Consider the following 67,052-nt stretch of genomic DNA (forward strand, 5'->3'; position numbering starts at 1 on the left):
TGGGGAGGGGGAGGGGAGGGGGCCTTGTACCAACGCCAGAACATTTGGGGTCCTAGCAGCACCCGGGGATGGAAAGAATTCAGGGGAGTTGAAGTGCAGACCCCTTAAAAGCTGCCAAGGTTGAGCAACGTCAGGGCAGTTGTGGCCCAGGACCCGAGTTGCAAATTCGCAGCATGTTTTTGTTGTTGTTGTTATCGTGATCTGAGACTGGAAAAGCAAGTTGTAAAACCGGAGCGCTCTCCTCCAGGGCAGCAGCTGGGAGAGGGGAAAACCACTGGGGGAGCTCCTGGATGGAGGCCAGGACGGCCGCAACATTTCGGAAATGGAAGAGAAGGGGGGGAGGACAGGAGGGAGGGAGGAAGGAAGGAAGGAAGAAGGGGAGGAGAGGAGGGAGAGGAGGGAGAGGAAGGAAGGAAGAAGGGGAAGAGGAGGGAGAGAGGAAGGAAAGAAGGAAGGGATGGAGGAGGGAGAGAGGAAGGAAGGAAGGAAAGAAGGAAGGAAGGAAGGAAGAAGGGGAAGAGAGGAGGGAGGAGGGAGAGAGGAAGGAAAGAAGGAAGGGATGGAGGAGGGAGAGAGGAAGAGGAGGAGGGAGAGGAAGGAAGGGATGGAGGAGGGAGGGAGAGAGGAAGGAAGGAAGAAGGGGAGGGGAGGAGGGAGGGAGGGAAGGAAAGGGAAAGGGACTGTTGACATTCCTGTTTTAGCTCCTGACAAGCAGGCAGGCCAATCCGTACCACATCCACATCCATAAGGTCAAACTGCATCGTACAGGGTGGGCCACAGATGCCCCCTGGTTTGGGGAATGCCAGCAGGCCAGAGCCAGCATTCATGGCCAACAGCTGCAGTGGCAGGAAATGCTCCCTGCTTTGAGAAGAGCTTCCTCAGGCCCAGCGAAAACTGCCCGCCATGCTTCATGCATGCTCTTGGGAGGAGGGGAGGGGGGGCACCCAGAAAGTGACCCATCAAGAACGAAAGTGCCCTCGCAGCCTAAATACTAGCCTCATTCCCCCTCCAGCTCTCTCTCTCGTATTTAATGAACCCCCTCCTGATTTTTTTTTTTTTAAAAACCCTTTCTATTTTATGAACTAGTCCAGATAGGCAACCCCAATCAGACCAGTGAAGGCAGGAGCAGCTTTTGTTCTCCGTGGCAAAGCTTTTTTTGTAAAATTGAGAAGTGGGGGAGGGAAGGCGTAGTCCCCACCCCAACAAAGGAAGGCCCAAAAAGCCGCTTTGGGAGAAACAATGGAGCTGCTTCTATCCATGCATTTATGCACAGCGCCTAGAGAAGCAGCCTCTTCCAAGAGACAAGTTTTCTGGAGCTATTTTCCAATAGGAGTTTTAGGAGCTGGCTTTAAATACCTGAAAATAAAAAAGGTTGGCCGCAAGTTTGCTGAAGCGACTGACTGGGCACAGCTAAGGGGCCCTGAAAATGGAGCTGAGGAAGGCTGCAAATGCCAGCCTCAGAAGTGGGGGGGGGGAGCTTGAATTACCACCACTGGCCATGAGCCCTATAGCAGCATCAGTCTGTTCCACCTCCTCCTGGCCCCGGCCAGTCCCACACAATGGCCCCGCTGGGGGTCCCTGGTACAAAAAAAAGCCACCTGGGAATGTACAAGGGAGAAGTGAGAGCGAGGTGGCTGCCCCCTCTTTCTGGGATGGAAGAGGGGGAACCCTCCGGACCCATAGCGGGAATTCTGAGGCTTCTGCTGGAAGGGAGCATTGCTGGTGTCATTGTGGGCTCTGGAGGGGTGCGTGCCACACTTTCCTGCCTGACCAGTTTGTGGAGCCAGCGGTATGAAAAGAACCGAACCTGAAACCTTGAGAAAAGCAGAGTTCCAGTCTTTGGCCAAACTGCAGGAACTGGCTCACCCCTCCCACATCTGCCAGCCCCAAGAAGGAAGCTATAAACACTACCGGTGTCCCTTCCGCCTGTTATTAGCCGGCTTCCCAAACAGCGTCTGCAACACTCGGCATTTGGAAAGACACATTAAAGAAGTCAGTGACTTCTAGGGCAGAAGATCTGTGGCCCTTCCAATGATTTGGACTTTGGCCCCACCCGGTCAATGAAGCTATTTGAGAGTTGACTGAAGGACCCTTGACCCTCCCCGACACAGACCAGCCCTCAGGGGGTCCTCCTTTATCTGAGACAGACCACCAGTTTCTCCTGCATTCTGGTAAATAAAAACACCAAACCTCACCTTTTCCAATTTTAGCCCTCTTCTCCGTTCCTCTCGGCTGCATCTCCAGCCCTACTTCTGGCCTTTTTCCAGGGGCTCCTGGCTGGCTGATCCTCCCTTGCTCCCCCCCCCTCAGCCTTCGCTTGTGATTGGACTGAATTTATGGCCGACCAGAAGATTTCTATTCTGCTTAGAACAAGAGATATTTATCTGCCAGGCAAGTTAACAGATAGGAGCTGTTATCTGTTATCCTGCAGAGGAGCCTTAATATTATAATCAAGCAGAGGGCAGGGTTTTTTTGTTTTTTTTTTTTGCCTTAGCAGCCAGGGAGGGAAGGGGGGGGGGGGAACAAACAGGAAGACAGATCTATGGGTGACATTGGGGATAATCCAGGACAGCTGGTGGGGAAGAATCCATGATAACCAAACAGCATTACCAGTGAGACACCATGTCCCAACTAAGAAACGAGGGGAACGGAATGGAAAGGAAAATCGTTAAACAAGCGCTTTTTATCATCACAATGATTATGGGCTACATCTCCCAAAATAGACGGAGGGGGGGGGGGGGGGAAGACAGCAGTTTCTGCCAGTTAAGATGTCACAGTTGCCAGCTGTAGCATCACCAAGGACCTAGCTCAGTGTTTCTCAACCTTGGCAGCTTGAAAAGGGCTGGACTTCAATTCCCAGAATCCCCCGGCCAGCTCGAAGCCCATCCCCTTTAAAGCCGCCAAGCTTGAAAAACGCTAAGTGAGAGCCATGGGCAGTGTTTCTGAACTTCGTTAGCTTTAAGATGGGTGGGTTTCAGCTCTCAGAAACCTGGGAGTTGAAGCCCACCCGTCTTATAAGTCGCTGAGGTTCAGAAACCCTGGTCTAGAGTAGCTTCAGGGGAATCCAGGCGTAGCAGTGTTCAAGGATCTGGTGCCTCCAGAGGGGGCAAATTCAGACAGGAGGGAATGCATGTCGCTACGGGGATTTTGCACATCCCTGGGGGTCCACGGAGGAGCCCCAAGCTTGGAATCCCAACATTATTGCCCAGATGAAAAAAATTATCTGTCACATTGCTGTAGCCCCTCTACCTGTGCTTGTATCCAGGGCAATAAAGGTGGGTGTGTTTCAAGAACAGGTAAGGTCAGAACATAAAACAGACTGGCCTTTCTGACTCTGCCATCACCCCCAAGAACGACTTAACAAAGGCCTCTCTCTTCTTCCAAGCTACAAACGCTGCAAACAAGCTTTGAGAAGCAGCTCTTTTGAAGGGAAAAACTTGGAGATGGTAAGGATTGGAGCATTATGCTCTCCCAGAGGCTCACTGGTTAATTTTGGAAGAGGGGGAAGAGTTTATCCCTTATGTTGTTCAACAGATCTCAGTTGGAAGGGACTTTGTAGGTCATCTAGTCCAACCCCCCACTCAAGCAGGAGACCCTATACCATTTCTGACAAAGGGCAGTCCAATCTCCCCTTGAAAGCTTCCAGGGATGAAGCTCCCACAACTTCTGAAGGCAACTTCTGTTCCATCGGTTGATTGCTCTCACCGTCAGGAAATTCCTCCTTATTTCCAGTCAGAAGGGAAAGGCAGAGCCACAACAGAATTAAAACGACAAACTAAAAAAAGATGAATAAAAACTAAGGGGCCTCCTTAATATTTTTGAACAAAATATTAAGGAGATCTTAGTTTTTATTCATCTTTTTGGAAGTAGGAATTGGCATAACTCCAAGCAAAACTTAACAGCTTCTTCTTAATATTAAGGATGTTAATATGAATATTCTTAGCCTTCTCCTTAATGCTAATAACAACGCCATGTAAAATAATGCCAAGCAAAGACAATTCTATTTATGGTTACCTTTTAAGAAAAGCTTCCTGGGGCAGCCGGGTTTAATATTTTCTGAATCTCAAGATCATGAGCAGCTCCATTCTAAACCAAAGAGCCTTTTAAAGTCAGAAGAGCACATTCTGCAAAGAAGCCCAAGGCTACAGAGTCTTCTTGCTTGCTTGGGGGGGTGGGGAGCGGGGTGGGGGGAGACCTGGAATGGCCAAGAGGTGTTAGTGGCTGGTTTCCTATTCTCACAGGCCTGCCTTGAGACTATTTCCGTGGTCTGCGAGAGGCTAGGGGTGTGTGTGTGTGTGTTTGCACCAACTCAGGCCTTGAGGTGAAGGTGGGGAGGAAATGAAAACACAAAGCATGCAAGCTGCCCTCCCAATATAATAAAGCTATATTACAAACTATACATCACATATTGGGAAAGGAACGTTAGCGCAACAAGGAAGAGGAGGAGGATACAATTTGATAAAAAGGCCGGATGGGGAAGGACACGCAGCCCCTCATGCTGAGGTCGGGCGCCCAGACCCCCACCATGGGAGAAGGGGATCCTTCCTTCCTCGGGCTCCTGGAGGGCCACCATCATGAGGTCAGTAACTGAATGTTCTTCAGCATCTCGTCGAAAGCTTCCCGCGACGGCGCCTCGGCGTTCCGGAAGGAGACTTTGATCCGACTGTAGAGGCTGAACGACTGCAGCTCTAACCAGATGAAGCCGAAACGGTCATCGTCAAACAAGACAAAAACGCCGGGGGTTCGTTCGGGGCTGGTGAAGCCGTGGCCTGCGATGAGGCCAGTCCCGTAGAAGCTGCCAGCAGCGGAAGGAAAATAAGACGCCGTGAGCATTTCCCAAGAAAGTCCGGTTCCCACGTTCCATTCAGATAGAAGAAGCCGAGACGTTTCCAAGAAAAACCCAAGCTGCTTTTTCCAAAAGGCAATTGGGTTTTCTTGCGGTTTTTTTTTTTTTTTCCTTTGAGAACATTTCGCTTCTCATCCAAGAAGCTTCTGAACTGAACTGAAGAAGCTCTTTGGACAAGAAGCAAAACGTTTTCAAGGAGAAAAAACGAAGTCCAATTTGGACAAAAACACCTTTGGGACAGAAGACCTGGATGACTGAGAATCTCCATAGACATTTCCAAGAAAAATTAATTCAGGCCTCAGTTTAATGCAGATTAGCTTTCTGGAGCATCAGCGATAATTGCTCAGTCCACTGACAAGGCTACAGAGCCTCACTTACCACAATTAAAGGTCTTTCTCAACCTTGGCTGGGGAATTCTGGGAGTTGAAGTCCACAAGTCTGAAAGTTGCCAAGGTTGAGAAACACACTGCACCGCAGCCTTTAGCAGAGACAGGCAACTGATTTATGTTTTGACCCACCATTTCCAAAGCCGTTTAAATCACCCCTTCCGATCAGTGGTGGGATCCTTCCGGGGTAACAACAGCTTTGGTGATTGCGCACTTCGCTGCATGTGTGCGCAGTTCAACGAAAAATTACCTACCACGTTAGTGCTAGGGAATTAAAACAGCTGAGGTGCGGCAATCTGCTCTCCCGCGCTAATCAGCTGCGAAGATAAAGGTAAGTAAAGCGCAGAGGTGGGCCCAGCTGATTGTCAGAGCAAACCGGTTTGCCCGAACCGGTAGAATCCCATCCCTGCTCCCAATTTTGATGTGCATTACTAAATCAAAACAACAATGCGGTCCTACTTAGTTCCGCAAAGTGGGAATTCAAAGATTTTGAAGCTTTCCCTTCAGCTTTTGACCGAGAAAGCCAAAATGTCACTAGTAGGATTGCCATGACTAACATATATTAGAAAAATCTGCCCCAGGCCCAGATAATGTAAATTTGACCAACTCCCAAAAGGAAAACAGCCTCCTGTGCTCACAGAGTTTTTGGCAAAGGCGGGAATTTAAGGGACTCTCACGGAATATCAACATTATCATGGGAATCCCCTCCCCCTCAACCTTTAACATTACCATGCTCTGCAGGTGCGGGGGTAATCCTCCTTTCGGGAGGCGATCCCACTGGGCAGGACGAAGGGGCAGGGGGCAGGGGGGGAGCCAGAGGCAGCTGCTCCTTCTCCAGCTGCCTCCGATCCAGCCCCGTCCTCCTCCTGCTTCTGCTGTTGCTGCTGGCCTTCGGCTTCCGGCCCCGTCTCGTCCGCCAAGCCTTCTTCCTGCTGCTGCTGCTCCCGCCGCACCTGTTCTCGCACCTCCAGCACGATCCGGGAGAGCTCGCTGAAGTTGCTCAGGTTTTCAATGTCAGGCAGCTGGATGGGATGGGCCAGGTCAATTTCGACCGTCTGCTGGCCGGCTGGGATGTTGGGATCGCCCTGGAGGTGAGACAGGAGCAGGTTAAAGCTTTGCATTTGCAGAAGTGGCCGGGCAGGACTTTGTCCACCTCTAACCTTGCAATTCTTCTAGAAGCTCCCGCTCAGGTAGCTTCCTCCTAGCCATCTTCTGCTTCTCCCCATCCCTCTTATCTCCACTTACGACTGGTCACTTAGGGACCGTTTGAAGTTACAGCCAACCTGAAAAAGGAGACTTAACAACCCGGATTCAAAGATTCTCTTCAAGCTCTCGGCAACATGGCCATTTGCAGTGCCCCACCGTCATGCGACGGTATTTTATGACGGTTTTGCTGGAAACCAGCACTTATTTCTGGTTTTCATTAAAACCCTGCCCCTAGCAAACCACTGGTCCACTTAACAACTGCTGTGTTTGCTTTGTGGCAGGGGTGTCGAACTCCATTTCATTGAGGGCTGCATCAGGGCTGCGTTTGACCTCGGGGGGATGGGGGTCATGGCCAAGGTGGGTGTGGCCGGCTCAATGTCACTCGTGTCAGGGGTGCTTGTGGCGGCCCAAGCGCTGTGCCAGCGAAAATGGCCCCATGAGCTCTGTTTTCGGCTGCGACAGCCTCCTGCAACCCTCTGCCAGTGAAAACAGAGCTTGGTTTTTGCTGGTAGAGGCACTCCAGGCTGGTCCTTTGCTGTTTCCAGGACAGCCCCGCAGGCCAGATCTAACCCCCCCTCAGGCCTTGAGTTTGACACCCCTGGTTTATGGCTATCGTGTTTGCTTTATGACCGTTGCAAAAAAATCACTAAAACCTTATAATAAAAGTAGTATTAGCCTGCATGATTTTGGTTCCCCCATCTGGTCTGCCTTGAAGGCTGGAAATCTGTGGATCTTAGGCAGATTGTCAGCTCCCTTCCTTCTGCCCCGCCAGGAGGATTCCAGCAGCCGTCTCTCTTTGCACCTGCTGGCTTTCAGCTCGAGAGCAGCAGTTGGGAAGAAAGGAAGCGGGTTACAGAGGCACGTGAACAGATCCAGATGCCCGGCCCTTCTGGCCAGAGGCTTTGAGAGAGAGAACTATAAGAAGGTGCCTGTCGTCGTGACTCAACTTCAACAGCTCCAGGCGGCAGATGGGATTATTGTCGTCGTCGTTTGAAATTTACAGCTGGTTTTTTAGTGTTTGTGTTGACACTGCTAGGTCAGGCGAGAGGTTTATAGTCTTGGCAGTGTTTCCGGAAAGCAGGATGGAAGCACTGCTCAAAATAATAACAACACACGGAGCAAGCAACCGCCTAGGACTCCGTGAGGCAAGGCCCTCCGTGCTCACCGTGATTTTGGTTCCTTTGGCCTTTTTCCCATGGAAGCTGAGCATGACGATCTCAAGGCCGTGGCTCCCGTAGGTCCCTTTGAAAAGGCCCGGCTGGATCAGATACTCCGGACTGCGCGGAGGGAGGTAAATGCGTCGGTAGGTTAAGCAGTTGCTGGAACAGAAAAAGAAGCCCAGGATGACCAACTCCAGAGAGGACTGGTCAGAAATAATTCACCTTCCCTTATCAATTCGTGTATTTATTTTGGTTCATCAAATTTAGGCGCTGCCCATCTCATTCAGTGATTCTGAATCAGATACTGTGGTGTGAACTTTTATCGTGTAAAACAAGGGTGTCCCAAATTAAAGTTTCTAGTCCTTTAGTCAAACTAAGACCAAGTCTAAGGGAACCCCTGGACAACTGAAATGGGATAAGTACAAATTCCTTCGTCCCTCCTGGGAAATTTTACTTTAGTCCTACGTGTTTTGCCCTCTCTCCCTTTTCCTTGATGTCAGAACTTCTCCTTTTCCCCCGTTTCAATCCTGGCTACTTGGAAAGCAACATTAGATTTCAAAGCCAGCTTATTCGTAGGGTGGTGGGTGGTTCCAATGGTGGTTTGTCTCCTTTAGGCAGTTAGCTGTTTAATATTCAAAAGGAAATTGATGATTAAAATAGGATGGGAAAATTGTCTTCTGCATGGCTTAAATTCCTTGAGAACAAGAAAGGCTGCATCCTTCAACTTAAGGATAATTCTGGTTAGAAGAAATGCTTGAACAACGTAATGGATTTAAAACCTGAGCTGTTCCTTTTGGGTATCCTTCCAGAGAAAATTAGCAAAGAAAAGGTATATTTGATTATACATGAAATAACTGCAGTGAGGATAGCATTTGCGCAAAGATGGAAAGTAGAAAAAATCCCTTCAGAAGACAAAGTAATTAAAAAAATATTAGATTGTGTAGAACTGAATAGACTGACTGATAATTAAAGAAAGAGAGGGTTCGGAATATTACAAGCTATGGAGACAATTTTACAATTGGTTAGAGAAGAGATATAGATAACTGTATTAATAGTAAACAAGAAGATGTTATAATAAATGAAGTATGGGGGGAATGTCGTAATAAAGAAATGGGAAAAATCAAGAAATGATGATCAGAGGAGTAAGAAGAAAACACAAAAGAAACATCTAGATGATACACTGAATGATTATGTATAGTTTGTTTGTATAGTACCGGTTCTGTGGGCGTGGCTTGGGGGTGGGGGGGTAATGTGACTGGGTGTGTGTGGCCAACTTTTTTTTTTTTTACTTTTAAAAGCATTTTTTCTACAACCTTAAGAGGTTGCAGAAAAAAATGCTTTTAGAAGCTTCTGACGATCAGGCAAGTCAGCTGGGATTGCCAGAGGCTTTTAAAGGCATTTTTTTACAGCCTTTCCTAAACGGTTGACAGAGTCAGCCTCTTGCCCCCAACAATCTGGGTCCACATTTTACCCACCTTAGAAGGGTGGAAGGCTGAGCCAACCTTGAGCCGCTCAGAATCGAACTCCAGGCTGTGAGCAGTGAGTTAGCCCTGCAGTACCGCATTCTAACCAGGGCTCTTCGAGGAAAGAAACCAGATTGCCCCCTTTCCACCTACTCGTATTGACTCGTGTAGATGAACTTCATCAAAATGAGCTCCTGCATGTGTTCGTGGAAAATGTCCTCCAGCGTCCGACCCCATTCTTCTCGTAGCCACGTCCGGAACTCCTGCAGAAACAGCCGGGGAGAAGGTGAGACCCCCAGGTTGGATATAAGCCCCTCTGATCCTGTTCGCACCTCCCACTAAGACCACCACGTAGGGAGTCGTTCAGGAAGCCAGCGGGAGGTTGGGTCAATAAAAGCCACCATTATTTGGAGGATGCCAAATTAGGAGGCTTTATTCGGGAGGCAGAGAGGGGGGCCGAGGCCCAGCTCACCTCTTGTCTCCCTCCTGACATACGGTGGTGATCTGTCTGGTTGCACTTGGTCGAAAACTCATCCTTCTTCACAATCTGTCCGTTTTGGAAAAGGGAGGTTAGAAGCCAGAAGCCCAGTCTGGAAATGAAGCCCCTGCCTGACTGAGCATCTGGGGCCTCTGAACAGAGGTCGTGGGAGGGGGAGAAGAGGGAGGAGGAGGGTCTCACCTGGATATGCCCACTGTGGGGTCCCTTGTGTCCGTACATGCACTCGACTGTGGCGCTCTGCCTCTCCATGAGGTGAACCCTGAAGAGGGGCTTGAACCGCATGGGGCCATCCACGTGAGGGTCGTGGGGGGTCAAGTACATCCAGCCAATGATGTATAGGCCGTCAACCTGCCAAGGGCAAAAGAGGTGGTGTGGTGTGTGAGAAAGACCTTGAGACGTGGGATGAAGGGATGCTGCCCGTCAGAGAAATTACAGCCTACAGCTGCATAACAAGCAGAGGAAGGGGCTCAGACAGAAGGGACCCTCCTTAATTTCTCAAGACTAGAAAGAAAACGGTGGGAGATTTGTATTTTCAAACTCTCAAGATTCTGTTAATGCAGCCTTACGATAAAGTAGAAGGGCCTCACCTGGTCTGATCCCTCCCAGGTCTACCTGGGAAGGCTGACAATAAGGGAAGGTCCTGCCACTGCTTGCCTTCAGTCTCCTCCCCCTCCCCCCTCCCTATCGGGGTGGTAGCTTTGCCCCAAGGCCTAGATCCAGGCCTAGCTACCACTTCGGCTGCACCCCTGCCTTCCTGCTCAGCTCCCTGCAGTCCAGTTTCCCAGTTTTTAATGGCTTTCGTCTATTCGGTTCTCCCTGCAAAATGAGACTCCTTCCCAGCTCATCCCCCCAAAAAACCCTCCCAAGCGTTTAAGCTCCAGAGAGCATTTGTGCTGCCAAAAAAAAAAATGCATCCAGAGAGCCTCGAGCTAATGGAAGTGGAAATCTCCCAAAGTTGGAAGCAGAAATGAAGACGGGGAACAAGGATCCGTTCTTACGAGAGCCATACAGGGAAACTGCCTTTCACCACTTCAGCCGAGAGTCAAGCCAGCCGCTTTTAAGAGAAGAGTGGACAACCACCTGTCCAAAATGCCACAGGGTCTCCTGCTTGAGCAGGGGGTTGGACTAGAACCCCACCCCCACCCCCAAGGTCCCTTCCAAGCTCTATTCTGATTGATTGGAGGATGTCCTACTTCAGACACATCATGCGTAGGCCTTGGCCAAACCATAAATTCCTTCCAGGACAAGAGAAAGAAAAATAATCTTATACCCAGAGAAAAGCAGAGCAGAAAAGCACAGTTCACACAGCACAGTGGCTCCATATTGCGGAGACTTCTGGACTTACCACCACATTTAGGAGACCCCCATAGGGTCCAATGTCTGGTTGCCAGAGGCCTAAGATATGCCGGTACCGGTGAAGCACTAGGGAAAGAGAGAACAAGCAATCAGATATGAAGGAAAAGGAATTCCTCAGTAGCAAAACTAAGCACAAAGCTCGGGAGGGACAGTAACATAGCATTCTGCTTACTCTGTCGCAAATAGAATAGAATAGAATAATAGAATAGAATAGAATAGAATAGAATAGAATAGAATAGAATAGAATAGAACAGAATAGAATATAGAATAGAATAGAAAATAGAATAGAATAGAATAGGAATAGAATAGAATAGAATAGAATAGAATAGAATAGAATAGAATAGAATAGAATAGAATAGAATAGAACAGAACAGAACAGAACAGAATATAGAATAGAATAGAATAGAAAATAGAATAGAGAATAGAATAGAATAGAATAGAATAGAATAGAATAGAATAGAATAGAATAGAATAGAATAGAATAGAATAGAATAGAATAACAGAGTTGGAAGGGGCCTTGGAGGTCTTCTAGTCCAACCCCCTGCAGACCCTCCTTTGCTGAGGTTTCAAGATAGCTGGCTGGGGAATTCTAGGCGTTAAAGTCCACACGTCTTAGAGGTGCCAAGGTTGGGAAGACCTGTTCTAGAGCAATGGTTTTAGAGCTGCGTCTCCACCCCCGTAGAATCCACCGCAGGGCTTCCGATGTTCTCCGTCCCTGAATAAAGGCTGGGGTTTTTTAATGATCAACTTTTGCCAATGACATGGTTAGGCAAGCACACGCCATGCGTTCACGGCACAGAAGCCATTGGTCAGTGGAAGGTACATACGGCAGGCGTAAACATCCCTGTATTCCATGTGCTCGTAGTCAGGAAGAATTTTCATAAAACGTCCCGACTTCACTCGCGGGTTTATACCTGAGCAGACACAGCAGGGGACCGTGAAAATGCCGCTCAGCCCCTTATTTATTTATTTATTTATTTATTGAATTTCTATACCGCCCTACTCCCGAAGGACTCAGGGCGGTGCACAGCCATGAAATAAAACACATAGATATACAAAATTTAAAATCGAATAAAATGAATTAAATAAATAAATTTATAAATTAAATTTGGCTGAATTAATACCCATAATTTCACGGCCATCTATCACAATGGTTACTTCAAAGTTAGGATCCTGCTGGGGAATTTCTGAAACAATTTTGGAACGCTCGGCCTCCTTCGGGTGAGTTTGGCTACCTCAGTGGCGATGGGCAAAGCGCTTAATGGCCTTAAGAAACGGCAAAGCTGAAGTAGGGCTGCGTTTGATCTGAATGGTGAGTTACGGTCTAGCTTTAAGAGTCAATCAGACCAGCCGTAGTTTATTCAACAAGCCATCATTAAAGGAATACTGATTTAGGGTCGTGCATGTATACAAATAGTCCTTGATTCGAAACAGTTCATTTAGTGACCAAAGTTACAACAGCGTTGAAAAAGGTGAGTTATGACCACTTCTTACACTTACGACCATTGCAACATTCCCACGGTCACATGGTCAAAATTCAGACACTTGGCAACCGATTCATATTTATGACGGTTGCAGTGATCACGTTTTGCGACCTCCTGACAACAAAGTCAACGGGGGAAGCCAGATTCACTTAACAACCGTGTTACTAACTTAACCACTGCAGTGCTTCACTTAACAACTAACCGTGGCAAGAAAGTTGCTAAAACGGAGCACCAATTCACTTCGCAACTGTCTCGCTTAGCAACAGAAATTTTGGGCTCAATTGTGGTCAATTAAGTCAAGGGCTACCTGCATTGCCCTGAGAGTCCTTTGTCTAATAAAAACTGTACAAGTTCCAAATAAAAGTCGGCTGAGAAACATCAAATCCAGGTTTCTCCAAGGCTGGAGTGAGTTGCGATGATGGGAAAGGAAGTTGGGGAAAAACAGCAGATCAGCCACTAAGCCTGTTCAGCAGAATCGCTCTTTGTGGCCGAAGGAGCTGGGCCGAAGGCTGATTGCTTTCCATTCAGGGATGAAGAGGTGACTCAGAGCTATTTAAAACCCTGATCTCCCGGGGAAGAAGTCCCCAAGGCAGGGTCATCTGTCTTCCCCGATAAGCCAAGTGGGTGACTGTGTACAGGAAGACTTCAATCATCCCCGTTTAAGATGTAGTGCAAATTTATTTTCTGAGGCATACATGGCGCCTGTGTCTGGTTTGCCAATTGCACAGTGGCAGATAGGACAGCGCTCCAGAGGGTTAACGCCATTGCCCAGAGGATCACTGGTTGTCCTCTGCCCTCCTTGGAAGAGCTTTATAGCTCCCGCTGCCTTAAGAAAGTTCAAAACGTTCCTAAAGATCCATCTCATCCTGGGCACCCTTTTTTTGAACGATTACCATCTGGCAGGCGGTACAGGATAATAAAAACAAGGACAAATAGGCTGAAAAACAACTTCTATCCCAGGGCAGTAACCATATTGAATTCTACAGTATAGCACAATGTTAATGTAATATCAGGGGTTTTCAATTCAAATGTATAGAATGTGAAGGATGTGTGTTTTTGTTTTATTTTTTATGTATAATGTACACCGAAGATGGCATTTAATTTAGTTGTATGAGGTGCAATGACAATAAAGTAAACTAAAAAAAAACAAAAAACAACCCCAGAAGCTTAGGACTTACGCTTGGCATACACATCTTGACAAGATACGCCTGTAATTTCCAACTTCCGCAGGTTCTCACAGACGCCATATTCTGAAATTCAAGGGAGGGGCATGTGTCACCAAGGATTAAGATGTGCTCAAATGCAACTCCAGAGCAAGCCCATGTTCTAGTAGAGTCTTGTGACCTCCACTTAAAGCCCGTGTAAGTTTTAACCTTGGACCAGCCTCCAACACAACTGTTGTTCTAAGTGGTCCCACTCTGTACCCCGTTTGCCATTCTAGTTGATTTTTCAAGTTGAGGCCACTTTAATCTCCACTTCCATATTCCCAAGCCAATCTCACATTTATGTATTTGCCGAGGCCAAAGGTGCTAGAAGCCAACAGAGAAGGCACATCCCTTGGAAGCACCTGGCAGTGAAGAAAATCTCCTACAATGTAAAGGTTGACACAGCCTGCCAGTTTCAAAAGCTTGTCCTGGGAATCCATGATAACAATCAGGAAACACTCTGAAAGCTGTTATGATGTTACAAGAAAAAAACACCCTCTGGTACATCTGATATAATGCAAGGAAGAGGACGACGAAAGTGGAGGAGGAGATTATAAAAATCTCTCTCTGCTGCAAATTTATCACAGGAATTGATTATTTAAGGTGTTCTAAAATTGAATGCAGATGGAAATGTATAACTTTGGGCCTTTTCCTCACATTCTGCAATCTAGATATGTTGAACCTCAGTCTCCAGCAACAAAGGATAAATATTCATAAGGAGAAATATCCCAAGATTTATTGACTATAGCTCTGGAAATTCTCTACTAATATTTACTGGCATGAACTGGAGTAGCTTATCTTGCTGTCACTTTTGCAGGAAGTGGAACAGGCAGCAAACAATGCAGCTGGGAGGAGGAGGAGGAGAGGAGGAGGAGGAGGAGGAGGAGTAGATAGCTATTAAGAGTAAAAATTGAGTAAAAATTGACAGCCTAAATGAAGCTTGAGTTTGGGGAAATAAAACAGCTGTAGCCTTGCCAAATCCTGACCCAGTACTCTGCACATGGTCTGAAATCATATCCCCATGATATGTCCCAGGCAGCATTGAGAGGGGGCCAAGCCTCCTCTCAACGTCCTTGCACAAAGGAGAAAACAGATTGCTGGGTTGCAGCCTGACACAATACTGGCTGTTTTCCTCACAACGCCCCCAAACTTTCTAAAGGCAACATGATTTTGCACATCAGTTGTTTGTCTGTTGCTGGTTCCCTGGGATGATCTTAAGCCAACATTCAGATTGGTAGAAAGACCTTTTGCTTCCCAGCGGTTACTAAAGGCAAAGATCAGGCTGACTAACATTTAAAAAGAAAACAAACAAGAGCTGAGGGATGATAAGAGAGTTAATCAGAATAAAAGCAGGAGGGTAATTTGCTAATTCAGTCCATGGAGCAGTCGTGGACATCTATTTATAGCCCATACAACACTGAATTGCAACCTCTGTGCCCACAAAGTCATATGAGAGAGAGAGAGAGAGAAAAGCTATTTATTCCAGAGCTTCCTAAGACTAAAGGCAAAATCTATTGGGGTTGACTACGGCACAGAGATCGTAGCAAACAAACCAAGAGATCTGGAGCCAGATGCCAAAATGGAGCCACCATAACTGGTAGCCAAGGTCTGTTGGATGAATCCCATCCTGCTGAAGCAGAAAGCTCTGTGATAAAGACTTTCTTTCTTGTCATCCAGAGGTACCTGTTTTCTTGCAATGTTTCTGCAGAGTTAAAAATGCTCAGGGTCCTTTCGACATTCCAAGGAGTGCTGCTGATGCCCTTAAATACACAGCTGCACTGCACCCCCCAAATGGAGAGCCAGCAGTTAAGGTGGTGGAGTAGAAGAGAGATCCAAATTCCAGTCCTCCCTGAAGCACAGAAGCTGGCTGGCTGACTTTCTGCCAGTCGCTCCCTCTGAGCCCTAGTGATCTGTCTCATACCTTCCCTGTCTCTGCATAACCATCCTATCTTACTTTCTCTTCCCCACACTTCATCCCAATTTAAATCTGCCACCAGATTAGCGATTTCATGTGTCTGATGAAGGAAGCTGTAGCTCAGGAAAACTTTTTGCCTTTTAATGAAATGTTAGTCGGAAAAGATGCTACCAGACCCCTTCTGATTTTTGTGGCTATGCTAGAAAGTCTGCCTTCCCGCCTCAAACCTACTCCAGAAAAGGAAAAAAGAGAACCACTATCGGTCTCAGGATAGGACAGGCTTCCTTATCAAGCGGTAGCACCTTGCGAGCCACGAAGCTGAAACCTGCTATATCAAATAAGATAGGAGCCGAAAACAGAAGGCCAGAAAGAAAATTACATAACTAGTATTTGGCTTGTTACAATATTTTGCCTGCTATTTTCTCCAGCAGACACTGATCTCTGCTTTAGAGAAGCAGGAACTGTACCATAGCTAGGGTCTATAATAAAATGGATTGGTCTCCCAAAGAGATATATTACTGTACAGGAAAAAAAAAAGGAGCCTCATTTTAAAAAGACAAGATTTAAAAGAGGTGTGCTTTAAAAAGAGAGAGAGTGTGGTGTCCAAAAGTTAAAAAACTGGATTAGAACAGGTCTGGTAAAAGTTTAAAACACCATTCAACCATGACATGTACGGGTTGATTTTTCACCAATGGCTATTTCTCATTTTAAATAATAATCTTATAGCTTTATGCGTGAGAGAGAGAGGAGGGAGGGAAGAATCATGTTGTCTCTTTGTCTTCTGGAGGAAAGGTAAATAGTGTTTTCGCAAGAAATGGAGAAAGAATAAACAACAAGGACCAGAGCAAAGTGCAGTACACTTGATCACAGAAGTGGATACTAAAATGTTAAGGTTTAGATTTTACATATATTAGAGAGGGAGCAAGAGAAGAAAAACTGACTCACCAGAACTTCAGACAACAATCTACCAAAAAAGGATTAGACTGGGGGGGGGGGGGGTGTCCAACCTTGGCAGCTTCAAGACTAGTGGATTTTAACTTGCTGGCTGGAGAATTCTGGGAGGTGAAGTCCACAAGTCTTAAAAGTTGCCAAAGTTGGACACTCCTGGATTAGACAATCGAATTCCTAGCCATTCAGGAAGCTACATCTCAAAAACAATGTTTTACTGTTTGCATCCAGACAATTAGATCTAGCTGTAGAAAGAAGGAACTCAGAGCTGCTCAAGAAGTCTTCTAAAGCCCTCAGTAGACCAAGACCATATATAGTATCTTGTCTTGTTTTCCTGGTAATAACCATCATGGACTAAGATAGTGCTTGGCCCAAATCATCTCAGGCAGGAAAGGTTAATGCAATCTGAGGCTCAATGAAATCCCTTTGGAGAGAATTCTGGGCCTCCTCCAGCGCAGGAGGATGAGTCAGTCCTATCATCTTCCATACCCTGATACAGAGTTCTCCTCCCCAAGGAGGAAAGAGCCGGCGCGGGCATCCTGAGCGCATTGCCAGGCTCTGCCTTGGGCAGACACAGCTGTGCTCAGACGTCTGCCCCCCAACCTCCTCTCTGGCAAGTCCAAAGGCATGACTTCATTGCAGGCAGCAGATGCAGCTACCGGGAGAGCAGGGGAAGGGACGGGCTGCGTTAAGGGGCCGAAGGGCAACGATCCCACCGCAGTACTGAAAAGCAAGAATAAAAAACGGGCAGGAGACAGCATGGTCTGGCTGGGAAGCGATTAAGAGAGCAGGGGCTGCGAAAGGAAAAGGCTTTCCCCCAAATCTGACTTGGGATCTACGCTTTGACAGTGGGACAATCACTCCTATGGTCAATATTCACTTATCCTTCACGTCTCCTCTTAAACCTAAGCAGGACTATGAGGCACGGCACAAATCTACAAGCTATCTGGATGAACTGTTTTAACACATGCACACTTCGCGGTAGATTTGTTGTGTAGTTTGTGTAGATTTACACCACTACAGCTCTTGGAAGACGCAATTAATCTTCAGATTGGGCTAAACTGGGCTACCAAAATGAGGAACAATAATAAAAGGGATTGTGGTTTTTTTTTAACCACTTGATTAACCACTTAGAGACCTAGCAAGATTAATTGTAGCGTGTGTGTGTGTGTGTGTGTATGTTTGTGTGTGTCAAAGCACACTGCAAGAAGAATATGACTGTTTCCAGTTCAGTTAGGTGAATCCATAAAAAAGGGACTCAATCAATAATTAGGTTCAAGATACTATGTAAACTGGTTACCACGAATGGAGTTATTGGAGTTTAGGTCAGAGGTCTGATTATTTTTGGCAACTGGCTTATAATCACACAGCTATTTCTACCAGTTACTAACTGGCTGAAGGCTTACTCCTCGGTTTACTTCCTTGAATTGATCCAAAGCAACTTTATGATGGTTGTGAAAGGGACTTTTACCTAACTATTCTAGGTCTGCCTCTCACTGAAACTCATCTGCTCCATTTCTGTTCTTTTGCGACTTCCCTCCTGGGGTTGGGAGGCTGCCCATCCTGCTCCTTTGCAAACACCACTAAGCCTTCTATGGAACAGGATCTTCTATGCCACCTTGGTGGCCTGGAAAGAATTTCAGAAGCAATGGATGGATGGATGGAGAGAGAAAGAGAGAGAGAGAGAGAGAGAGAGGAAGGATAGATAGATAGAAAGAGATGATAGATAGATAGATAGATAGATAGATAGATAGATAGATATAGATAGAGAGGATAGATAGATAGGGAGAGAGAGATACAGAGATAGATAGAAAGAGATGATAGAGAGAGAGAGAGGATAGATAGAGAGGATAGATAGATAGATAGATAGATAGATAGATAGATAGATAGAGATACAGAGATAGATAGAAAGAGATGATAGATAGATATAGAGGATAGAGAGAGAGAGGATAGATAGAGAGGATAGATAGATAGATAGATAGATAGATAGATAGATAGATAGATAGATAGATAGAGATAGATAGAGATACAGAGATAGATAGAAAGAGAGGATAGATAGATAGATAGATAATAGATAGATAGAGATGATAGATAGATAGCTAGATAGCTAGATAGATAGATAGATAGATAGATAGATAGATAGAAAGATAGACAGACAGACAGACAGACAGACAGACAGACATATACAGAGAGAGGGGGGAGGGTAGATAGATAGATAGATAGAAAAAGAGAGATGAGAGAGATGGTAGATAGAGAATGAGATAAAATAAAATAAAATAAAATAGAAATAAAACCCAGGGACCTTCTGCGGTTCTGCAAGCGACGCCCCCATGCCAGTCCCTCTCTGGGCCGCCCCTTCGGGAGGTGGGTGGGGGAGGGGAGGGGAGGCCCTTCCCCCGACCCTCCCCCTCCCCCTCCCTCCCTCCCTCGTGGGGGGGGGCGGCTGACCTTCCTTGCAGCGGCGGCGCCAGATGGTCTCTGTGCGGAGGAGGCGTCGGAAGGCGCTGCAGACGAGCGACAGGTTGGGCAGGTCGGTGCCGGGCAGGGAGCCGAAGATCTGGACCAGCAGCTCCGGCGGCAGCTCCAGCAGCGACAGCGGCGCTCGGCCCGCAGACCCTCCCGCTCCAGGGCCGCCGCCGCCCCCGCCCGCCGCCTCGCCTCCGCCTTCGCCGCCCTCCTCCGGGTCGGTGTCCGGCTCGCTGCTGTCGCCCGCCGCCCCTTTGCGCTGCGAGCCCCGCCGGCGGCAGCCCCGAGCGGCGCCCACCCCGCACAGCCGCGCGCACACCGCCATCGCCGCCGCCTCACGCCCGCCCTCGGCCCAGGCCGCCGGCGCCCGCAGCGGGGAGGCGGCAGCGCGCCAATCCGCGCCCGCCGCCCCGCTACGGCCCGCCTCCCGCGCGGGCGCCCGCCAATCGCAGCCCGCCTCTCCCTCCTCCTCCTCCTCCTCCTCCTCCTCCTCCTTCTCCTCAGGAGGGCCATGAGCTGGGGGGGGGAGGAGGAGAGGAGGGAGGGTTCTTGCAGACGTTTCGCGGCCCGACTAGGGAATCTCATCAGGGATAGAGGAGGAGGAGCTCGGTGGTTTTCTTGCAGGTGTTTCGTGACCCAGCTAGGGAGATTGCAGAGAAGAAGAGGAGGAGGAGGAGCAAACTGCAAACTTGATAGCACTGATAATGTTCCCTAGTTGGGTCATGAAATGTCTGCATGGAAACCAGCAAACTCAAGAGAGCATCAAAGACCCCCACAATCCTCCTCCTCCTCCTCTCTACAAACTGATCACACTGATAATGTTCCCTAGTTGGGTCATGAAACGTCCGCAAGAAAACCAGCAAGCTCAGAGAGCACCAAGGGCCCAACAGTCCTCCTCCTCTTCCTCTTCCTCTTCCCCCAACCCTGCTCCCTTGTAACGCTGATGATGTTCCCTAGTTGGGTCATAAAACGTCTGCAAGAAAACCAGCAAGCTCAGAGAGCACCAAGGGCCCAACAGTCCTTCTCCTCCTCCTCCCCTGCCCTCTAGCAAACTCCACTCCCTTCTAGCACTGATTATTTATTTATTTATTTATTTATTTATTTATTTATTTATTCAATTTGTATACCGCCCCTCTCCGAAGACTCAGGGCGGCTCACAATGCAATGTGATGCACACTAATGTTATGTAGTTGGGTCATAAAACGTCTGCAAGAAAACCAGCCAGCTCAGAGAGCATCAATAGACCGCACAATCCTCCTCCTCCTCCTCTCTGCAAACTGAGCACACTGATAATGTTCCCTAGTTGGGTCATGAAATGTCCGCAAGAAAACCAGCAAGCTCAGAGAGCACCAAGGGCCCGACAGTCCTCCTCCTCTTCCTCTTCCTCCTCCCCCAACCCTGCTCCCTTGTAACGCGGATGATGTTATCTAGTTGGGTCGTAAAACGTCCGCAAGAAAACCAGCAAGTGTTATCAGTTTGCAGTTTGCTCCTCCTCCTCCTCCTCCTCTCTGCAATGTGATGTTCCCTAGTTGGGTCGAGAAAACCCCCGAGCTCAGAGAGCACCAAGGACCCCACAGTCCTCCTCCTCCCACTTCTCCTTCAGCCCTGATGAGATTCCCTAGTTGGGTCAGGAAACGTCTGCAGGAAAAGCACCAAGGAAAGAGCCGCCCTGCCAACCCTGAGCTACAAACATTCTCCTTTATTCCTGTTCTTCTTCGGCCCACTTAGCCGGGTGGCCCCGCCCCACTGCAAGCCCCGCCCCGCCCACCGGGAGCCCCGCCTCCTGGGAAGGGAGCCCCTTTAGGACAGGGGAGGGGCTCATTGCCGCTTTCTCCCCCTCGGGCCGTCCTGCCCACGATGGGGCATCCCGGTGCTGTTTCCCTTGCGGGGCAGAAGGCGGGTCTGTGCCCGACGCAGCCATTCTCCCGCAAAAATTCGTGGGAAGGGTCTTCCCACCCACCCCCATTGCCCACTGGCTTTGCGAGGGGAAGGGAAAAAAATCATTCAGGCGTGCCCCGTGTGAGGCTCGAACTCACGACCTTCAGATTATGAGACTGACGCGCTGCCTACTGCGCCAACGAGGCTCCTGTCGAAAGTCTCGCTCCGGAGTCTCCTTGAGGCCAAGCCTGTCCTTTCCTTTTTTTTTTTTTTTTTGGTGGGGGAGATGGGCTGCGACGGTCCCGGCTCACCCGCATCCCCCGAGCGCTGCTCCATGCGACCCCTTTTCTCCGGGATTCCGAGAAAAAGAGTGCGAGTCAGGTCTGGTCGCTGGAAAGCGACTCGTGGCCGCATGAAATCCTTTGGGAGGGGGAAAAAAAAACCGTTTTCATTCATTTCACCAATGGAACAGGAGTTGCCTTCGGAAGTTGGGGGAGCTTCATCACTGGAAGCTTTCAAGAAGAGACTGGACTGCCCTCTGTCAGAAAGGGTGGAGGGCCTTCTGCTTGGGTGGGGGGGTTGGACTAGATGACCTACAAGGTCCCAACTGTTATTCTATATTTGCCTCCATGCGGCGTATCGGTGCCCAAAGACGTCCCAAGGGCTTGTTTTTAACGTCCCAGAGATTTTGGTTTTATTTTTACCAATATTTTGTATTCTGCATAATCCATATAGTCAATGTGCATTTAAAAATAACTTCCCTGGGACTTGTGTCTTGCACATTTAAAGATAGGCTTATGGTTAATAACCTTCTAGTGTGGCACAGAACTATTGCTAGGTTCAGTAATGGGCTGTGGGTTCAAAACAGGTTGATACTACATGGCTGTATTGTAATGGATTACAAGGAGTTTCAGATGACAGACAGTCCTTGACTTAGAACAGCAATTGAGCCCAACATTTCTGTTGCCAAGTGAAACCTTTGTTTAAGCGAGTTTTGCCCCATTTTACAACCTTTCTTGCCACGGTTGTTAAATGAATCACTGCAGAAGTTAAGTTAGTAACACGGTTGTTAAGTGAATCTGGCTTCCCTCATTGACTTTGTTGCCAGGAAGTCGCAAAAGGTGAGCACCGCAACCGTCATAAATATGAGTCAGTTGCCCAGCATCTGAATTTTGATCACGTGACCATTGGGAAATGATGCTGCAATGGTCATAAGTAGGGAAAACAGGCATAAATCCCTTTTTTCAGTGCTGTTGTAACTTTGAACAGTCACTAAACAAACCGTTGTAAATCAAGGACTCCCTGTACAATACAACTTTTCAGCCGAGAAAGCAATTACAGCAGTCAAATACCTGAACATAAATATAGAATCTGATGCATGTTTAATTAGGAGTAAGTTCTTCTGTCTTTGCCCATATTCAGTGCAGTTCACTTTCTGATTTTCTCTGAAAATGCAACTCCGAGCACTTTTGCTTTGGGATTAAATTCCATTAATTCAGTGGGATTTATTTCTGAGGAAGTCATGTGCATAACGGATGGTTTGTTGATAGGTTGAATCTTGCTTATTTTCCTGCAGATGTTTCATGACCCAAACTAGGTAACATCATCAGCGCTAGCGATGTTAGCACTGACTAGCACTGATGGTGTTAAGCAAGTTCAGAGAGCACCAAAGACCCCTCATGTCAAGCCTGAGTTACAAATGTTCTCTTTTATTAATATACAGGTTGAGTCTCATGACATCACCGCCAAGGCAGGCGGCCAAGGAGCCTTGAGGGAATGACTCATCATTGCTCTGACTCAATGCATTTTAAAAAATCGATCGTCATTAAAGATTCACCAGAGTCTGTCACATTGCTGCCACAAAGAAAGAGCCATTGCTGTCAGATTATAGCATCTGCAATACAGGAGTCTGAATGTTTCAGGTTTAGCCACAATTAAACCCGAGAGATCACAATTAAAACCTTGCTTGCTGTCACCTACACGCTTTGGACTTCAGGGATGGTCCAAAATTTTTGTGGAGGTCAAATGCTTCCTCCTCACTTCTTCCACCCCATCCCATCCCACCGGAAATGTACACCAAACCAGTCAAGTGATTTTAGGATGCAAAGCAGAAAATGCTGCAATCTTTTCTTCCCATCGCTGGGAAATTCAGCCATGGGGAGAGCTGTGGGCTCTCAACCCTCAAAGGTGAAACTTGGTGGAATTTAATGCTACCATCACAGATGCTTTCCATATTCTCTTTGGAAACTCAGTATCTTCTATCCTATATTATACTAACTATCCTTAAAAGCATACTTTCCAATGCTTCACACCTGAATAACCAACGCTCCCAATCAAACCCTCCTAAAAATTCACACCAGTCGATTTCAAACATCTAAAATGTGCCTTTTAGCCCTAATAGATGATGAAGGCGGAGAAAGGAATCGAGTTTATAAAGTGCATTTGATATGTAATCATAGATTATCCAGTAGGGCTCAGGAAAGATTCTAAGGCCCAACAAATCAGTTATTTTGTGGTTTAACGCAACATTTGCTCCAGGCTTCCCAGTTCAAAAGCAGCTAAATTTGACAGAGGTGTGATGCACTGTAGTTTTTATTTATTTATTTATTATTTAAATTTTTATACCGCCGTTCTCCCGAGGGACTCAGGGCGGTGCACAGCCACAATAAAACGTATATCCATAAAATTTAAACAGTTTAAAACATATTAAACAATTTGGCCCTATATTAAAAACTAAAACACCCATTAAAATTCGTTCGCCAGCCCAGCCTGTTGAAACAGTAAAGTCTTAAAGGACACGGCGAAAGGTATGTAGGTCAGTTGTTGGACATAGGCATCCAAAACAATTTATAATCATCTCACGTGTGCGATGTGCCACATACATGACATCATTAGCAGCTCTAATTCTTGCATATGTCTTCATTATTTTGCACACTCACTCACACACTCATGATCATCCTGCCAGGTGAATATGCCCTTAGAAGAAACCTGGTCAAACAGCCTCACTAAAGAGGTGATGCTAAGGAGTGGTCCATTTTATGCAGCATCTCTTTTCTATTCTTCAGATGTGAAGGAAATACGCCAAAAGTCTCTTCAAGTCTCTGTGCCAACAACAGCAGCTTTATGGCTTTCATTATTTGTTGGGTTGTGTACTCTTCCATTGTGAGAGGGACTAGAGACATTCGGGTTCTGTAGCAACCTGCCTCTTGGCAGCTGTCCCATTGCGCCGAAGGGGTTTGAAGGATGGGCTTTGACTCTCTTTGGGAGAGAGAGTCCTGGTATGTTTCCCCCGGGGCCATTCCTTGCAATGAGGATCTGCAAGTCCCGTGGATGATGAAGCGGATGACGAGCCTGTCAGTCGCAAGGATGGAGCATTATGCACCACAGGAAATCCTTGGCTTTTGAGTAACCAGGAATGAAGAGCCTGAACATGGCAGCTGCCCTCGGGATGCCCAGCGGGCAGGCAGATGGGCGCCAGGGCCTCCCACGTGGCCTTTCAGCAGCCAGAAGTGAGAAGCTCTGAATGATGTGCAAAACGAAAAGCAGACGTCAACAAAATACATAACCAAAAAACAGAAGATGCCAAGAAGATGAGGAGCCTGGGGAGTGAATCTCCCAGCATCTGCGGCAGAGCTCCAGGAGGCCAGGCTAGTTGAGGATCAGGATGATGGGCTCTGTAGCCCAGGCCTCTGGAAGGCAGAAAAGGGGAGTGCGTAGAGGGGCACTTCATGCCACTAAGAGCAATGGGAGTTGGACACTAGGATGTTGGAAGTCGCATTTCTAACAGAACCAGCAGCCTGGGAGCTGAGGAGGCTGGAAAGACATCAGGCGTAGCCGGTTCAGCACGATGGGCCTTGTGATCCCTAAAACCTGGCATGTCAGCAGGGCTGGGCCTCCTCCTCCTCCTCCTCCGAGTCGCCATGGTAACCGCGGCGGCCGGGAGGGGAGAAGCTTGTGCCCGACCTGCGCAAGCGCGCTGGCCTCCGTCTCTTCGCCAGGCTCCCCTCCACACGCAGAGCCGGTTGCGCAGGCGCAGCTGAAGCCCAGGAGGACGCCGCGGCCTGCTGCTTCTGCTTCTTCCTGCCTCCCTCCCTGTGACGTCAGATGCCGGGAGGCGGGGCGTCTCGGGTCAGCTGACCGCGGGCGGGCGGGGGGGGCGCAGGAGGAGGAGGCCGGGCGCCGCTGAGGAGGCCGCAGAGACGCCGAGGGGAGCAGCCGCCGCCGCCGCCGCCGCGATGCCCTCGGAGAAGAGCTTCAAGCAGCGACGCACCTTCGGTGGGCCCGGGGACAGGCGGGCTGGGGGGGGGGAGGGGGGCCGCGGAGCCCGTCAGAGGCCTTTCCCCGTCTGGGGCGGCTGCGGCCGATGGGAGTTGGAGTCTCCCCTGAGAAAGGCCGGGGGTGGGGGAGAGGAAGGATTGGGGAGGATTGGGCTTTGTGCGTGGCTCTGCTCCCGCTTTCCTCGGATCCCAGGTCCTTGGCCCCACACAACAGCCCTGCGGAGTAGGCCGGGAGGGAGGGAGGGAGAGAGGGAGGCCTCCCCCCCCCAGAAGATGCCTGGCACCTGGTCTGCCCTCCCCCCCCTCCGGCCAAGAAGGACGGCAGACCCTCCCCCCACGGCCCCTCCTTTTCTCCAGGAAGCCCCCCTCCCCCCAGCGCCTGGCATCTTCTGACCCCCCCCCTTCGCTCCCCCTGAGAATATTAAGGGAGGGCTCCAGCCCCCTCCCCAAGAACGACCCCCTCCCCACCTCAGCCCTCTTGGTGTGGGGCAGATAGCTGAAAGCCCTCCCAATGGCCTGACCCCCCCCCCCGCCCAGCATACCCAGGGATGCCTCTCCATGGGGATCCACCCCCCCCCACCCCCAATTAAACCAAGCCTGGAGCTGGGCGACATGTCAGTGCAAGGCCTGTTTGTGCAGCTTCTTGGCATCCAGATGTAAACAGGTCTGGTGCCCGTCACTTCCGCCCGGGAGGCTGGCATCGTGGGCTAGCTGGCACACACCTTCCCTGGGAGCCTGGAGGGCGGCGGGTTGCAAGTGCCGGTCAAGGTTAGGAGGATGAGTGGGTCAGTTGGGTCGTCTGGGTTATGGGGTGGGGTGGGCAGGGGCTACTGGAGCCTTTTATTTGATCTTTCCTTCCTCTGCAATGGTGGGGTGGGGGTGGAGAATAGTCCTGCAGTAGCCCAGGGAATCATCTGCTTCCTGGGCAATGCCAGGGTTCATGAAGCCAATGCAAATCCTTTCCTGAGGTGTCTAGTCAGAAGGACCTGATGGGCACCTCTGAACGACCCGGTTAGTTGTTGTGGTTGTGGAAAAGTTGAATCACAGGTGATTATTTCACTAATTGCCTGGGTGACTGCAATACTCAGTGGCAGGTGACTTCTGACAGACCAGAGGCAGAAAAGGGGAAGAAAATATTGAGCATTTCCCTCCTCCTCCCAAAAAATAAAAAATGGGTTTAATGATTGGGAGGAAAAAGAAATAATCGACTCTTGCAAGACTTGTGAATTGATTTATTTCCACTGGAGTTTGAAGTTCTGCTGTTAAATGGTATAATCGAGGCTTAAATGTGATTTTCTTTCTTTCTTTCTTTCTTTCTTTCTTTCTTTCTTTCTTTCTTTCTTTCTTTCTTTCTTTCTTTCTTTCTTTCTTTCTTTCTTTCTTTCTCTTTCTCCCTTTCTCGTTTAACTGTGTTTTGAGTGGTTGATTCTGTTTTTGTTCTGCCTAAACTGGTTTTCCTGCTTCTTTGGAAAGGCGGAAGAAGAACTGGCACTTTGTTTTGTTTTTGTGCTGCTGAAAATGAAAGTAAAGGTCACATTTGCTGTTTGTTTTCCTTTAGGAAATGAGTAATGCAAACAGGCCCATATCAAGGTTGGGGGGAGGAACCTCTGGGGCATAGCAGTACAAATAACCATTGGCTACCTTTGTATTTTTTGAAGAGGTTCCTATTATACTTTGTTAAAGTGTATAGTTGATGTTAAACAAGCTTAATTGGTTTCTTTTTGAGGGATAGAACTTGGCAATGACTTTACTTTTTCTCTTTTAGAACAAAGAGTAGAAGATGTCAGACTTATTCGGGAACAGCACCCAACAAAGATACCGGTGAGTTGGCTTCAGACTGGTCTGTCTAATGGTGAGACTCAATTAAAAGTATCGGCACTATTGGAGGGCTAAGGGGTTGACAGTTTCAGTTGATGTAATCATAATTAGTGAAAGATACTTTGCCCTGTGTTGTTTACTTTAAAGAAGGATTGGCATTTGTTTTGCTCCAGAGCTCAATTTCTGATTGCAGCTGGCTTTTCTTTTAATGTGTAACTGACTGGAGAAAGGAAATAGACTGAAATAACAAGGAGAACTGGATTCACAAGCTTCCAATTTATTTTGAGAGAGGAAGATCTAGAGCAGGGGTTCCCAACCTTTTCTATACCCCGGACCCCTTGAATGCTTCTGGTATATTCTCGCACCCCTTACAAAAGTAAATGATTATATGCATATAACTATGCACATGCACTATAATTTTGAAACTTCTAAACCCACATTTTTGCACCCCCTGGAATATCATCTCACACCTCCAGGGGGTACAAGTAACACCCCCACCCCCGGTTGGGAACCCCTGATCTAGAGCAAGAGAATCATTCATTCCTGTCTTTCTCCAATGCAGTTTGAAGCTCCTTTTCGCTAATTCATTAAGGCGTTCTTGATCATATTTCTGTGGACCTTGAGTGAAAACTCAAGATTGCATGCCACAAAGGGACCACAAGTATACTTCTATGGAACTATTGCAAGACAGCAGCAGAAGCATTACTACAAAACAATAAGAAATCCATTCAAATGAATAAAGCTAGTTGTTGAAGTGTCTGGGAAAGAAACGATACCAATGCTGAAAACCGGTAGCCCTTCTCAATAATAACATTCCCAAAGATCTGTTCCCTGTTGTACATCTACAGTAGTTGGGAAGGAAATACAGAAGACTTCCAAAACTTTGAGAGCTTGTGTGGGAAATAAGGAAATAGTGATAAGAGCTGGGCAGGTCAGGCAGAGGCAATAACAGAACAACAGAGTTGGAAGGGGCCGTGGAGGTCTTCTAGTCCAACCCCCTTCTCAGGCAGGAAGCCCTGTACCATTTCAGACAAATGGTTGTCCGATCTCTTCTTAAAAACCTCCAGTGTTCTTGGGCACTGAATCCAAGGCCCAAGAATAGTTCTGTCTACAAGGATTTCTTAAAGACCTTGGAACCCCATCTGCTTTTGTTGACTTCAGACTTTTGCTGCCTGTGTCCCAAGAGGGGCTTGGGGAGACCTTGGGAGTGGGGGGGGGGAGCATTGGAGTTAAGGGTATTCTCTGAATTGATTGCCTCTTTCTGGGTTAAACTGGCCCACATTTCTGTGCTGTAGGGTTGTGTACCTAGCATAGAGGTGGGCCACCTCCCAGAGGCCTCCTAAACTTGTACCCATTTTATCCTGAGCCTGTTCCAGGGAAAGATGCAGTTGCTTTAAAGAGCATCTGGTGGGCTTTGTTAAGAACATTTAAATGGAAGGACCACGGCCAGCAAGGTTAAAATGACAACTTGGAAAGAGAGGAAAGTAAAAAGGGGATTTCCATCCTCCTTGCCAAAGCAGAATGCCTCTGGTCCAGAAACAGGCCCAGAGAGGGTCCGACTGTGCTTGCCTGATATGCTGGCTTAGATGTTTGCGCAATTCTTGGGTAAATCCCATTGCAGGCAGTGTGCAGTTCAGGGAACCAGGAAGTGGCCACTCTTTTTTTTAAGTTCTCCCGCTCACTGGAAAAGATAATATGAAACTCTCATTTTCCAATCATGTTCCCAGCCCCTATCAGAGCAAGGAGCAAACTCCAGAATAGCCTGAATGGCATTGTCAGCATTGTAGACCCCTCCCCCCTTCCTGCCCTTCCCTCTGGATTGTTCAGATCAGTGGCTGATTAGGCTACCCCTCCCCCCATCCCACCCCGGTTAAGGGGGTCTTCCATGTAGAGCAATCTGGCGAGTCTTTTGCCCCTGATCCGTTTGCAATTTCAAGGAAGGAATTCAGGTCAGCTGCATGGAACAGACTCCTGAAAGGCCATTGGATGCAGCTGCTGAGATGGGCCTTGGCAATTTTTAAAATTTACTGACCTCCCTCATAAAAGTACCCTAGCAGAATCTGCCATCTTTGGGAATAGCCTGCTAAATAACATGGTTATTTCACCTGGCTGGTTTGGACTGAAGGGGTTTTAAAGGGGATTTTAATGGTCTTTTTATAATCTTATTGGGTATTTTTAACATTGATTTTGCTTGTTTTTATTGTTGTGAGCCGCCCTGAGTCCTTCGGAGATAGGGCGGCATACAAGTTTAAAGAAAGAAAGAAAGAATGAATGAATGAATGAATGAATGAATGAATGAATAAATAAATAAATAAATAAATAAATAAATAAATAATAAATAAATAAATAAATAAATAAATAAATAAATAACCGAAGAGTGTCTGGAGTTGGATGAGGGAGTAGTTTTCTATCGAATAAAGCAGTAAATAATTAAGGAATCACCGTGCATTTGTTCATTTTTCTTTGTTAACTTATGTAATTTGTTTGTTCATATATGTTGTAATACAGTACTTATAATCCACCCGGGCGGTTTGCAACATCAAACAGGGAAAAAACCAAAACAATAAATAACTAGATGAGAATTAGTACAAGAAAACAAAATCAAGGCCCGGTAGAACTCAAGATAGGTATCATCATCAGCCAAAATTAAAATTAGCCTATTTTAAATTTTTCCTTTTTTCCCCCCAGTGCCAAATGTAGCAGAAAATTATCTAATTCTGCTTCCATTCTAAACACACAGTCCTTTGTATAGAAACTATGAAAACTGTTACTTTACAGAACATTGATCTTTAGTTTGAAGCCCAAATAATCTTTTTTGTTTCCTTTTCTTTCCAAAAAGAACTAACAATGGAACAAGCAGTTGCATCCAGTTCCATTTTTATACCTGTCATATGATCTCTTTAGTCAAAACTACACTGGCCTATCTTAAGTAATGGCAGCAGTTCTGCTTTAAATAGTCTTACATAATCTCTTTCAATGGCACTTTCTGTTTCTCAATGACAAAAACTTAAGTTGTCAAGACATCCTCTCTTTTGCTTAACAAAGAGCCAGGTTACATCAGGCTATAAGGAACAAGCATTGTTCTGTAATAGCATTCAGATTGATTTTGCAGAGGATGTAGAAATTTGTAAAAAAATAATAATATGCAAACGAAGCTGATCTTCCTGCATAGACTTTGTCTGGGAGCCAATCCCATTGAAATGTATAATTCATATTGCGTGGGTGAGCATAGGATTGTACTATGAACATTTGGATGCAGTGCTTGGCTGATCAGTTCCTATAGAAAACAAAAGCTGCTACCTTTCAGGTCGAGAAGCTTTCCTCTGGGGCCATATTTACAAATGGCATCATTTCCTCAGTGGCCTCAATGTCTTTGCAAATGTTGGAATGATGATGAGGAGGAGGAGGATTATCTGTAGTGCTTTTTATTTAAAATATCACTTTTGCTACTTCCATGATTTCTCCTGCAATTACCTCTTTCTTCTCTTGTTTTAAACCTGTCGTGGTAATTCTGGACACACTTCAGCAGTTTTCATTAAAATAAAGGCAATTATGTAGATTCACAAATGTAGGTACACCCTTTGTGTTGTTCAAGGTGTTGGTTTTAAATACTGCTGAGTAGGAATCACAGGTAACGATGTGTACTACCAATTGGCATGGTTTGGAAAAATGTAGTTCCATTTTGTGCCAACCCAGATATAAAATGTGAATTTAAAGTTGCATGTCTATCGCATTCCAACGTTTGCTTCTTTTTTGGCATCTTTTCCAGGTAATTATCGAAAGATATAAAGGAGAAAAGCAGCTTCCCGTTCTGGACAAAACAAAGTTTCTTGTCCCAGATCACGTCAACATGAGTGAGCTTATCAAGATAATCAGGTATTTAACCTGAAATCGTTTGCATGCAGACTCACTTTTTGTGATACCTAAGAAACAGGAGGTTTCCTTCCCTTGGGGCCACCAGATTTTATTGGGACTCTGTTGGCTAAGAACTGTTAAGAATTATTGTTCCACAATATTAGGAAGGTGCTAAGCCCAGGCAAGCTACTACAGTGGATAACTCAGCTAGGATTCCACAAGGCTCAGCTGACTTGTGGCAGAACCCAGATCTTAAACACAGCCTATCCTCCCTTACTCAGGGGTAAAGCTGCAGAGGGACAGGCGCTGTTGGGCTTTGCTGCCTGAAAACTGATTTTAAAAAAGATTTTACTTAGCTCATGGTTGTCCCAAAGGTGCTTTTTCAAAAGGCAACAGGACTTCCTTGGTTTTTTCCTTGAAAACGTTTCGCTTCTCATCCAAGAAGCTTCTTCAGTTCTAACTGAAGAACTGCTCCACATCCATTTACACTCCGATTCAGGTGACTCTTGAGGATACAGACAAACTCCCAAGTGGCCTCAACAACTCTCAGAGAGTTAACACCGACCTTCAGAGTAGACGACTGCAAAGAATATAAATCCTTCCATTTCCCCACCAGAATTGAAGAAGCTTCTTGGATGAGAAGCGAAATGTTTTCAAAGGGAAAAACCAAGAAAGTCCACTCGCCTTTTGGAAAAGCACCTTTGGGACAACCATGAGCTAAATAAAATCTCCATAGACCACTGCTGGTTGGGATTGTGAAGGAGGGATCTATTCCAACCTGAGCAAACGAGGTGGAACCTGGAAATAAATCCCAGGGTCCATTCAATGCATTGATTGCTGGGGTGTGTGTGTGTGTGTGTGTGCGTGTTACGTTTTGTCAGCCCGTTCAAAATCTATGAATGGCCTTTGTGAGCCTGTCTGGCTTTGTCCTGGCAGTGGCAGGTATCCAGTCCCTGGAGGTCCGCTCAAAAGGGAGAGGCAGAGAAATGCCGGGGAAGATCAGCTTATCAGCTTAGTTGAATGATCATTTCTGGATGTGATAAAGAGGAGGAGACTGTCATCCATTTGGGAGTCCCCAAGGCCAGGCCGAGCGCTGGTGTTGGTGGCACCCCTTTCCTGAAGGGCTTCCTTTTCCCTTCCAGACGGCGACTGCAGCTGAATTCCAATCAAGCTTTCTTCTTACTGGTGAACGGACACAGCATGGTGAGCGTCTCCACACCCATTTCGGAGGTGTACGAAAGTGAAAAGGATGAAGACGGATTCTTGTACATGGTGTACGCCTCTCAGGAAACGTTTGGCATGAAATCCTCCATGTAAACACCTTGCCCCTTGGCCTTGTAGCCTAGCCTAGTTTTTACCCTCCCCTTCCCCTCCCCTCCCCTGCCCCTTTGCCCAGGAAAAAGAAAGGGATGTCGCGCCACTGATCTGCTCAGAGTAGTTGTGCTTTGCAGGATGTTCTCAACGTCCTTTCCTTTTTGTTTGTAAATATTTAACAGATGAGTTCCAATACGGACAAGCAGCCCAGCTTTGTAGACTTGCTATACGTTTGCACAGGCATACTTGCTTTTCAAAAGCCTCTGGAATTGGAGCAAGACCATAACATGCATGTTGACAATAATAATAATAATTAAAAAAATAAATAAATGTTGGCGTTACTCGAATCATAGGAACTGGGCTAAATATTAAAGTAGCCAACTGAAATACATCTATGTGATATATCCTGTTAATTTATATTTCAGCTCCTTAAAAGCTGCTTTTCCTTAAAGGTAGGAAAGTCCGCCTCTTCCGGCTTCTTGGTGTTTGGAAAATCAGTGCACGTGGGGAGAGGGTGGGGGAGAGAAGAGAAGGGTTAATTCCCTGGTATTGCTACTTCAGTCAATATCAGCAAAACTCCAGATTGCTAACTGTAACTATATACCAAGCATAGCTTTAGTTTAGGAATTGTGTATTTTAAAAATTAGGTTATGTACTTAACAGTTAAGAATGTTACTCTAATATATTCGTATTCTGTCATGCATCTTTTTTTTTTTTAATCGAATCCGCCCATCTCGCCCTCCAAAAACAGGGCTTCCTTTTATCCTTCAAATGGTGATAACAGATGCAAGACATCAGGTGCAGGCAAAGGCAAGCTTTTTAGCCATTACAATTGTGTCTTTCTGTGCACATCTATGTATCTTCCTCTTTTTACCCGCTGAGTTCTTGAACTGGGACAGGTGGAACCAAGATTGAATCTGCGTTGCATCCGTAACTGAAAACCTTGGTTTCCTTCCGTTTTAATTTCACACTGAACATAATTTCACTTTATTAAAGTCTAGACTGTAACTAAAATGACCAAGAGTGTGTGTGGATTCGATGGCTACAACTTTGTACCTGCTGCAAGTTGACTGAATTTTCATTTTGTTGTTTCCTGTGCAGAAGTATCTCAGATATCCGTCTGGATTCTTCAGAAATGTAAATTTACTGTAGTTTATGTGCAGGTGGGATGGTGTTCTAGAGCAGTGGTCCCCAACCCCCGGTCCGCGGACCGGTGCCGGGCCGTGGAGTACCTGGCACCGGGCCGCGCAGCGGCCGGGGGACATGAACGCTGCAGCGCAAAGGCTCCTGGGCCGTGCGCAAAAGCTCCTGGGCCGTGCGCAAAGGCTCCAGGGAAGAGAGCCCCGCGCAGGTACGCACGTGTGGCCCAAAGCCTCCACCCCTGCGCGCGCTCAGCGGGCCACGGTAAAATTATCAAAGGCTGATTGGTCCGCGGCGATAAAAAGGTTGGGGACCACTGTTCTAGAGAGCTCACTTCCAGCAAGAAATCCTATTAAAATCACAGTCCATTCAAAAGGCTCGGCCTGCTAGCCAGATTGTAGCTTGGGATTCACCTATTCAGGGTTTGGTTTCAAAATTGTCCCTGCGGGACCTCATTGTATACATGTGATGCATTCTGTGCAACTTAGTTCTACATATAGACGGCTCTTTTAAGTATGGAACGGCTGCATCTCGTTGCTTTCTTTTGAAAAGGCGGTGGGTGCTCTGGTTGTAAGGTGGTTTTAAAGAAGCCCATCCAAAAGCTGGCGCCATTGTTCCTGTGTTACGTCATGGGTGACAACTGAATGAATGTGGCTGTGGACTTTTTCAACATTGAAACCTAGTTATGTTATATAGCACGGCACCGGGAAATTGGCGTAGCTGCCTCTGGCCTGGTTGCTTGGAACCAGGCCTGCTCAAATCCTGGGCCACTGTTGCTGCTAACTGGGCTGGGTGGGATTTCTGAGCCACGATTCTAATGCAGCAAGAAAAAATTGGACTCCAAAGGCTGTAAGAAAGGACACGCCTGCTGAGACGATTACGGCAGGGCCCCCACTTCCTGGGCCACGGATTGGTAAAGGTCCGTGGCCTGTTAGGAACAGTGCCACACAACTCGAGATGAGCAGCAGGTGAGCAAAACTGCATGTGTGGGATCTAGGTTAAGCCCTCCTTCTCTCCCCCTCCCCGTCTGTGAAAAAATGGTACTTCACAAAACCAGTCCCTGGTGCCAAAAGGGTTGGGGGAACCTGCTTGATTTATGGCACAGCCCAGGCTGCAGCATGACCTTGCCTTCTCCTGCAGAAAGCAAGCCCAAGTTCAGTGTAGTTTGCCCACAATTCCCACTTCTGAAGATGCCCTCTGCCAGTCTGTTGCTGAAAGCGATTAGCCCGCTCCAAGCCTTATCATCTTTAGCCTCACGGGGAGGGGGGCAAAAAACCCCATCAATGAGGATGACTGGAAAGACACTGCGGTCTTTTATTTGTTTTTCAGTACATTAAATTTACTCGGATAAAAACATTCTAAAAATGTACAATTTTACCTTTAACAAAGTATAATAAAACATAAAAATTCCAATACCAGAATACTTGACATTTACAGTTCAAAATCATATCAGGTAAATATTAAATATTTACAAAACTTTTTGATATTTATATAAAGTTTCGTGCACATTTTGTAATACTAGGAGTAAAAGAAATGGCTCGAAACGGGCAAAAGGCATCCCTTTTGCTCCAAACGGAAAGTTATAACTGGAAAACATGTTAACCTGCCATTGGGGGACATAAATGTTTCCTATTAACAGTTAGAATTCAGTTCACGGAGAGAGGTGTGGATAGTGGTAGCTTTCTGAATTGCTGGCTTCTTTAATTCCTGCTTCCAGGTAGAGCCCATTAATAAGGGGGTGCAGATACGTCATAGGAATCTGACCATTTTAGGGTCATTTCGGCCTTAAAATGAAGCGCATCTGCTAAAGCGTTTCCTCTAGGTGTCTAGGAGTGTTTATTTCAGGACAATATGAAAGACAACATTTTCAACAAATTAGAAAGCTGCTCTCTTAATCGGAGGCTAGCTCAGTGTCTTGTAGTGCTCCGTTAGGTTCTCATTAATTATGGTAAACCCCACACTTTGCAGGTATCCTACAGTACAGTCAATGAAAATAGCCTTCCTTCATAGCAGACGTCTGGTTTTTTTTTTTTTTTAAGTAAGGAAATGCTTTGTCCCCTCTAGGCCAGGATTTTGGGCAATCCTGCATGATGTGCTGTTTTTGTTAACAACATGAATTGAGTCACATTCCTTCAAGTCCTTCAGTGCAAAGTTGCAATCAAACTGAGGCACGCATTTATGTTCTAAGAAAGTGTTTCAATTGTTCTTGCACGTGAGGCCTGCTGTGGGCATCTATTCCTATATGAAACACTGCCAACGACTTCTGAATAGTGGAGAATATGAATGGAGAACTACAAGGCAAACCTAATACTTTCAGAGGCAAACCAAGGAAACTCAGATCAGGCTTTCTTCTGGGGGTTCCGCTGCATTTTCTCTGCAATTATATTATCAAAGCAGTTCTCTTTGAAAGTTGGATGGCTGAGTGAGTGAGTCTTTTTTTTCCCATGGGGAAAAAAAAAATCACATTTTAAAAATTGCACAGATGTAACAGAGGCAAGTTTCTAGAGGCTTCCCAATTAAGAAAACTAATAAGATTTTTATTCTGCTAAGCTTGTGGGATGATAGTATTCCTTTTTAACGGACATTTGGCTCTTAGCGTATATTTCAGACTACTAAAAAGTATTTTCACCTTTAACAGTAAATATGAACTGAAAGATGTAATAACCAAGGCAGGTTGCTTCTACTCATGGCAAGATCATTAAGGCCACGTAAATTGCTGAGTTCCCATCCACTTTGAATAGTTTTTTTTTTTTTAATTTTCCTAACAGGTGACCATGTATAGCAGCAGCCTCAATCATTCAGGGCACAACAAAATGAATTTTACATGTTATGATCTTGACACACTGATTTTAACAGCAGCCACGTTATTACCCCAGAGTTCGGAGCGAATAAAGTTCAACTAACTTAAGTCTGTCTCGCATCCATCTAACTAACCCTGTTTTGGTGAAGCTGAAGTGAGGAGATGGAAACTGAATACTCCATTGCATAGAAATAACGGACATCAGATGCAGGCAGGCAAGAGACCAGCCCAGGAGTGGAACTCGCCACTTCTTTACAGAAAGCAGGGAGAGTGTTTTGACACGGCCACTCCTGCTGTTCAGAGGGGGGCTTTCTTCTACTACAAAGCAGCACATTAAAAAACGTGGAGACCCAGCCAGTCCCGTCCTACATGACTTAAGAGTTGAGGCAACCCATATGTTATATAAAGCAAGGAGTGCAGCAGGGAGAATGAATTCTTAAAAAAAACATTCCCTCCCTTTGACAGGTAAAAATCCACATTGTTTCAACCCCCTTTGGAGAAGCACTACTGGCTGCTACTTAGCTACCAAAGCTAAAATTTTTATAGCCCACATCAAATGAAAGAGGCAAACTATAAAACTTTCCTAAATAATGAAACGGTATGCTGCTGTACTTTGTATTTGACGCTGCGCCTTCTAAGCCCAACAAATTCCTGTAAGAGTCTGAATTTTAAAATTTATTACAGATGAAGAACACCATTTCCTACGGCAGAAACCGCTGAATTGTTAACACTTCCTTAAATCGTAGAAGAGAATTTAAAAAAAAAAATACCACTGAGTCTCTGGCACTAGACCCTCGGAGACTTAAGCTTAATCCACCACTGGTAAGTTAGTCCTACATTAAGAGGAATTGCTGACCAACGTGGTATATAACTCTTTCCAGAATGAAGCAGTCACCTCTGTTCTTTGGGAAGAAAAAGAGGGTTAAGTTTTTTTCCTTTATTAGACGACCACATAGCCTGCTGGTGCCTGTTTCCAACATCTCTTCCCCTCACCTCAGTTTGCTAGAAGTGCAGATAGTCAGAACAGAATTATACATTCTTCCGTAGTGCAACCCTTTAAAATCCCAGAGTGTAGTGCCTGATTTATTTTGAGAGGAAGAAAAAAAAAGGAGATATGTTTAACTAGCTTCCGAGGTTAAGAGTCCAGCAGGCAAATGGCAACGGTTGCACCACCGGCCTTTAGCTCTCACTCCAACTCCAGATTATAACGTAGCTGCCCAGGAGTTTAATTTTCCAGCATGGAAGGTGAAATTATGGCAACATTCTTCGGCAAAAGTGCAGCAGTTTCTATACAACAAGAAAAGACAGTTGGCCAGTCTCGCCTATCTTCGGGGAGATCCAACGTTAAAATCTGTTTTGGCAATTCAGGAAAAAAAAAATGGGCTTGGAAGCCCCTCCCTCCCCGCCCCCTCTCCTAAAGTTTCAGTTCCTTCCTAGGGTTGAAGTAGAGCACCTTTGGATTAAAAAAATAACATTAATAAGCTCAACAGATAGACTCCCAATCTGAAGTTCCCTAATTATTTCATGGCCATTTTGCCATCACAAAATATTGCATCTGAAGTTAAGCTCAGTCCGTGGACTCTAAACTCTCAGCCGGGGGAGCGTATTTTAACCGAAATGTACCTGAAGGAAAAAGAAGGAAGGTTAAATTAGCAGAGTTTTGCAATCCAGGTTGTAAGAATCCCAGTTCAGATTCATAGATTCTCATATATTGGGGACACAATACAGGCAGTCCCAGACTCAACCACAATTGGGAGCAGAGCTTCCACTGCCAAGCAAGGAAGTCGTTATGTGAGTCGTGCCCAGTTTTATGACTTTTAGTTGAGTGAACCCCTGCAGGCGTCAAATGAGACCTGCGGTTGTTAAGCAAATCCGGCCTCACCCATTGACTTTGCTTGGCGGAAGCCAGCTGGAGAAGTCGCACGTGGGGATCACGTGACCCCGGGAAGCTCCACCCCCAATCATAAATACATGCTGGCTGCCAAGCGTCCCAATTTTGATCACAGGAAGGTGGGGAAGCTACGCGCATTGCACGCGTGAGGACTGCTCCCGTCACTTTTTTCAGGGCCGCTGTAACTTCAAACAGCCGCTAAACAATTGGTGGTAAGTCAAGGACTCCCTGTAATTGTTCATCGTATAGACTATTTCCTGAAGGAAGGCGAGACATCCTTATGAGCCGTGGTGGCGCAGTGGTTAGAATGCAGTACTGCAGGCTAATTCTGCTGACCGCCGGCTGCCTGCAATTTGGCAGTTCGATCCTGATCAGCTCAAGGTTGACTCAGCTTTCCATCCTTCTGACCCAGATTGTTGGGGGCAAAAGGCTGCTTGGAGAGTGCTATAAAGCACAGTAAAGCAGCATAGCTATCTTGGGGGCTACACTGGCTGCCTTCCCATCTCAGCCTCCTCAGGCCGGACCCTTCAGCTTCTCCTGTATTAAAGAATGCTAAAAAAAACGATGCATTTTTTAGATTCTGCCTTTCTTCTTGGAGTTCAGGAGACCGGTCCTCAGGATAACCTCCTAAAGTACAGGGCAGAGGGTGGGGGACTGGCACCCGGGCCTCCTGCACCCCGGACTGTGTCCTTCACAACCACAGATCAATGCTTCTACCAGGGCCATTTGGAGACTGGATCAAATCTGGCAAAGAACGGCAAATTCACACTCGCATTTTCAACAGGGTTCTTTCTCCCTCCTGGTGCCCAGAACCACAGTCCCCGACTGCCTATTTGGCGGGCAGCCCCATCCACCTCTGACAAGCCACGTCCCTCCTCACCTTGTCGATTGAAATCCATCGGTGGTTGCTTGCAGTCTTGAGCTCGGTGGCCGCTGGCTCCACAGTTGTAGCAGGAGAGGTTCCCGGGTTTCTTGTGTCCCGAACCACCGCTGTTGTTCACCATCCCCTGGGCCTGGTACACCCCTGCGGTGCCGGCCATGAAGCTTTGCATGGGGGGCACCGCAAAGGCGGACTGTCCGCTCATGAGGGAGTCCGGCGTGGGGCCGCTGCCGTACGGAGAGTGGACCATGGGGAAGGCCGAGCTGCTGTTGTACTGCTGGGGGTTGACGTAGCCGTTGCTGCACAGAGGACTGAAGGGCAGGAAGGGGAACGTAAACATGGACGGCCCTGAAAACGGGTGCTGGAAGTAGTTCGTGTAGCTCACAGTCATGCCGCTGGAGCCACAGTTCCCGCTGCAGCCACAGGAACTGCAAACCATGCAGCCGGGCGGCTGCTGATGCTGGTGGTGGTGGTGGTGATGGTGATTGTTCTGGTTGGGGACGGGCATGTTCCCCGCAGAGCCGCCCCCACCATAGAAGCTGTTCTCCGCAGCCGAGGACAGCGTGGGGCTGGAGCTCGGAGGGGGGCAGCTGGGCAGGCTGCCCATGTTGGCGAAGGAGGTGGCGAGATGGCTGCTGGAAGACGCGGCGGGGTTGCTGTTTGCGCAGAAGGTGCTGCTGGGCATGGGGGCCACCGGCATGCCGCTCATGGCGGAAAAGGCCACTTTGGTGTTGGCGGTGTACAGAGCCGTCCGGGGGCTGATTATTGCTGGGGAGACGCTGAATTGCATACTGTTGGAGCAGGACGGCTGCCCCGCCAGGGTGGCATCAGTGGGCATGGACGAGGAGACCAGCAGCTTGATGGGGGGGCGTGCCATGTGGAAGACCGTGCTTGAGGTGACGGTGGCCGTGGTGCTGGTTTCCACCAGGATGCCCGGGGGCTGGGATGGTTTTGCCATTCGGTCCAGTGCGGGCGCGTGGACCAATTTGGATCGGGGGCCAAAATGAATGGAAGGCGCGGAGGGGCCGTTTTCAGGGACCGCCGAGAGCACCTGGAGGGGCTGATGCGGAGGCACCGGGATCCGATCCGCCAGGGTGTTTCCAAAGCTCTTCTCCATCTTGCTGCTGTTCTGAGCGGGCCCGCTTGGGAACTTTGTCCTGTCCTCTAAAGGTAAAAGCGGGTGCATAGGTGAAGAAAGAAGCTTCAGGTCTGCATTTCCACGCTCGGGTTTGTGCATAGAGTTTAATATTCGAATCGGAGTGGCCGTCATCTGTCCTGGCAAGGAATGGTGAGCCGTCGGACTAGACTCGTTCTGTACGGGCAAAACCTGAGCGGTCGGCCGGGCCGAGCTGGAGCCGAAGTGATTCAGGATCATGACCGGCTTCTCCTTCTCCAAGGGCTCCGGGTGGATCTCCACACCTGTAAGGCAAACAGGATCAGCTGCGGCATACTGACTGAGGGAGGCCCAGGGGCTACCACAGAATGAAAGGGAACGCCCTTACGCCTCTCGTTCTCCTCGGCACTGTCCGAGCTTTCTTCCCGGGGCTGCATGCCCATGGGGCTGGAGGATGAGCTGGAAGACTCCGAGGAACTGCCTTCGCGGGGTGGCGTGGTGGAGACTGTCTGATCCACGTCCACATGCAGTTCTTTGTGGGGGGGAGAAGCAGAAATCCTCATCAGAAATGAGAAGGTGAGGGCTGCGATTAAGCAAGCTGCTTTCTAAGGGAGGGCATAACTTTGGAAGTCACAGATTTGAGTAAAGGGACAAAAGAAAACAAGAGCCTTTTTCGGGATCACTCAGTCCTGGCTTTGCATCCCCCCCCCCTCCCTGGAGGCAGATGTGGAAAGGCTCCAGACAGCACTAATGGGAGAAGCACACTCATCTGACACGGGGGAGCCCTTTACCTGTGGCATGGTTCCCACGAATGTTCTGTATGGGGTTGATGTGAGTGGTGGGAGGAACTCTGGCCACCCCAGAGCTGACAGATGGGGAGGGGGCTGGGTTCATGGTCCGCTTCTCTGACTTTTCTCTGCCGTTAAGAAAAGGTTGAGAAAACACTTGAATACGACCATCATGTCTTCTAGCCAGACTGCCATTTTTCAGATGCGTATCCATGGCTAGCCCCTTTCCCAACACCAATTAATAGGCGCTTCCAGAGCTAGTACAGGTACAGATCCTTCAGAGGGCGGTTTAGAGTTGCAATGAGCCTGAACAAAAGGAACTTCTGATGTAGTTTTCGTAGTTCTAGCCATTCCCGCCATCACATGACTCCAACCCAGATGCATGGGGCCTGGCTCACTATTACGGGCGACACTGCAGTCATGTGATTTTCAGTGTTCCCCGCTGGCTTCCCACTGAGTCAGTGAGTCAGAGGTTGCGGTCACATGATGTCCTCACTGGACAATGTCAACTGGTCTGTTGCTTAATGACAGCACTGCCTTCGTAAATTGAGGAGTACCTGTACTGGCACGGAATGTTCTGGAACAGAAATTGAATGGCACTCCCCCCTCCCAATCCAACATCAAATCTGTTCCAGTTATTTTTTCAGAACGTACAACACATTCCTAAGTTGTTGGGAATGATGTCTTTAAAAAACAAATTTCTTTTGTACCAGTTACAAATCACCCTGAGGGAGAAAACTGCTTTTGTTTCTGCGGCTGATACTTACTTTTCCAATTCCAGCTGGGTCTTGAGTTTCTTCTTTGCTCCCATGGTGAGTGTTTCAAACTTATTAAGATCTTCTTCGGTGAGGCTCAAGAACTTGTGGAAAAAGACAAATAATCAACACATTTTCTAAACAAAAAAGTATTTGTCAAATTGAGAATACTAAGGCAAGCATAATGAACTGGGATATATTCCAATAAAAGAGAGAAAAATATTAAAGTGATTCAACTCAGGCTTGCACTAAATTCAATTTATAACTAAAGGTATACTATAATACTCAGATTAAAAATCTACTAGAAGATGCCCATTAGAGCCGCTCAGGGTTTAAAGTGGCATAATTCACTTCCACCAGAGGGCACCCCGCTATCGTTTTTAAATCAGAATAAGATGGTCGTAGCTTTACAACATCCTGCTGCAAAGAAGTACTACATTTTAACTACTTCTTAGTAAGCCATTTTAACAGTAGCATTCCTCGTAAGTAAAGCCTACCCTGGCTCAGCTCTTTCCCAGTTTATTGAGAGATTCTGCTTGCTAGAAATACAATTTGTGAATTGTGAAACTGAATGGGGAAGGGCAGGGCAGGGCAGGGCCGGGAAGGATCGGGAAAGGAAGGGAAGGGAAGAGGAAAAATAGAAACAGAAAAAACACTATATTCTTCTGGTGAGGCCTGCATCATACCTTCTCCATTGTCAACTGTTTAAAAACCGGATAGTATTTGTGTAACCGCAGTTTTCGCAGCCAATCTAAAATTCCGTTTTGCTCCTGTGGGTTTTGTGGACTTGGAGCCATTAAAACAGGGGAAGAGTTTTCTATCTGGCTGCGGCTACATGCTAACGTGGGCCCGGCCCCACCTGAATGAGAGCAGTGGGAGAGGCCAACGGCTGTCGCGGCCGGATGGGGCAGGTGATGCTGAAGACTGTTCTGGGCGGCCTGGACACCTGCAACCCCACAGATGGGCCTGTAAGAGAGGAGGAAAGCCAGATAGGAATGAATCATTCCCTAGGAAGTAATGGAACCATGGATAGTCCTCGAGTTATGACCGTAATTGAGCCCCCGCAATTACTGCCATGAGTCGCGACAGTCGTAAAGCGGGCCACGGCAATCTTATGACCTTTTTGCAATGGCCATAAAGTGAATGCTGCGGTTGTTAAGCGAACCCATTGCTCGCTATGGGGGTGTTTTTTGCTGGAAACTGGAACAAAAGCCAGCAAAAACGAAAATGCCTCAGCAGGGCAGGGAGGGAGCCTTGCTCAAATGAGGAGGACAATGTAATATGAGCAATAATTAATGAAAACGAGAAGGCTGTCTGGGAATTAGCCAAAGCCATTTCCCCTAATTACACAGGAAACGGAACTACATTTTAATTGTTCTGTATTCTACCCGCTCCCTAAATTCACCTCACCTTCCAGAAGCACCCAGCGTCGTACCCACTTTGTAAAGGGAAGAATTGCCAGGACCTAAAAACAAGGACATTACAGTATTTAGAGTGTTATTATTTGGCTAAATCTCTTTGATCCATATATATACACACACACACATTTTGGGAGAGGGTTGAGGTGGCGTTTGCTCTTTAAACTCACTTGAACTCTGATATTGTGGGGAGTGACATGAAGTGCTGAAAAATTTCTTGACGTGGTCATTTTTCCAGATATGGGACGGTAAGGATGTCAAATACCTGCAAAATTATTGTGAAAGATTGTATTTTCCTAACTTCAGGCAAAACAAAACTAAGACTGCAAAAGCTGTCAAAAATGAAGTCAACACTGCACAGAACTCATTAGGAAATTACAAATGTATGAAGTATTGAAGTCATTGAAGAGACATCTGGGGACTGATTCATGAAACAGCCACAATTAAATTAAATTAAAGCAAAAAAAAAAAAATCCTACCTATGAGTGAGTTAAATCTGCCAAGACAATCGATTTAGAATTACAGATAGACCTCGACTTATGACCATTTGTTCAATGACCATTATAAGGGCACTGAAAAAAGTGACTTATGACTGTTCACACTTGGAACCATCAACAGTGCCAAGAGGTAAAGTTGGAATCTCTTAGCGACCCGTGATTCGCTTAACAGCATCCCTTAGGGACAGGTTCCAGCCCCAATTGTGGTCATAAATCGAGGACTGTTTATAACTGGTCAGACTAGAACCTTCTTGCCCATTATATTTCATGTAAGCAAATAACACTGCTCATGTAATTTAATTAATTGCTTTGGCCAGCCATACAAGTATTTCAATAGTTTCGACTCTGGCTTTCCGCTGATGCCCTACTATTATTTTTTTTTAAGCGGATTTGGCTTACCAGATGCAACTGGCCCTTAAGATTTATTTTTTCTGCCAAAGTTATTCATTTTTCTCATTACTCTACCCACACAATACCTCTTTTTAAGTTCTTTGCAATGGCTTCCTGTCCATTCCCAAATCTAGTACAAGCTTCTCAAACTCCGCTAAAAAAATCAGAGGCCTCTTTAGACGGGAGCCACACATACAAGTGCAGTAGGTTAATTAAATAAATAAAACGCTTCAGAGTGATCGGTCCTGTGATTCTCACTTGTCTGGTTCTTATCAGCTTCAATCATCTCAAAGCCTTCTTGTTTCCTGAAATAACCCACTTTTTTTCCTTTTTTCGCTCTTCCCATCTGCAGTTGTCCCTCCAAGCTGTTTTTCTTACTTTTATTCCCTTTTCAAAGCTTGCTTTATCTGGGAAACTTCTCAAGTAACCCTAGAGTGCATGTATTTTTGTCATTTTGCCAAACCAACTGCAATTAAAACAATGGTAGGCCTCTCAAAGGGAAGACCTATTAAACCTGATCCTGCACAGTGCTAATTAGGAAGATGGACCTGGGCCTGAAATTATGCACTTCCAAGGAACCAACAGTCCCCCACCCCCCACCCACCCCGCAACTCCCCCAAAGGGGCGGCATGAATTCCTACAGAGTAGAATTGTGTGAGGACTCTGTGGTACAGAATAACAGAACTGGGCACTGCTAATGAAAGCAGGGAGGGTGTGAGAGCCAGAAGGTAGATGGGCCACATGAGAACCTAAGTAGGGTTTCATAATTTGTGCTAAGAAACTATACTAAGTAACCGCAACCAAAGCAAGTGATGAAGCAACGGCAATTAAATAAGAGTTATTACTTAATGAAACAGTTAAATTCATTAACTGAACAATAAAATAATAACTGAAAGTCCCACACCCGCACACAGACAAATTTCAGAAACAAGTTCAAAGTATACCTAAGGTCTGATTCCAAGTCCATATGGCTTCTTTCTAAGTAAAATGAATCTGGACCAGCTAGAAAAGGAATGAATTTCTCCAAATTTTCTTCTGGACACAACTGACCTAACTAAGAAAGAAAATGTTGATTTTCATTATTGGTATTGTACTGCATTGCTGTCAGCTGCTGCTCAGAATCCAGCAGCACATGGATTATTTAAAATATTCAATATGGAACTGACATATAGCATGCAAAAAGTAATCTTATTGATTCTATTTTTAAAAAAAACCTGTGCAAGATACAGCGTATTATGTGCTTTCAAATGTACCTTAAAAACACCAATTGTACAAAATGATTTTACCTTTGAAATGAAATCAGTCACTTCGGCAGAAGACTTTGTTACCACTGTCACTGAGGAATCAGACCATAAGACCTAAGGAAACGAAAAAGAATCCTTTGGTCACCTTCATCAAGCAACTTTAGAATGGACAGTCGGATGGATGGATTGGTGGGGCTGGCCGACATACAGTGGGGCAATTCTGGCTGCGTTTCTGAAGGTTACAATGTATCCCCCAAAGTGGACTTAAACAATTCCACTGGCATGATGCTTTTCTCCCACCACCGCACAAGGCAAACCTGGCTTGGGCTTGTTAATCGGCAGCTGCTTTTCTGTACAACATGCGTTCGGTGTGGAATGTTCATTTTAAAAACATGGCAGCAATGGCCAGGCCTCTCACGTGTGCAGTGTAAAAATTAGCATAGTGGGGTAGTTTACAGCAACTTTTAGTGATAATATCCTTGTTTTCTTCATCAATTTTTATACTACTGTAATCAAAAGACGGTGGCAAGATGTTGTTCTTTTGTTGCTCTCTTGTATGCATTTATTACACCTGATCCAAGATCAGAACTACAAAACTGTTCTTCAAATTAACAAAATGTACTTTAGAAGCATATTTGATCTCGTATTGGTAAGACAGGCCATTTTGGTAGTCCTCGACTTACAACCGTTCGTTGAGCGCCTGTTCAGAGTTGTAACGGCACTGAAAAATTGTGATGCCTGACCGGTCCTCACTTACAGCATCCCCATGGTCACATGACCAAAATTTAGGCACTTGGCAACGCAGCATCCTGGGGTCATGTGACGGCAATCTGTAACCTTCCCAGCTGGCTTCCGGTAAGCAGAGTCAACAGGGGAAATCAGCTACGCTTAATGGCCGGGTGATTCACTTAACAACTGCAGTGATTTGCTTAACAACCATGGCAAAAAAAGGTCGGAAAATCAGGCGTGACTCACTTAAAATAACTGCTTAGCAATGGAAATTCTGGTCCCAATTGTGATTGTTGAGGACTAATTGTATATTGCCCTAACCCTTACCCTTTTCTTTTTTTCTCATCAAGTTTTAATTTTTTAAAAATTTCTAATTCTATTTTTCTCATCCAAGTTTTAATTTTTTAAAAAATTTATACTCCCTAACCCTTTTCAAAGCCTGCACATGGGCATCTGGTATATTCCAGACTCCTATCAGGAGATGACACAAGGTCCTGAGGGATGTGTGTGTGTGTGTAAGAGAGGATGTACCAAACCCCCTAAATCTGCATCCTTTTCTTCCTGCAGGTTCAACCACCTATCTGAGAGCACCTCTTCCATAGAAGCTGAGTGATTAACTGAATTCACATGTGCTTACTTATAATACCAGACACAGGCGAACCCAGGGTGTGTTTTGCACGTATTGTTTGGGGAGGCTTTGGGGACAGGTGGGGAAATACGGCCACTATCCTTTTTAAAAACAAGCAGGGATGAAGTGAGCAGGATGTTTCCACACTATATTAACCACCAAAATGCATGCATTTTTCCAGCCCTGGGGATACTGCCAAAAGCACTGATGGGAGGAAAGAGTTTCAAAATACATTACGTAATTCAGGAATTTCCTTTTTCCAGCCCTTGCTTAACTTAAACTAAGAAACAGAAACGGGCAGGCAACAGCTTTGATTCTTCCTGGGGTTTTGTTGATTTCTTTTGCTTCCCCTGGCTCGCTCTCTCTCTCTCTCTCTCACACACACAAACACACACACACGAAGCGTGCAGGGGGATGAATAGCACTTCTGGATGCGTCTGTGGTTCCATTTACGTGGCTTTTTGCTTGCTTTTCTGGATATTTGCAAGGAAGAAAAGTGCCCTCAAAATCCGCTTAGAACTCCATGGTTAGGATAATGTCCCAAGTAATGGCATTGCTGTAATGCTGACCTACTCATTGCCCCCCCCCCCCCGCGTTCCTGTTAGCTTTCATAATATTCATGTTGTGTCTATCTGAAGTAAGATAGTTCCGCACAGAAGTTCAGGGGCAACTTTTCCTGGGAAATCTGTTTCTGCACATTGAATTAAAGCTCAGAGTGCACACCTTTCCTTCTTTTAAGCTCTCAGACTAGAGAGGCCAGTTGGTGCTTGTCTTACCCTCGGGCTAGACTCTCAGGGGGATGGAATGTATAGTCTCAATATATCAAAACAGAATCACGGGAATTACAGGACTTTCCTTATCCTGTGAACGGAGCTGAATTATCATATGGTACTATTTTTAATTTTAGATATTCAAAATCTTCCGATTTTCCCTCTTGCTGCATTTCGTATGATTAACCTCTAGGCCCAAGATAGATCCCCAACAACTTTAATGAGATATTATTTAACAGGGCGGCACAATTACTGTATCACTGCTTTATCACGGTTACTTTAACATCGCTTATGGTGTGAGTGCTGCACATTACATTTTTCCTTGAATGTACACAATTAGACTGTGTTACGAGCAAATGCTTTCAATGACTCTTGAATGTAAATAAATAATTAAAGCCCTTTCATTAAAAAAGAGATATATTTCCTACAACATGAAGTGGTAAATGTCCAAGACACATAATTTTGGAATCAGAGGTAATGTAAAATTGAATATAGTATGTTTTGGGGGCAAACTATTATTTTAAAGAAAGCATGCTGAATGCTCCACATCTGGTTCCCTTCATCTCACCTGATACTCACCTCAAAAGAATATTCAACAATCCTATCATTCTTCTTGTGTGATAATCCCTTTAATTCCACCTTTTCAACGCTCACTGTTAAAAAAAAGAAATACATGTTACATATGGAAGGGCTACAGGCCTATTTTCTTTATTTCAAAAGCAGAGAGGGCTGCAGGGATCCACGATTACTCCTACTGGCCCACATCTGGATGGCAAATTCCATCCACGATGCTTGGATGCTTTTTGTTAATGCCACATGGGAATAAGTACAAGCAACCCAAAGTCATGGAACCAGGTTTACCGAGGTGTCTATGGAGATTCTCAATCGTCCAGGTCATGGTTGTCCCAAAGGTACTTTTTCCAAAAGACAACTGGACTGTCTTGGATTTTTCCTTTGAAAACAAACAAACAAAAAAAAAGCTGCTTGGATGAGAAGCAAAATGTTTTCGAAGAAAAAAAATCTACACAGTCCAGTTGCCTTTTGGAAAAAGCATTTTTGGGACAGGTTCACCAAGTGTTTGAATTTGAATGGCGAGTTCTAGCTTCAAAAACCAAGATGGCTCCTTATACCATACAAAACATGAAACAATACATTTGCTAATTGTACTGCCAGCTCTCCTTTTCTGCTGCTTTGTGAAAGAAGACCCAACCAGCAGACCAGATCAGCAAGGGAGCCACCTCAAGATCCCTGAGGTCCCCAGCCCTGATGATAAAGCCGGGTCTTGAGGGACTTCAGGAGAACGAGAGATGGAACTGACCTCACTTGGGGTGGGGTGGGGTGGAGAATGTTCCATAAGGCAGGTACCATGGCAGAAAAGGCAGACTTCCTTAGGCCTGCCAACTTAATTCCTTAACAGATGGGACCCACAGCATGCCTCTTTTGCCTGATCTGATGGGCTAAATATTTTTTAGGCAGGCAACATGTACATGCCAAAGTCAGTGCCTTAAAGGTTTTTAATGTGCATAAAATGCTCATCTTTGAAACAAGAGTTGATTATCTCCTAGAGCAAGAATTTTTAGCGTTTGCTGGATAACATGCCAGCAGCTAAAAAGAACATGTTTAAAAATACCCATGTGTGTATACTGATATTAATCTCGCTTGGAAAAGCTAACATTGTTTAAAAGCATTTTTCCTAACATTCCCGTTATGTTCTTTCTCACTTGTCTCAAAACACATTTTCTCCCTATGTGGTAAATTAACAGTTTTTAAACCTTTAAAATTCCTATTTATTCTATCTTTCTGCAGAAGTCATATGAACTGAATGCTTACATTTGTGTCATAATTAAATGTTCTTAATGTTATTTTTCATCTTTTAATTCATAGGACGTAGGTAGTTTTCACCTAAACCTTTATCCGAAATTGAACTAATAGGAAAACAGATCATGCCCTCAGTAAGCAAGTGCTGTAATCAATTGTTATTTAGATAACCACATCACAGGCACACTAATACCAAGAAAGAACTGAATAGTTTTAAAAGATTATAGAAGAATTGTTTGATTGATATCTTAAAATAGCTGCTTGAGAAAAAGAGAAGTGTATCCATATTACTAACACACACACACTCATATATATATGTGTGTGTGTATGTATATATATAGATAGATACAGATATAGATATATAGATATATAGATATATAGATATATAGATATATAGATATATAGATATATAGATATATAGATATATGAATGAAAATAGGGGCAATTTTGTGTGTTCAGTAGCTCAGAATTGTTACTAGCCAAGCTAAGCTAGTGAACAGGCAAAGAGATAACACTTTTAGACGTCATAAACTAGATTATAAAACGTAATAGCTATCTATTATACAGCAACATTTATGGACGGCATTATTGATATGTAGGATTGGATTATAACAGGAAAATAGGATAGTATTCTCTAATATTTAAACTTGTTTTATACCTAATTTTTATATGGATCCCACCATAAAATGTGAGAAACAGAAATTTAGCAGCATGGTAAAATGGCCACAGTAAAGGGGAATATTTTGTCTGGCTCTGATCTGCCAGAACCCATTTTTAATAAAATATTGTAGCAACAGAAACTCTTCACAATTGCCATTTCTTTCTTCTTTTTCTTTGGTCTTACGCCAGGAAGATGCTACATGTGAGACAACTGCCAGAGAGACCTACACAAGGATGGCAACGCAAACGTATCCAGTTACTACCTTTCTGCTACAAATGCAACCACAGATTCATGAAACACACATTAGAAACCCATTAAACTCCACTCATGTGGACAACATATGGAACATTCAGTTCCAATTTACAGTACTAATAGACTTAATTTCCTGTCTGATTCTACAAATTCATTCCTTTTTGTTTTCAGACTGTGAATAACTTTTTCATGTATTTCCAAAAGCAGGTTCAAGATTAAAAGATCTTGGGCTTCTTTTATTATATTTGGTTTCCTTTCAATATTAAAAAAAAGTTAAAATCAAAACAAAATAAGAGTTCAGTGACTAGACAAGTAGTGAAGTCAGCATCTTAAGATAACCACAATGCCCATTAAGTATACTGGGAATTATAAGAAAAACATATAACTGCTATTTTAAAAACATGAGTAATTTCTGGGACAGGAAACTAAAACTCAGATGAACATTATTTTTGCACAAATAGCCAGACTTCAATTTATTATGCTCAGTTAAATGACATTCTTAAAAATGTTCTCTAGATAACTGTGTTGTATATACTAGTTTATGTATGTAGACATATCAAAAACCACAAATATTTTTCAACAAGAAATATTCTATTGGCCTGGAACTAAGAGTAGCATATGTCTTTCAATCTTCAAGGGAAAAAAAACGAGTGTGTATTCACATCACTGTAAACTAGGTCTACAATAGGATATAATCTGCAAGTTTACATCCTCTACATCAACTACAAAAACAATAATAGATACTGTTCTGTCTCTTTTAAAATCAATCACTCAAACAAATAATGTTCTTAGGATGGTTTGATCTCAATATACTTGAATTTCTGTAATAATGCTTGACATAATTTATCAAGTTAATTTGATCTAGCTATGGTATCTTCACCAAAACAGAATTCCAAACTATGGGGTCACACTTAGGGAACACATCAAGGCAGTCATTTACTGTATGTATTGGTTTCACAAGGAATACATATGGATTCTATTCCTATTCCTATTCCTATTCCTATCCTATCCTATCCTAAAGGCCCTAGCGCAGAGGTATCCAACTTTGGCAATTTTAAGGTCTATAGACTTCAACTTCCAGATTTCACCAAACAATTCCGGGAGTTGAAGTCCACAAGTCTTAAAGCTGACACCCCTTCCCTAGATGATATCAAGGGTAGTATAGTATAATTATAGAAACACACACATACACACACACAATAACAGAAAGAAACAGAAGCATTACCCCCCACACCCCTCCCCCAAGCTTGGCAACAATCGTAATAGCTGTAGGAACAAGTGACTGGGCAACCTTCTGCAGATTAGTTGCACCGACTCGAAGCACTGAGTCATCCAGTACAGAATACTGGACCCCAGTAAGCTTCAATGAAAGTTTACTGTGAATTTTGCAGAGATGAATGTTTTTATCCCCTTGGAAGGAGCTTGGGAGTGGGCAGCTGGCACCTGTGCCACTTTCTGAAGCAACTGAACTCCTCCGTCAGCTGAAGCAGAGAAGGAAGGAGCTGAGTATGCCCTGAGCTAAGTGTCTCCCTCGAAAGAGGTACAAGACTCGCCTCACCTTTCTCTATACTAGCAAACCAACTCAATTGCCCAAGCTTGGTTTGGGCCCCTATTATACCTGACAATGTCAGGAGAGCTTGCAGTCAAGAGCAACTTCCTTATGATCTAGGGAAGGCTTAGGACGGCCTACTTAGCACCTTTGTTACCTGTCATCATCTCTTATTCCTCCGAGGCATCAAACCTGTGTCTCTGAACAGCTCACAATTGTAATGCATGCTAACTCTTTATTTTGGCATTACTGCATTGTTACTTTGGTCTGTGACGGTCAATGAAGATTGACAGGTAAGCCTTAAAGAAGATGCGGGAGATCAGATGACAGGCTGGCACAATATTATGCAGAAACAAGGACAGTGCCTCAAGTGGTAATCTTTTCAAAATCTGGAGACAAATGGAGGTGCCACAATATTAGAACTGTGAAAAGACAGGGATTTCATGCATTTCAAATGAACATGGATTTCGTTAGGAAGGATTTCAACTCCTAAATCACCTTTGCTAAGTATTTAACCTACTGCTGAAAACTGCTTTTTTCCCCTCCCTGAATCTTCTTCCTCTTTTAGCCAATTCTACACTGTAAACATTAATTCCAATCTTAACAGCAACAACCCCCCAAACCACCAATCGTCTGCATTAGACTAGAGGATGGGAGGGGGGCAGGAGAGCTTTGATAAGTAGAACTAAACAACCAATATTTCTTAGGGGTCAGTTACAACAGTCACAGGCCATGGCCTGTGGGCAAGCAATAGCCTGAAATAATCAGCCACCGCCTCTTTCAGACTAAAAGCCAGGCTGCTTCCATGTCTCAAGGCAATTCACATCCCCCATCAAGCATTGATGCTTTACTTCGAGAAAGCTACTGGATTCTACTGGTAGCACCTTCTCCAGTCACCTGAAAAAGCAGTTGTGGCCATAAGCACAATGAACACAGTAGCTTGGTCTGGTGATATCCTTCCAGAGATTATGCGTATTTTGTGGAACTCACCCACATCAAAATAGGAATGTAACTAATAGGAATGTAACTATTCCTAATAAACGGCTTGCAAGAAGAAATTATTTAATTGGTAGCCTCATCCAATCACAACCTGAAAATCATAAGTGGTTCAACAGAGTCCTAGAGGGCTTTTTGAAAGCAGCCTTTGTGACCAGACCACTTTTCTTTCAGCTGGGTATCAAAATAATGTAATTTCATCAGCACTGTCCCTTCAATTTATTGTTAAAAATAGCACAAGCATGATACACTAATGAAATGGATATGCTCAATGCAGTGAGGTAATGCAATAAATCAATGGTCTTTCCTAAGAGGTGTAACACAAGTGGTTGCAAGAAAAACAGCTGGGTTTTTTCCTTGCTTTTCTTTTTTCTTTAGAAAAAAACAAAACGCTGTTTCAGGGTATAGTTGCAAAATCAAAAATATTTTCCAGTTGGGAGATATAGGATGACACTGTTGCTTAATTCCAATTCAGCTAAACAAGTCCCTTTACTGCCTTCTTCAACTAATGACACACAGTGATAACTTTCACTCCAAAAGGCCTGCCCTGAGGAGAGAGGCTGCAGGAATATGTTGATAGCTTAATCTAAAAGAGATTAATTGTCAACGTTACAGTGGGTTTCCTACTGTATAGTCAGTTACAGTTATAATGAATGCCAATCTTATTGGAATTACTTAATTCCATTACTTAAATGGAATTACCTGACAAACACCACTCATGTTCACATTTTAAAAGTGCAAAAAGTGCAATGTGATCCCCTTTTATGACCTTCTGACAAGCAAAATCAACGGGGATTCACTTAACAGCCGTGTTACTAACTTAACTGCAGTGATTCAACTGCTTAACAACTGTGACAAGAAATGTTGTAAAATGGGACAAAATTCCCTTAAAATTGTTTCACTTAGCAACAAAAATTTGGGGCCCAAATGTGGTCATAAGTCAAGGACTACCTGCATTTTCATTGGACTATAAAATAATCTCAATACTTCCAAAGCAGAAACAAATGTCCTTTTCCCACCATAAGTAAGCAGTTCTAATCTGTATCAATTTTATAATTACTGCTTGTATGTTATTCTTGTGAAATCCAGTAAGTTTTGTTTTCAATATTTTGGAAAAAATGCTAATGGGGACACAGCATTGACACTGGTGAAATATTTTAATGGACAGAAAGTCAGATATGCTGCCTTAAATAAAACCTCAGGTTTCTTTATCGCTGTGATTTTGGAAGGCCTGCAGTTTCTTCATAAGAATACTGGAGCTTTACACAATGAGATAGTCATAAGGATACTTCCATATGGATTTGCCATTTCATTAAACTATTGTAAGAGCTTATGGAGTGCAGAGTTCATTTCAACATCTGGTTTAATGTATTTTATCCCACACTATGCTTTTGGAAAATATGCTGTGGTCAAGACATCTGGTAAAGTTCTAAAGAGGCATGCTGCACAGAGAATAAAATATGACTTTCTATCCCTGCTTGTTTGTATAAGAGCTAAGAATAAATAATTGTGATCTTTTCATTTAAGCGGCATTGTTTTCAGGGAAACTAAATAATATAAGAGTTGAAATGTCCATACTTTATCAAATACTGAATTAGATTTTATATATCATCCTAGAAGCAAGATTTAATTAAACTATTAACACTGAAGATTCTTTAGATTGTTTAAGCAAGACTGCGTTTTGTGTTTTGCACATGATCAACATGTCTGAATAGTTTCCAATATTTTTGGATGTTACTTTAGTGTTCCAGATAAATCTCAGAACATCAGCACACAGTAAACTTCCTGGTCATAAGTAATAAACTGTCAGATTATTTGTTTCAAAATGTGATTTAGGAAGCCTTATATCCATATATCTCACTAGGAGGAAAAAAAAAGAGTATACTTCATTGTCTATCTTTACAGTAAAACCAAGCATGGTTTTCTATTATGAATGACTGCTTTGCCAGCTAGATGAATTCTTTTATTTGAATTCAATTGCATATATGAAACATTCTTATCTGGAGGATCCAAAATATTCTGAGGTGTAGCCTTAAAAGAGCATTTGTACACTGCCGTGTCAGACTGAATTCTAACGCCTCTCAATGCCTTTTTAAAGTCCAAGCAATAAGACTTGCTTAATGAAATGTCAGATCTCCACACAATAGGACAGGCCAATCCTGAATAGATGAATCAATATCATAACAAAAGAACTACAGCAGAGGAGAGAAATCTCATTTAAGCACTGAAAATTCAACACAACAGGGCTCTGCACTGCATGAGTTACAGGGACAAGTCTATTCGCTGCCATTCTCAAGTCCTTTCTTGTGGCGTGGTGTAACTATAGCAGGTAGTAGAGCTTGGCAGTCATGCTACTTGAAGAAAACAGATTCTTACATGGCCATGAGAATGATCTTCTGAAGACAAATGGAGAAATGAATGAAACTCGTGTGTAATAAATTACTCCCATCCATTTAACCTTCCTATTCAAACACTACCATAACTGACAGAGAATGAACTGTTCCTTAGTCTTAGAGCAATCTATCGTTATTTTGCAATATTAAAAACAGGAGTTTCCTTTATCAATTTATAAGTGATTTTTAAGCAGTCAGACTGTATTTCCTCCCCACACACAAATAGGAATATTTGGCAAAACTTTGGGATGTACCTTTGGAGTGCTTCCCTGAAGGCCTCTTAGGCAATGACTCCTCAATGGAATGTGCTGATGTGTGGAGTGCGTTCTCTAAACTGTTACCCACCACGTGGTTTATGGGGGTCTCAGATCTCGGAGTGACCTAGGCAAGAGAAAAAGTACAAGAAACAAACCCGTCAATTTGGCTTATGCGAGTTAAAAATATTCTTAAAGTCCAGTTGTTTCTTATTTTCAACTTGCTATCTTTTAGAAAGCATCTTCAGGCCCCCAAATCTCATTACAGAATGTTAATACTCATATTTTTGTTATACCTAACAAACAAACCTAACAAACAAACATATACCTATGTTAATTTGCTTTCTAGTAATAATAATTCTCAAAGCAAAACTATCTGCTGTGTGTCTCAGACACGTAACATTTCATTTGTTTGAAAAGGCTTAAATCTTGCCCTAGTCTCACAGACCTCACTAATCAAGTAATTCCGGTGACTGACTCCTAGCAAATACATGGACCAAAAAGCACCAAGTACTTCCAAGTGCTGTACTTAAGATACCAACTACTGTTCTACTTAGCTATCCAAGAACAGCTTCTGCTGAGTCAATAGCCTCGGATACATTGTATGAATCTTCTCAGCAGGAAATGCAACAAAAGTGTTCTTTATGGCAGAACACATTTCTTTAACTCAATATACTCCAAATACTTTTTACTACAGGTAGGTGGGTTTTTTAAAGAAACTGGCAAAAGAAGTCCCCTACACTCCACTTCCTCTGTAACAGAGCCAGCCTGCCCAAGGCAGGTCCTAGGTGACTTAATCTATGTTTGAAAATTGGCCTCAGGTGCCTATTCACCATCTAAGCCTTCTTGCCAACTTCTCCTGGCCAAGGTCAAATGCCTTCCATCATTTTCTCCCATTCCTGAGCCCAGGGGCAATGCACAGAGTTGCATCTGGCCATTCACTATTACTACACTTTTAATGCCCAGGGCAAACCATTTATTTCCAATACGTACCTGACCCTATTGCCACTCTAAGACTTTTTTAAAAAATCTCCAAGCCTTTTTATATGTCTACCAAATATACTTGCAATGGCTAAGTAAATGAAAGTGAAAACAAACTTTATTCCAAATGATGCACGTGTCCATCAACCATGCAGAAATTGGAATTCATAATCTGGTAGATAGCAGGAACTCCAAATGTTTTTTAAAATTAAATAAAAAGAGGCGAGTATGAGATTTGCTGTCAATGTGACTTATATGTATCATGTCAAGGATTATTCATAATAATACACCCTTTCAATTCAATATAGCACTAATGCCTCTCTGTGGAACAGTAAATAAGCCTACATAGACACTGGTTTTACAAACTAATCAAATCAGTTTCAGGGGTGTTTCTCAAACTTGGCAACTTTAAGATGTGTGGAATTCAACATTGTATCAGCTAGCCATGATATAGCTAACACTCTACCAAACCTAGCAAGCTAGAGGGAAAAAAGGAGAAAAACCTATGAAGGATTAATGATGAAGAACAATAATCGAATATGTCAACTCAGCCTGCTTTTGCCTAACGTCCCAAACTTGATTTGATTCACTCTTTTTTTCTTTTCAGAGTTTCAAGTTTAGGGTTCATTAATACCAAATTAAGCATGTTCCGCATGTAATCTTTTCTTTGAATTAGCCTATTTTTCCTCAAGTCCTAACATGCAATTTTCTTTATTTTTCTCTTTATTAACATTGCAAACTTTTAATTGTCAAAGTTATCAGGAAAGATATTTTCACAAACTGTTACATTCAGCTCTTGACAATGAGTATCTGGACAAACTTTAAATCTGTCCCATAAAAAACACTGAATATGTAGGTGATCTGTGTGTGTGTGTGTTTAAGTTAGTGCAACTTAGAAAATTAATGCTATCTTTTTAGTTTATTATGATTCAGGTGGCCTCTCATAAAGATCTTTAAAACCAGAAATGAATACTAATATAAAAAGAATTGTAGCACAAAGTCCCACTGAATGCATTCATTCAGTCAAGAGTTAATTGGTGTGTGAACACATTAGAATTTGTTTTACACAATACCTACAGGGTACTTTTGTTCAAAAATATTACACAGCACTTCAGGACTCCCCTTTAAAACCCAAAGTTCTTCTCAGTGTATTTTCTGGCTACTCATGCAAGCCCCAGCTCTCATTCAAAATGTTTGAATTTGGCAAAGCACGAAGTATAAATTAGACTTACTTTTTTAATCCCCATAGATTGTTTGTTATAGAAACACATGAAGCTAGATGCAGATGCTTACAAATGGCATTAAACAAGTATTCAATCAAGTCTTTATATCTAAGAGCATCTGAGGCATTGTTGGCTGATTCAGTTGCTTATGTAAATTGATATTTAATTCTGTGTTTTTGTTTGAGAAATGAAAAAAAAATGCCTAGGGTATTAACTTTTGACAGTTTAAGCACTGGTGTTTATTCTTTAGAACACAGGATGGTAACAAAAATGTCCTACACTGAGTTTTGTTTGATGAAATACATAACATAGAACGTATTAACAGTACCACAGATCTTACTAGATCAGTGTTCCCCAATTTAATCATGATCTAGTTGCACTGTTCCTTATTCCAACACTGGAGGTTTTTAACAAGAGTTTGGGCATCCATTTGTCTGAAATGGTATAGGCCAGGGTTTCCTGCCTGAGCAGGGGGTTGGACTAGAAGACCTCCAATGTCCCTTCCATCTGTTTTTCCTATATCCTCAATTTGAACAGCCAGGGGAGGGGGGGGAATCCACATATGTATAGAAGCAAGGGTGTGAAGATTAGGTTCAAATTTGTATAGTCCAAATGCAGTATAGTCTGAAGAGCATTTAGGGAGCCGAGACCACAATGACAAGAGCAACATGCTTGCCTCAAGCCCCTTCTGAGGAATTAAACAACTGTACAAGTTCCTTCCTTCTTGAATTATATCTCTGCATCAGCTAATTTAAAAGCATTCATCTCTGCTTATTTTGAAGCACCAAACACTAATATGAGAGCCAAAAACGTATAAAAGACTTACTGAAAGTTTTACATTGAGGACATTTAAAATACACACACTATTGAAGGATAACTAAGGAAATTAACTTTAGCAGGTCCACGTTGCAACTACCACAAGTTGTGAAATAGTTTTAAACAATTCTCACTGATGATGGCCAAAACATCTGTCCAGTCTCAATTCCTGGTTACTAACTCTATTTCACAAGACCAGGTTGCTTTTTATAAAATAAGCAAAAGTCTCTCCCCCACCTGTCTTAGATGGGGGGGGAGCCCCAAATCAGCTCCTGGGGCCATCTTCTCTCCATCCCCTCCAGCCACCATAAACCATGGTCCATCTTCTCTCCATCCCCTCCAGCCGCCATAAACCATGGTTTGCTTTCCCTTCCATCCCCTCCAGCCGCCATAAACCATGGTCCGTCTTCTCTCCATCCCCTCCAGCTACCATAAACCATGGTCCATCTTCTCTCCATCCCCCCCAGCCACCATAAACCATGGTCCGTCTTCTCTCCATCCCCTCCAGCCACCATAAACCATGGTCCATCTTCTCTCCATCCCCTCCAGCCACCATAAACCATGGTCCGTCTTCTCTCCATCCCCTCCAGCCGCCATAAACCATAGTCCATCTTCTCTCCATCCCCTCCAGCCGCCATAAACCATGGTTTGCTTTCCCTTCCATCCCCTCCAGCCACCATAAACCATGGTCCGTCTTCTCTCCATCCCCTTCAGCCACCATAAACCATGGTCCATCTTCTCTCCATCCCCTCCAGCCACCATAAACCATAGTCCATCTTCTCTCCATCCCCTCCAGCCGCCATAAACCATGGTTTGCTTTCCCTTCCATCCCCTCCAGCCACCATAAACCATGGTCCGTCTTCTCTCCATCCCCTCCAGCCGCCATAAACCGCGGCCTGCTTCGCCTCCCGAGCCCGGCACCCACCTTGTGGCACCCGGGACAGGTGGGGGCGGCGGCGGCGGCTCCGGCCGTGGCGGGGGCGGCGCTGGCGCTGGCGCCGGGGGGTCCCTTGGCGGTGCAGGCCAGGAGGCTCTGGATCTTGGTGAGCTCCTGCCTCAGCACCTGCTTCTGGTGGAAGCTGAAGGCCGGGTGGTTGGAGGCCATGGTGAAGAGGAGCAGGAACTCATCGCCGGTGCGGCCCTCGTTGAGCTGCAGCCCGTAGTTGTGGATGACCGAGTCGAGGTGCGTGAGGGTGCGGAAGAGCACGCCGGCCGCCTCGCGGTGCGACGAGCCCAGCAGCGCCAGCGAGACCAGCAGCTTGCTGCGCACCACCTCGTCCGTCAGGTTGGTCAGGCCGCCCAGGTCGGCCGCGTTGTTGGCCTTGATCTCGGAGTCGCGCAGCGAGTGGTAGTCCTTGCGGGCCAGGTCCTCCAGGCAGGCGCCCAGGAAGCGCAGCTCCAGCGGGATGCACAGGTCCAGCAGGCCGCACAGGAACTCCACCCGCTGCGGGGACGGCAGCTCCGAGAACCAGCGGTAGACGCTCTCGCGCTGCAGCCGCGGGCAGCGCTTCTCCACCATGCTGGCCCGGCGGACCCGCGGCCCTCAACCGCCCGCCCGCCCACCGACCGACCGAGGGAGCCCGGCCGGCCGCGGCGGGGGAGGGCAGAGCCACGGGGTCGCCCGGGAGGGCCCGAGGGGCGGGGCCTCGGAAGCCCCCTCAGGGAGGGAGGGGGGGAGGGGGGGCGGCTGGGCCGAAGCCTTCTCGGGCCTCCCTTCGCGGCGGCTCCCCTCAGGCTCAGGGGGCGGCTCCTCCTTCCCGCCGCCGCCTCGGCCCGGCTCCCTCCATCCCTTGCCCGCCGAGGGAGAAGAAGGCGAGGAGGCGGCACAAAGCGGCAGCGGCACCGGCGGCAGCTCACCCTCGCACCGCCCGCCCGCCCGCCTGCCGCCTCAGCTGCCCGCCCGGCGCGCGACAAATAATCCCGCGACAGGAGGCGACGCTGCCGGGCGGTGCTTTTCCCCCGCCGCCGTTATACGTGGGAGGGATTCCGCGAGCGGAGGGATCCCGATCCGGCGGAGAAGGTGAAGAGGCCCGGCCGGCCAGAGACGAGCGGGAGGCCGGATCTTGCTCGCCTCGCCCACGCCCCTCCCTCTCTCCCCCTCTCGGGCGCGTCACGATTGGGCCGCCTTCCCCTCCGAGGCCCGCCCCTTCATGCTGGCCTCCCTCTCACCACCCACCTAACGGGACTCCGCTGGGCGGCCGCCGCTGTCATTCACGGCTCCCCCCCCCCCTCTTCCTCAGGCCCCGCCCTTCGGCGGGTGGCGATTGGCTCTGGCGAGGCCAAAGAGGTGTGGCCAAGAGGGGGCTGTTCCTGCGCGTGTTTCGGGCGCGTGCTAACTTGCGCTGTCTGACAGGAGGAGGAGGGGGGCCGGGAGCTCGCCGGTCAATCGCTGACGGATGGGGCGGGGCTTGGGTAACCTAGCAACGGGGAGAGGAACGGCTCCGGAGAGTGAAGAGGGATGGGAAGGAGGTGGGGGGGGGAATAAAAACTCGCGTTGCCTAGCAACCGGGTCATTAGCATGGAGGGGCCCGGGAAACGGCCTGAGGGCGGGAGATTTCCTCATGGCCAAGAAGACCCCCCCCACCCATCACCCAGCGACCCTCTGGGGCCAGACAGGCCTACCTCGCAGGGTTGTTGTGAAGCCGGAAACGGAATGTTACATTGTATGCAAGGAAGTTACACTGGGTCCACCATGTGGAGAGAAGACAAGAGGAATAATAGAAACTAATGTGCCAATAAAAATAAATAAATCAGTAAACAGCCCTCCCGAGGGTGGGAGGGCCCTGCATGGCCTTGAAGCCCCCTCCTCTCCTTCAGCCAGCGATCCAGACTGACCTGCCTAGCAGGGCTGTTGTGGAGATAGAAAAAAAGGATTGCATTTACCCCAGGAAATTTACCTGACCATGTGAAGGAAGGAAGATGGAAGCGGTCAATAAATACAAATCAATGGAAGCCATAAATGCTTCCCAGGCCCCCAAGAAAGCCGAAAGGTACCACAGTGACCGAGGCAGCCGAGTGCTGACCACCAAGGAGAAAGTCCACTTTGTTTTTAGAACTTGGCACCCTGTAAGGAAGAGGCAGTGTGGGGTGGAGGCAGCAACCATGCCCTGTACCTCCCCCCCCTGTTTTGAGGAGGGGCTGCTCAGAATTGGAGGATTCTGCATTTCTTCCCTGGAGAAATCTACCTGGGCACCGACTTTTGGAGGGCCTACGATCCAGCAGTTTGTGCAAACCAGCATTCGGACTGAGCGGCAATCTTAACCTAAATGGAGGATTCTGCCATCCTGTGCGAACGGAGACTTCATATTCAAGATATTCAGCAGTTTCTGATTCCTTGCTTTCCTTTTCAAATAATTCTTTCCTTTTCTCTATAGTTATCCAAATAGGTGAGAGCAGCAGTATTTCTCAACCCTGGCAAGTTTTAAGTTGCGTGGACTTCAACTCCCAGACTGGCTGGGAAATTCTGGGAGTTGAAATCCACACATCTTAAATTTGCCAAGGTAGAGAAACACGGATTAAGAATAGAGGAGATCTAACCTTTATTTCTCATTAGGTGGCCAAAGTTTATTTTCTTAGATGCCATTAATATAATAAACAAGGTTGTGGTGCTATCTGAATCTGTATAAACGTATGGTGAGTGTCCTCTAGTGGCTATTTCAGTGATAACATTATGCTATAGTACAAATCTTCCTTTCCTTGTCCATGAAGAGGGTGATAAAAAAAACAAAAAAATATGCCCGTACTTGGAAGAAAAAGCTACAGAAGCAAACGAGGCTTAAACAAATAATAATAATAATAATGTTGACAGATACAACAAAATACCTAATATCCACTAAAATCCATCTATATGTACGTAGCTGAGATTGAGACGTAGCCTTAAAAAATACGATGAATGAAACCGTCATACATCTGCAAACGGTTTTCTGACTTGGTTGTAAAAATCTTCATTTAGACACTACTATTTCAGACTGGCAACCTGTGATTACTGGATAAAAATAATGAGACATTGCTGATTATTTAGGTGTGAATTAAGTATCTGAACATTTCAGTTATAAAAACCTGGTGAGACAATTCAGTCATTGCTTTCTGAAAATAACCGAGTGCCTCTCCCAATGATAAATGGAGATAGCACAACTAAGTGGATTTCATTGAGGGTAAATCCCAGGGAGAAAAACTATGATTGCACAGCATGACTTTGTTTTGAAGAATCTGTTTCCTTTCGGTTAGTGGAACAAATCTGAGCTGTATCTAGGACTCTTAAAAACAGCTTTGATGCTCGTACTTTGTTTTTTCATGATGCAATGAAATGGTTTTGTTCTACCCTGAAGTGTTTTAGTGCTATGCAGTTTTCTTTTCATTTTTATTAGAAAACTATTTCTCAAATCTGATGGTGGGAATGAAATAATCAATATTTGCTTTATGTATAATATATATATTCTAATCAGACGATGCACCACACAAACTCACAATTTTGTTTTGATTGTGGTAGACTTGAACAACTCAGATTTGTGCCTTGTATGGTTTTAGCGTGTGTACTTTTCAAAAAGTACACATCCACTGACAGACGTGACAGCTCCAAGCTGGGATTTAGCCCCCATCACTTGTCAGTAGCCGGATGGCTTCAGATTTCAGCCAGATTTGGTGTATGGGTGATAAGGTAATTTACTATAAATGAGTAAAACTACTCATGAGGCCACCATCTTGTCAAATACCATGTCAAGCCACCAAATGGGAGAAGGAACATTCAGTCTGGTTATTCCCACCCTTATATCCAGCAATGCCACATTCCCTTCTTTGTTTCCCCATTTGCCTTTTTTGGGGCAGAGGCGCATTGCTAATAGCACCAATAGATCAAGAACATATTTATAACTCTGGGACTAACACAATGGGTTGCTGCCAGGGAAACAGGGATGCTAAAACTATTCCAACAATTTGTTCAGGGAGATTGAAAGCAGCAGGTCAGCTTTCCCCTAGAGTCCTGAGTTCAAGAGGCTTGGTTTCTCCCCCACAAGGAACTCTGCTAACTGTAACTAGCAGTAACAATAAATGCCTTCGTAGGATTTGCGTGTATTCTCAGGAGCAACGCATTCTTGGCTGGTGCTCAGGAGCCAACAAGGCAGCTGTTGCAGCCCTTCTAAAGAGAGTGTGCTGGCTTGCTTCCCTGCGCTCTGCACATCATATGAGTTGTCTTTCTCTGGTGTCGCTGGAATGTCGAGAGGAGGGAGCCAGTTGGAAGCGTTTCTAAGGGTCTCCTGGCCAGCTTCGGCCCCTTTTCCAACCAGGTTCTGCTTTTCCTCTGCATAAATCAAACCCAATCTCTTGACTTTGTGGCCTACAGCAGGGGTGAGAACAGGCGAGGCAGTAACCCCCAACATGAAGGCACCAGGGTATAAAGCAGGAGATGGTGAGTTCTAGTTCCTTCTTAGGCATGAAAGCTAGCTGGGTGACTTTGGGCCAATAACTAGGAGACAGTGAATTCTAGTCTTACCATAGGCATGAAAGCCAGGTGGGTGACTTTAGGCCAATCACCAGGAGATGGTGAATTCTAGTTCCACCTTGGGCATGGAAGCCAGCTGGGTGATTTTGGGCCAGTCACTCACTCTCTCAGCCCACCCACCTCACAGTGTTGTGGAGAAAATTGGAAGAGAAAGGAGTATTAGATATGTTCACTGCAGTATGCAAAAAGTAATCTTAAAAAGGAAAAGCAGAGCTGGGGGGGGTGAGATTCTGGGGACTACGGACTTTTGATGTTTATTTCACTATGCTAACTGTACATTAGAACTTTCAGGAGTGCTTTCCATCCAATGTTCTCCCATAAGAGCCAGTAATTTAATAAAAAAAAACCCTTTCCATCCACGATCTTAAACCTAGACATCTGCAAGTTGGCGCTAACTTGCAGACGGATATTTATTTGCTCAAAGATACCTGCTCTGTTTGGTCAATTGCAGTGTGAAGGAATGCAGTCAGGTGTATTTTGGCCTCTTGGTTTTGCAAACAATCAGGAGGGTGGTATGGTACCTGTACGAATGCTTGATAGCCCCTCTGTTTCTTTCTTGGGCCCAATAAATAGACTTGCCCACCCATCTGGGAGCAGCTACTCTGCAGATAGGTAAAACATGGCACAGAAACGCTGAAGGTAAATCTTAAAGGGCTTGCAATAGCTCTTTTTTCCCAGGCGGGGGAGCCTGGCTCCTTCCCTGCAAGGTGGCTCTTACAAAACAGGACTCTTAATCTGGAATTATTACCTGCATCCCAGAAGAGAATTAAGCTCAAGCCTCTATTGGAGGGCAGCCTCCTCCTTCGGTTTACCGTGCACCCAACCAAGGCCTTAACCAGTGGCCAGACCATAATATATTTTGTGAAGAACCTCAAGCTTTATTCCTGAGCTCAAAAATATCTTAGTTCAGATTTCAGCTTCCCACAAGAGCATTATGTCAAAGGTTTCATAGTCTATTTCAATGTTTCAGTGTTTCTCAACCATGGCAACTTTCAGATATGTGGACTACAATTCCCAGAATTCTCCAGCCATCCACGGGGAATTCTGGGAGTTGATCCATGCATCTTAAAGTTGCCAATGTTGGACTCCCATCCTCTAAAATGCTTAAGCCTATGTCTACGGACATAAAAGGAGATGGGAAAATCGTTACTTTTCCCCCTTCTTGCTAAGAAGATAAATCTGGGTGAAACCCAACCTCTATTGCCTTGGCTCCCTCCTCACATTCCCCGTGACTTACCAGCAATGTGATAATGACTCACGCCATGCTTGTAGCAAGCCCATCCCTTTCAAAACACCTGTTTTAAAAGCAGGAAGAATAAGGGAAGAATCTGTCTGGACGTATGTATTCTTTTCATTGATCCTAACTCCTAGCTAGGCCTGCAGTTAAACATCTCAAATGATGAAGCATCCACGAGAGAAGTAATGCTATTACTTCCGATGGCATTTGGAAAGTTCTCTATACAGTATGAGACAATTCAGGTAACCTACAGTAACAGTATTCTGATTTTTCTAAGCAGCAGAGTTTTCCCCAGAGCAAATGATTTTATCAAGGAATATTGAGGGCTTTTTTTTTCTATCAGGCTTCCTTTTGTGGAAAATCCACTTTATGTGTTTATTCCTTTTTAAGGGATGGAGCATTGGCAGCTCTGGTTTGTTTTATCTGGACTTGGTTTGAGAGCCATGAGTGACTTGCACCCTTTTCTGTCCTGGAAGCAATAGGATCTCCAGAACTTGATAAAGCTCACTAGCCCTTGTCTTTTCTCTGATCAGGATCAGCTCTCTGCTGTAGAGTTTCTTGATTTCACTTTGGAAACTAGCTGGAATTTTATCTGGCTAAGGAAGATCAGATTTGCAGTGATTGGAAGGATAAACACTTCCAAGATCGTACTGAGATACAGCTAGTGACCAGCAAAGCCCCTTTGGCTAATTTGCTGCACTTATGCAGATAGCAAGAAGATTAAAAGCTTTGATCTCACGGTACCCGTTGCATGACAGGCCTGTGCGAGAGGGCTCCACATTATCTGTCTGTGCACCACAAAGCATGTAAAGAGCATGCAGTTGTCAAGAATAAATAGAAAGCCGTTTGGGGCTCTTACTAAAGCTTTTAGCAAAATGGTTTTAGAGTTAAACGTGTGTCAGAATTTCACTTTTCAGTTCGTTTTGTGCTGACTTTCTTAGCCTGAGAAAGTCTACACCTCATCATCAGCAAACAGAGATGCTCTTAAGACCATCTGCTCTTCCAACTTCCATTTAAGCTAGTTTATTGTCATGCCGGTACACGGTCAGCACTAAATCGGAGCTAGATTAAAGTCAACGGAATTCAAGAGGGGTTAGACTTAAGACTATTTGTATGGGAACGTAAGAACTGTAGGCAGATTGCTGTCTTGCCTCCATCCCCAGCTCTGCCTGCTCTCCTCCTACAGTAGATGTTATCTTAGCAGGTATATCAATAGACAGGAAAGAGTTCCTTAAACTTAATTTCCTTCAGATCTCCTGGGCTTCAGTTCCTCTCTAAACCATATGAAGATTACAGCAGAGAGGGGAAAGCTCTCAGGCCTTCCAAGGTCCAAATGGGCATCTTCCCCAGCAATATCTGGAGATGCTGGTGAGCAGTTCTGAAGTTGGCTTCCTCCAGAGTAGTGCTGGCCTTAACCCAATCGTTCCCGAAGAGAACGAAGTTAACCTTGAACCCCGAAGGCAGACCCAGTTTTCTGGATGAGCTCCATCACTTAGAGATGACCCTTCCCTTCAGTTGGGTATCATGTTGGATGAACAGATGCCCAGTTCCTTGTAGAGAGACGTTTTTTAATCTGGTTGGGAAAGATGAAACAAGCATTAAAGCTGCCTTCACAGCTCAACACGGCCTGCATCAGAGGAAGCATCCAATTCTTGCATTTGTTAGAAACCAAACCTCTCATAAATAGCAGGCAGAGTACGGAAGGGTCTGTTCAAGAAAGAATCTCAAACCCTAGAAAGCTGTTCCTCAGTCAGAAACATAAAAGCATAAAAGCTACCCGGTGTGTCTTGATCCCTTTAAAATGTCTCTTGGGCCAAGCATTTTGCTCCGTTGCCTTGATTCAGCAAATATTCTTTATTTACACAGAAGATTTAAACCCCTATACACCAGAACATTATTTTAAGAATGGAAAAGGACTTAATTTCATTCGTTGAACTCACTGCTGGTGAGACAGACAGCCTGAGACAAACCAACCCCTTTTGCTATAATATCAGAGTGCTTAAAATGGTCACTTAATTGGGGTCATCTGGAAATGCCCACCCAAGTCCTTTTTACTTTATTTGAATGGCAGCATTGTTATTGCTAAGAAGATTGGCGGATCGATTGCTGGGTGGGCACACATCTCTTAAAAACTATTTCCTCACAGAGTGGATGGGTTGGCTTGGGACTGCCTCTCCCAGAATTCCCAGACCTGGTGGGGGTGTGTATGTGAGAGTTGTGGTGCTAAGATGCTTGGAGAGAACCAGTTTTGACTT

General features: G+C 45.4%; 3 protein-coding genes and 1 non-coding gene across 7 annotated transcripts; 1 reads left to right on the plus strand and 3 right to left on the minus strand.

The window, feature by feature from the left end:
• Positions 1–4,354: 4,354 nt before the first annotated feature.
• On the minus strand, positions 4,355–19,259 carry FBXO31 (F-box protein 31). Of its 4 annotated transcripts, XM_070952788.1 has the most exons (10): positions 18,917–19,259; positions 13,579–13,650; positions 11,744–11,830; positions 10,906–10,982; positions 9,741–9,908; positions 9,534–9,608; positions 9,215–9,324; positions 7,604–7,757; positions 5,962–6,317; positions 4,355–4,795 (listed from the first exon to the last, which is right to left on the minus strand). In XM_070952788.1, exons 1-10 carry the CDS (start codon positions 19,257–19,259, stop codon positions 4,573–4,575), a joined length of 1,665 nt encoding a protein of 554 aa, XP_070808889.1. In that variant the 3' UTR covers positions 4,355–4,572. The 4 variants fall into 4 exon arrangements, with proteins under 4 accessions (XP_070808889.1, XP_070808890.1, XP_070808891.1 ...); XM_070952789.1 differs by lacking the exon at positions 11,744–11,830; XM_070952790.1 differs by lacking the exons at positions 11,744–11,830; positions 13,579–13,650.
• Positions 19,260–20,945: 1,686 nt separating this feature from the next.
• Positions 20,946–21,018, minus strand: TRNAM-CAU (transfer RNA methionine (anticodon CAU)). The gene has a single exon. It is a non-coding gene; the product is annotated as a tRNA-Met (tRNA).
• Positions 21,019–24,969: 3,951 nt separating this feature from the next.
• Positions 24,970–33,093, plus strand: MAP1LC3B (microtubule associated protein 1 light chain 3 beta). Its single transcript, XM_070952962.1, has 4 exons — positions 24,970–25,087; positions 26,855–26,910; positions 30,677–30,783; positions 31,905–33,093. The coding sequence occupies exons 1-4, from the start codon at positions 25,048–25,050 to the stop codon at positions 32,077–32,079; spliced, it is 378 nt and encodes a 125-aa protein (XP_070809063.1). The 5' UTR covers positions 24,970–25,047; the 3' UTR covers positions 32,080–33,093.
• Positions 33,094–37,346: 4,253 nt separating this feature from the next.
• ZCCHC14 (zinc finger CCHC-type containing 14) lies at positions 37,347–59,600 on the minus strand. Its single transcript, XM_070952735.1, has 13 exons — positions 58,989–59,600; positions 55,044–55,170; positions 47,700–47,773; positions 45,036–45,107; positions 44,694–44,803; positions 43,033–43,127; positions 42,855–42,909; positions 42,131–42,410; positions 41,457–41,548; positions 40,693–40,817; positions 40,290–40,433; positions 38,788–40,206; positions 37,347–37,639 (listed from the first exon to the last, which is right to left on the minus strand). The coding sequence occupies exons 1-13, from the start codon at positions 59,580–59,582 to the stop codon at positions 37,584–37,586; spliced, it is 3,243 nt and encodes a 1,080-aa protein (XP_070808836.1). The 5' UTR covers positions 59,583–59,600; the 3' UTR covers positions 37,347–37,583.
• Between the last annotated feature and the right edge of the window lie 7,452 nt (positions 59,601–67,052).

Source organism: Pituophis catenifer, unplaced genomic scaffold (assembly GCF_029215685.1).
Source record: "Pituophis catenifer annectens isolate HBS135680 unplaced genomic scaffold, rPitCat1.0.hap2 SCAF_13, whole genome shotgun sequence".
Taxonomy (NCBI): domain Eukaryota; kingdom Metazoa; phylum Chordata; class Lepidosauria; order Squamata; family Colubridae; genus Pituophis; species Pituophis catenifer.

Coding starts and splice junctions, on each gene's coding strand:
- MAP1LC3B (XM_070952962.1), top strand. CDS start 25,048: ATGCCCTCGGAGAAGAGCTTCAAGCAGCGACGCACCTTCG. Junction 26,911..30,676: donor AGCACCCAACAAAGATACCG/GTGAGTTGGCTT, acceptor CATCTTTTCCAG/GTAATTATCGAAAGATATAA. Junction 30,784..31,904: donor GAGCTTATCAAGATAATCAG/GTATTTAACCTG, acceptor TTTCCCTTCCAG/ACGGCGACTGCAGCTGAATT.
- FBXO31 (XM_070952788.1), bottom strand. CDS start 19,259: ATGGCGGTGTGCGCGCGGCTGTGCGGGGTGGGCGCCGCTCGGGGCTGC. Junction 13,651..18,916: donor GCGCCGCCGCTGCAAGGAAG/GTCAGCCGCCCC, acceptor CTTGAATTTCAG/AATATGGCGTCTGTGAGAAC. Junction 9,609..9,740: donor CCCACAGTGGGCATATCCAG/GTGAGACCCTCC, acceptor CAAAACGGACAG/ATTGTGAAGAAGGATGAGTT.
- ZCCHC14 (XM_070952735.1), bottom strand. CDS start 59,582: ATGGTGGAGAAGCGCTGCCCGCGGCTGCAGCGCGAGAGCGTCTACCGC. Junction 45,108..47,699: donor TTGTTGAATATTCTTTTGAG/GTGAGTATCAGG, acceptor TCGTTTCCTTAG/GTCTTATGGTCTGATTCCTC. Junction 40,207..40,289: donor TGCCGAGGAGAACGAGAGGC/GTAAGGGCGTTC, acceptor TTTGCCTTACAG/GTGTGGAGATCCACCCGGAG.